General features: G+C 47.7%; 3 protein-coding genes across 4 annotated transcripts; 1 reads left to right on the top strand and 2 right to left on the bottom strand.

Annotated features, from left to right (window-relative positions):
* Window positions 1-17,715: 17,715 nt before the first annotated feature.
* On the bottom strand, window positions 17,716-28,587 carry SELENBP1 (selenium binding protein 1). Its single transcript, XM_075194017.1, has 12 exons — window positions 28,519-28,587; window positions 22,035-22,091; window positions 21,452-21,564; window positions 21,042-21,227; window positions 20,834-20,954; window positions 20,525-20,707; window positions 20,198-20,379; window positions 20,010-20,088; window positions 19,421-19,542; window positions 19,044-19,136; window positions 18,453-18,571; window positions 17,716-18,372 (listed from the first exon to the last, which is right to left on the bottom strand). Exons 1-12 carry the CDS (start codon window positions 28,520-28,522, stop codon window positions 18,210-18,212), a joined length of 1,422 nt encoding a protein of 473 aa, XP_075050118.1. The 5' UTR covers window positions 28,523-28,587; the 3' UTR covers window positions 17,716-18,209.
* A 1,442-nt stretch (window positions 28,588-30,029) lies between these two features.
* PSMB4 (proteasome 20S subunit beta 4) lies at window positions 30,030-34,610 on the top strand. Its single transcript, XM_075194004.1, has 7 exons — window positions 30,030-30,208; window positions 31,585-31,791; window positions 33,649-33,795; window positions 33,911-33,992; window positions 34,121-34,237; window positions 34,317-34,405; window positions 34,485-34,610. The coding sequence occupies exons 1-7, from the start codon at window positions 30,045-30,047 to the stop codon at window positions 34,495-34,497; spliced, it is 819 nt and encodes a 272-aa protein (XP_075050105.1). The 5' UTR covers window positions 30,030-30,044; the 3' UTR covers window positions 34,498-34,610.
* Window positions 34,611-37,042: 2,432 nt separating this feature from the next.
* POGZ (pogo transposable element derived with ZNF domain) lies at window positions 37,043-49,449 on the bottom strand. 2 transcript variants are annotated; one of them, XM_075194013.1, is made up of 20 exons: window positions 49,317-49,449; window positions 48,604-48,662; window positions 44,958-45,082; window positions 44,583-44,726; window positions 44,243-44,418; window positions 43,978-44,095; window positions 43,552-43,863; window positions 43,181-43,384; window positions 42,981-43,087; window positions 42,577-42,896; window positions 42,339-42,493; window positions 42,064-42,164; window positions 41,843-41,989; window positions 41,538-41,669; window positions 41,307-41,452; window positions 40,875-41,015; window positions 40,573-40,632; window positions 40,377-40,492; window positions 40,209-40,233; window positions 37,043-39,380 (listed from the first exon to the last, which is right to left on the bottom strand). In XM_075194013.1, the coding sequence occupies exons 3-20, from the start codon at window positions 45,076-45,078 to the stop codon at window positions 37,853-37,855; spliced, it is 4,053 nt and encodes a 1,350-aa protein (XP_075050114.1). In that variant the 5' UTR covers window positions 45,079-45,082; window positions 48,604-48,662; window positions 49,317-49,449; the 3' UTR covers window positions 37,043-37,852. The 2 variants fall into 2 exon arrangements, with proteins under 2 accessions (XP_075050114.1, XP_075050115.1); XM_075194014.1 differs by lacking the exon at window positions 43,552-43,863.
* Between the last annotated feature and the right edge of the window lie 10,987 nt (window positions 49,450-60,436).

Genomic DNA, 60,436 nt, shown 5'->3' with positions numbered 1-60,436 from the left:
TCATTATTACCCCCAGACACCGGGGCAGGGAACATTATTACCCCAGACAGGGACATTATTACTCCCAGACAGGGAACATTATTACCCCCAGACACCTGAGCAGGGAACATTATTACCCCCAGACATCGGGGCAGGGAACATTATTACCCCCAGACACCTGGGCAGGGAACATTATTACCCCCAGACACCTGGGCAGGGAACATTATTACCCACAGACACCTGGGCAGGGAACATTATTACCCCCAGACAGGGAACATTATTAGCCCCAGACAGGGAACATTATTACCCCCAGACACCGGGGCAGGGAACATTATTACCCCCAGACAGCGAACATTATTACCCCCAGACACCTGGGCAGGGAACATTATTACCCCCAGATACCTGAGCAGGGAACATTATTACCCCCAGACATCGGGGCAGGGAACATTATTACCCCCAGACAGGGACATTATTACCCCCAGACAGGGAACATTATAACCCCCAGACAGGGAACATTATTACCCCCAGACACCTGGGCAGGGAACATTATTACCCCCAGACACCTGGGCAGGGAACATTATTACCCCCAGACACCTGGGCAGGGAACATTATTAACCCAGACAGGGAACATTATTACCCCCAGACAGGGAACATTATTACCCCCAGACAGGGAACATTATTACCACCAGACACCGGGCAGGGAACATTATTACCCCCAGACAGGGAACATTAGTACCCCCAGATACCTGGGCAGGGAACATTAGTACCCCCAGACAGGGAACATTATTACCACCAGATACCTGAGCAGGGAACATTATTACCCCCAGACATGGGGGCAGGGAACATTATTACCCCCAGACAGGGAACATTATTACCCCCAGACACCTGAGCAGGGAACATTATTACCCCCAGACACATGGGCAGGGAACATTATTACCCCCAGACACCTGGGCAGGGAACATTATTACCCCCAGATACCTGGGCAGGGAACATTATTATCCCCAGACAGGGAACATTATTACCCCCAGACAGGGAACATTATTACCCCCAGACACCGGGGCAGGGAACATTATTACCCCCAGACACCGGGGCAGGGAACATTATTACCCCCAGACACCGGGGCAGGGAACATTATTACCCCCAGACACCTGGGCAGGGAACATTATTACCCCCAGACACCTGGGCAGGGAACATTATTACCCCCAGACACCTGGGCAGGGAACATTATTACCCCCAGATACCTGGGCAGGGAACATTATTACCCCCAGACAGGGAACATTATTACCCCCAGACAGGGAACATTATTACCCCCAGACACCTGGGCAGGGAACATTATTACCCCCAGACAGGGAACATTATTACCCCCAGACAGGGAACATTATTACCCCCAGACACCGGGGCATGGAACATTATTACCCCTAGACAGGGAATATTATTACCCCCAGACAGGGAACATTATTACCCCCAGACAGGGAACATTATTACCCCCAGACACCGGGGCAGAGAACATTATTACCCCTAGACAGGGAACATTATTACCCCCGGACACCTGGGCAGGGAACATTATTACCCCCAGACACCTGGGCAGGGAACATTATTACCCCCAGATACCTGGGCAGGGAACATTATTACCCCCAGACAGGGAACATTATTACCCCCAGACACCAGGGCAGGGAACATTATTACCCCCAGACACCTGGGCAGGGAACATTATTACCCCAGACACCTGGGCAGGGAACATTATTACCCCCAGACACCTGGGCAGGGAACATTATTACCCCCAGATACCTGGGCAGGGAACATTATTACCCCCAGACAGGGACATTATTACCCCCAGACAGGGAACATTATTACCCCCAGACACCAGGGCAGGGAACATTATTACCCCCAGACACCTGGGCAGGGAACATTATTACCCCCAGACACCTGGGCAGGGAACATTATTACCCCCAGATACCTGGGCAGGGAACATTATTACCCCCAGACAGGGAACATTATTACCCCCAGACAGGGAACATTATTACCCCCAGACAGGGAACATTATTACCCCCGGACACCGGGGCATGGAACATTATTACCCCCAGACAGGGAACATTATTACCCCCAGACAGGGAACATTATTACCCCCGGACACCGGGGCATGGAACATTACTACCCCCAGACAGGGAACATTATTACCCCCGGACACCGGGGCAGGGAACATTATTACCCCTAGACAGGGAACATTATTACCCCCAGACAGGGAACATTATTACCCCCAGACACCGGGGCAGGGAACATTATTACCCCTAGACAGGGAACATTATTACCCCCAGACACCGGGGCAGGGAACATTATTACCCCCAGACAGGGAACATTATTACCCCCAGACAGGGAACATTATTACCCCCAGACAGGGAACATTATTACCCCCAGACACCTGGGCAGGGAACATTATTAACCCCAGACAGGGAACATTATTACCCCCAGACAGGGAACATTATTACCCCCAGACAGGGAACATTATTACCACCAGACACCGGGGCAGGGAACATTATTACCCCCAGACAGGGAACATTAGTACCCCCAGACAGGGAACATTAGTACCCCCAGATACCTGGGCAGGGAACATTAGTACCCCCAGACAGGGAACATTATTACCACCAGATACCTGAGCAGGGAACATTATTACCCCCAGACATGGGGGCAGGGAACATTATTACCCCCAGACAGGGAACATTATTACCCCCAGACACCTGAGCAGGGAACATTATTACCCCCAGACACATGGGCAGGGAACATTATTACCCCCAGACACCTGGGCAGGGAACATTATTACCCCCAGATACCTGGGCAGGGAACATTATTATCCCCAGACAGGGAACATTATTACCCCCAGACAGGGAACATTATTACCCCCAGACACCGGGGCAGGGAACATTATTACCCCCAGACACCGGGGCAGGGAACATTATTACCCCCAGACACCTGGGCAGGGAACATTATTACCCCCAGACACCTGGGCAGGGAACATTATTACCCCCAGACACCTGGGCAGGGAACATTATTACCCCCAGATACCTGGGCAGGGAACATTATTACCCCCAGACAGGGAACATTATTACCCCCAGACAGGGAACATTATTACCCCCAGACACCTGGGCAGGGAACATTATTACCCCCAGACAGGGAACATTATTACCCCCAGACAGGGAACATTATTACCCCCAGACACCGGGGCATGGAACATTATTACCCCTAGACAGGGAATATTATTACCCCCAGACAGGGAACATTATTACCCCCAGACAGGGAACATTATTACCCCCAGACACCGGGGCAGGGAACATTATTACCCCTAGACAGGGAACATTATTACCCCCGGACACCTGGGCAGGGAACATTATTACCCCCAGACACCTGGGCAGGGAACATTATTACCCCCAGATACCTGGGCAGGGAACATTATTACCCCCAGACAGGGAACATTATTACCCCCAGACACCTGGGCAGGGAACATTATTACCCCCAGACACCTGGGCAGGGAACATTATTACCCCCAGACACCTGGGCAGGGAACATTATTACCCCCAGATACCTGGGCAGGGAACATTATTACCCCCAGACAGGGACATTATTACCCCCAGACAGGGAACATTATTACCCCCAGACACCGGGGCAGGGGACATTATTACCCCCAGACACCTGGGCAGGGAACATTATTACCCCCAGACAGGGAACAATATTACCCCCAGACACCTGGGCAGGGAACATTATTACCCCCAGACACCTGGGCAGGGAACATTATTACCCCCAGACACCTGAGCAGGGAACATTATTACCCCCAGACACCTGGGCAGTGAACATTATTACCCCCAGATACCTGGGCAGGGAACATTATTACCCCCAGACACCTGGGCAGGGAACATTATTACCCCCAGACATCGGGGCAGGGAACATTATTACCCCCAGACACCTGGGCAGGGAACATTATTACCCCCAGACACCTGGGCAGGGAACATTATTACCCCCAGACAGGGACATTATTACCCCCAGACAGGTAACATTATTACCCCCAGACACCTGGGCAGGGAACATTATTACCCCCAGACACCGGGGCAGGGGACATTATTACCCCCAGACACCTGGGCAGGGAACATTATTACCCCCAGACAGGGAACAATATTACCCCCAGACACCTGGGCAGGGAACATTATTACCCCCAGACACCTGGGCAGGGAACATTATTACCCCCAGACACCTGAGCAGGGAACATTATTACCCCCAGACACCTGGGCAGTGAACATTATTACCCCCAGATACCTGGGCAGGGAACATTATTACCCCCAGACACCTGGGCAGGGAACATTATTACCCCCAGACATCGGGGCAGGGAACATTATTACCCCCAGACACCTGGGCAGGGAACATTATTACCCCCAGACACCTGGGCAGGGAACATTATTACCCCCAGACAGGGACATTATTACCCCCAGACAGGTAACATTATTACCCCCAGACACCTGGGCAGGGAACATTATTACCCCCAGACACCGGGGCAGGGAACATTATTACCCCCAGACAGGGAACATTATTACCCCCAGACACCTGGGCAGGGAACATTATTACCCCCAGACACCTGAGCAGGGAACATTATTACCCCCAGACATCGGGGCAGGGAACATTATTACCCCCAGACACCTGGGCAGGGAACATTATTACCCCCAGACACCTGGGCAGGGAACATTATTACCCCCAGACACCTGGGCAGGGAACATTATTACCCCCAGACAGGGAACATTATTACCCCCAAACACCTGAGCAGGGAACATTATTACCCCCAGACATCGGGGCAGGGAACATTATTACCCCCAGACACCTGGGCAGGGAACATTATTACCCCCAGATACCTGGGCAGTGAACATTATTACCCCCAGATACCTGGGCAGGGAACATTATTACCCCCAGATACCTGGGCAGGGAACATTATTACCCCCAGACACCTGGGCAGTGAACATTATTACCCCCAGACACCTGGGCAGGGAACATTATTACCCCCGGACACCTGGGCAGGGAACATTATTACCCCCAGACATCGGGGCAGGGAACATTATTACCCCGACACCTGGGCAGTGAACATTATTACCCCCAGATACCTGGGCAGGGAACATTATTACCCCCAGACACCGGGGCAGGGAACATTATTACCCCCAGACACCTGGGCAGGGAACTTTATTACCCCCAGACATCGGGGCAGGGAACATTATTACCCCCAGACACCTGGGCAGGGAACATTATTACCCCCAGACAGGGAACATTATTACCCCCAGACACAGGGGCAGGGAACATTATTACCCCCAGATACCTGGGCAGGGAACATTATTACCCCGACACCTGGGCAGTGAACATTATTACCCCCAGATACCTGGGCAGGGAACATTATTACCCCCAGACACCTGGGCAGGGAACATTATTACCCCCGGACACCTGGGCAGGGAACATTATTACCCCCAGACATCGGGGCAGGGAACATTATTACCCCCAGACACCTGGGCAGGGAACATTATTACCCCCAGACACCTGGACAGGGAACATTATTACCCCCAGACACCTGGGCAGGGAACATTATTACCCCCAGACAGGGACATTATTACCCCCAGACAGGTAACATTATTACCCCCAGAAACCTGGGCAGGGAACATTATTACCCCCAGACATCGGGGCAGGGGACATTATTACCCCCAGACACCTGGGCAGGGAACATTATTACCCCCAGACAGGGAACAATATTACCCCCAGACACCTGGGCAGGGAACATTATTACCCCCAGACACCTGGGCAGGGAACATTATTACCCCCAGACACCTGAGCAGGGAACATTATTACCCCCAGACACCTGGGCAGTGAACATTATTACCCCCAGATACCTGGGCAGGGAACATTATTACCCCCAGACACCTGGGCAGGGAACATTATTACCCCCAGACATCGGGGCAGGGAACATTATTACCCCCAGACACCTGGGCAGGGAACATTATTACCCCCAGACACCTGGGCAGGGAACATTATTACCCCCAGACAGGGACATTATTACCCCCAGACAGGTAACATTATTACCCCCAGACACCTGGGCAGGGAACATTATTACCCCCAGACACCGGGGCAGGGAACATTATTACCCCCAGACAGGGAACATTATTACCCCCAGACACCTGGGCAGGGAACATTATTACCCCCAGACACCTGAGCAGGGAACATTATTACCCCCAGACATCGGGGCAGGGAACATTATTACCCCCAGACACCTGGGCAGGGAACATTATTACCCCCAGACACCTGGGCAGGGAACATTATTACCCCCAGACAGGGAACATTATTACCCCCAAACACCTGAGCAGGGAACATTATTACCCCCAGACATCGGGGCAGGGAACATTATTACCCCCAGACACCTGGGCAGGGAACATTATTACCCCCAGATACCTGGGCAGTGAACATTATTACCCCCAGATACCTGGGCAGGGAACATTATTACCCCCAGACAGGGAACATTATTACCCCCAGACACAGGGGCAGGGAACATTATTACCCCCAGATACCTGGGCAGGGAACATTATTACCCCGACACCTGGGCAGTGAACATTATTACCCCCAGATACCTGGGCAGGGAACATTATTACCCCCAGACACCTGGGCAGGGAACATTATTACCCCCGGACACCTGGGCAGGGAACATTATTACCCCCAGACATCGGGGCAGGGAACATTATTACCCCCAGACACCTGGGCAGGGAACATTATTACCCCCGGACACCTGGGCAGGGAACATTATTACCCCCAGACATCGGGGCAGGGAACATTATTACCCCGACACCTGGGCAGTGAACATTATTACCCCCAGATACCTGGGCAGGGAACATTATTACCCCCAGACACCGGGGCAGGGAACATTATTACCCCCAGACACCTGGGCAGGGAACTTTATTACCCCCAGACATCGGGGCAGGGAACATTATTACCCCCAGACACCTGGGCAGGGAACATTATTACCCCCAGACAGGGAACATTATTACCCCCAGACACAGGGGCAGGGAACATTATTACCCCCAGATACCTGGGCAGGGAACATTATTACCCCGACACCTGGGCAGTGAACATTATTACCCCCAGATACCTGGGCAGGGAACATTATTACCCCCAGACACCTGGGCAGGGAACATTATTACCCCCGGACACCTGGGCAGGGAACATTATTACCCCCAGACATCGGGGCAGGGAACATTATTACCCCCAGACACCTGGGCAGGGAACATTATTACCCCCAGACACCTGGACAGGGAACATTATTACCCCCAGACACCTGGGCAGGGAACATTATTACCCCCAGACAGGGACATTATTACCCCCAGACAGGTAACATTATTACCCCCAGAAACCTGGGCAGGGAACATTATTACCCCCAGACATCGGGGCAGGGAACATTATTACCCCCAGACACCGGGGCAGGGAACATTATTACCCCCAGACAGGGACATTATTACTCCCAGACAGGGAACATTATTACCCCCAGACACCTGAGCAGGGAACATTATTACCCCCAGACATCGGGGCAGGGAACATTATTACCCCCAGACACCTGGGCAGGGAACATTATTACCCCCAGACACCTGGGCAGGGAACATTATTACCCACAGACACCTGGGCAGGGAACATTATTACCCCCAGACAGGGAACATTATTAGCCCCAGACAGGGAACATTATTACCCCCAGACACCGGGGCAGGGAACATTATTACCCCCAGACAGCGAACATTATTACCCCCAGACACCTGGGCAGGGAACATTATTACCCCCAGATACCTGAGCAGGGAACATTATTACCCCCAGACATCGGGGCAGGGAACATTATTACCCCCAGACAGGGACATTATTACCCCCAGACAGGGAACATTATAACCCCCAGACAGGGAACATTATTACCCCCAGACACCTGGGCAGGGAACATTATTACCCCCAGACACCTGGGCAGGGAACATTATTACCCCCAGACACCTGGGCAGGGAACATTATTAACCCCAGACAGGGAACATTATTACCCCCAGACAGGGAACATTATTACCCCCAGACAGGGAACATTATTACCACCAGACACCGGGGCAGGGAACATTATTACCCCCAGACAGGGAACATTAGTACCCCCAGATACCTGGGCAGGGAACATTAGTACCCCCAGACAGGGAACATTATTACCACCAGATACCTGAGCAGGGAACATTATTACCCCCAGACATGGGGGCAGGGAACATTATTACCCCCAGACAGGGAACATTATTACCCCCAGACACCTGAGCAGGGAACATTATTACCCCCAGACACATGGGCAGGGAACATTATTACCCCCAGACACCTGGGCAGGGAACATTATTACCCCCAGATACCTGGGCAGGGAACATTATTATCCCCAGACAGGGAACATTATTACCCCCAGACAGGGAACATTATTACCCCCAGACACCGGGGCAGGGAACATTATTACCCCCAGACACCGGGGCAGGGAACATTATTACCCCCAGACACCGGGGCAGGGAACATTATTACCCCCAGACACCTGGGCAGGGAACATTATTACCCCCAGACACCTGGGCAGGGAACATTATTACCCCCAGACACCTGGGCAGGGAACATTATTACCCCCAGATACCTGGGCAGGGAACATTATTACCCCCAGACAGGGAACATTATTACCCCCAGACAGGGAACATTATTACCCCCAGACACCTGGGCAGGGAACATTATTACCCCCAGACAGGGAACATTATTACCCCCAGACAGGGAACATTATTACCCCCAGACACCGGGGCATGGAACATTATTACCCCTAGACAGGGAATATTATTACCCCCAGACAGGGAACATTATTACCCCCAGACAGGGAACATTATTACCCCCAGACACCGGGGCAGAGAACATTATTACCCCTAGACAGGGAACATTATTACCCCCGGACACCTGGGCAGGGAACATTATTACCCCCAGACACCTGGGCAGGGAACATTATTACCCCCAGATACCTGGGCAGGGAACATTATTACCCCCAGACAGGGAACATTATTACCCCCAGACACCAGGGCAGGGAACATTATTACCCCCAGACACCTGGGCAGGGAACATTATTACCCCCAGACACCTGGGCAGGGAACATTATTACCCCCAGACACCTGGGCAGGGAACATTATTACCCCCAGATACCTGGGCAGGGAACATTATTACCCCCAGACAGGGACATTATTACCCCCAGACAGGGAACATTATTACCCCCAGACACCAGGGCAGGGAACATTATTACCCCCAGACACCTGGGCAGGGAACATTATTACCCCCAGACACCTGGGCAGGGAACATTATTACCCCCAGATACCTGGGCAGGGAACATTATTACCCCCAGACAGGGAACATTATTACCCCCAGACAGGGAACATTATTACCCCCAGACAGGGAACATTATTACCCCCGGACACCGGGGCATGGAACATTATTACCCCCAGACAGGGAACATTATTACCCCCAGACAGGGAACATTATTACCCCCGGACACCGGGGCATGGAACATTACTACCCCCAGACAGGGAACATTATTACCCCCGGACACCGGGGCAGGGAACATTATTACCCCTAGACAGGGAACATTATTACCCCCAGACAGGGAACATTATTACCCCCAGACACCGGGGCAGGGAACATTATTACCCCTAGACAGGGAACATTATTACCCCCAGACACCGGGGCAGGGAACATTATTACCCCCAGACAGGGAACATTATTACCCCCAGACAGGGAACATTATTACCCCCAGACAGGGAACATTATTACCCCCAGACACCTGGGCAGGGAACATTATTAACCCCAGACAGGGAACATTATTACCCCCAGACAGGGAACATTATTACCCCCAGACAGGGAACATTATTACCACCAGACACCGGGGCAGGGAACATTATTACCCCCAGACAGGGAACATTAGTACCCCCAGACAGGGAACATTAGTACCCCCAGATACCTGGGCAGGGAACATTAGTACCCCCAGACAGGGAACATTATTACCACCAGATACCTGAGCAGGGAACATTATTACCCCCAGACATGGGGGCAGGGAACATTATTACCCCCAGACAGGGAACATTATTACCCCCAGACACCTGAGCAGGGAACATTATTACCCCCAGACACATGGGCAGGGAACATTATTACCCCCAGACACCTGGGCAGGGAACATTATTACCCCCAGATACCTGGGCAGGGAACATTATTATCCCCAGACAGGGAACATTATTACCCCCAGACAGGGAACATTATTACCCCCAGACACCGGGGCAGGGAACATTATTACCCCCAGACACCGGGGCAGGGAACATTATTACCCCCAGACACCTGGGCAGGGAACATTATTACCCCCAGACACCTGGGCAGGGAACATTATTACCCCCAGACACCTGGGCAGGGAACATTATTACCCCCAGATACCTGGGCAGGGAACATTATTACCCCCAGACAGGGAACATTATTACCCCCAGACAGGGAACATTATTACCCCCAGACACCTGGGCAGGGAACATTATTACCCCCAGACAGGGAACATTATTACCCCCAGACAGGGAACATTATTACCCCCAGACACCGGGGCATGGAACATTATTACCCCTAGACAGGGAATATTATTACCCCCAGACAGGGAACATTATTACCCCCAGACAGGGAACATTATTACCCCCAGACACCGGGGCAGGGAACATTATTACCCCTAGACAGGGAACATTATTACCCCCGGACACCTGGGCAGGGAACATTATTACCCCCAGACACCTGGGCAGGGAACATTATTACCCCCAGATACCTGGGCAGGGAACATTATTACCCCCAGACAGGGAACATTATTACCCCCAGACACCTGGGCAGGGAACATTATTACCCCCAGACACCTGGGCAGGGAACATTATTACCCCCAGACACCTGGGCAGGGAACATTATTACCCCCAGATACCTGGGCAGGGAACATTATTACCCCCAGACAGGGACATTATTACCCCCAGACAGGGAACATTATTACCCCCAGACACCAGGGCAGGGAACATTATTACCCCCAGACACCTGGGCAGGGAACATTATTACCCCCAGACACCTGGGCAGGGAACATTATTACCCCCAGACAGGGAACATTATTACCCCCAGACAGGGAACATTATTACCCCCAGACACCTGGGCAGGGAACATTATTACCCCCAGACAGGGAACATTATTACCCCCAGACAGGGAACATTATTACCCCCAGACAGGGAACATTATTACCCCCGGACACCGGGGCAGGGAACATTATTACCCCCAGACACCTGGGCAGGGAACATTATTACCCCCAGACACCTGGGCAGGGAACATTATTACCCCCAGACACCTGGGCAGGGAACATTATTACCCCCAGACAGGGAACATTATTACCCCCAGACACCTGGGCAGGGAACATTATTACCCCCAGACACCTGGGCAGGGAACATTATTACCCCCAGACAGGGAACATTATTACCCCCAGACAGGGAACATTATTACCCCCAGACACCTGGGCAGGGAACATTATTACCCCCAGACAGGGAACATTATTACCCCCAGACAGGGAACATTATTACCCCCAGACAGGGAACATTATTACCCCCGGACACCGGGGCAGGGAACATTATTACCCCCAGACACCTGGGCAGGGAACATTATTACCCCCAGACACCTGGGCAGGGAACATTATTACCCCCAGACACCTGGGCAGGGAACATTATTACCCCCAGACAGGGAACATTATTACCCCCAGACACCAGGGCAGGGAACATTATTACCCCCAGACACCTGGGCAGGGAACATTATTACCCCCAGACACCTGGGCAGGGAACATTATTACCCCCAGACAGGGAACATTATTACCCCCAGACAGGGAACATTATTACCCCCAGACACCTGGGCAGGGAACATTATTACCCCCAGACAGGGAACATTATTACCCCCAGACAGGGAACATTATTACCCCCAGACAGGGAACATTATTACCCCCGGACACCGGGGCAGGGAACATTATTACCCCCAGACACCTGGGCAGGGAACATTATTACCCCCAGACACCTGGGCAGGGAACATTATTACCCCCAGACACCTGGGCAGGGAACATTATTACCCCCAGACAGGGAACATTATTACCCCCAGATACCTGGGCAGGGAACATTATTACCCCCAGACAGGGAACATTATTACCCCCAGATACCTGGGCAGGGAACATTATTACCCCCAGACAGGGAACATTATTACCCCCAGACAGGGAACATTATTACCCCCAGACAGGGAACATTATTACCCCCGGACACCGGGGCAGGGAACATTATTACCCCCAGACACCTGGGCAGGGAACATTATTACCCCCAGACACCTGGGCAGGGAACATTATTACCCCCAGACACCTGGGCAGGGAACATTATTACCCCCAGACAGGGAACATTATTACCCCCAGATACCTGGGCAGGGAACATTATTACCCCCAGACAGGGAACATTATTACCCCCGGACACCGGGGCAGGGAACATTATTACCCCCAGACACCTGGGCAGGGAACATTATTACCCCCAGACACCGGGGCAGGGAACATTATTACCCCCAGACACCGGGGCAGGGAACATTATTACCCCCAGATACCTGGGCAGGGAACATTATTACCCCCAGACACCTGGGCAGGGAACATTATTACCCCCAGACAGGGAACATTATTACCCCCAGATACCTGGGCAGGGAACATTATTACCCCCAGACAGGGAACATTATTACCCCCAGACACCTGGGCAGGGAACATTATTACCCCCAGACAGGGACATTATTACCCCCAGACAGGGTATTATTACCCTCAGACACCTGGACAGGGAACATTATTACCCCCAGACACCTGGGCAGGGAACATTATTACCCCCGGGCAGGGTATTATTACCCCCAGACAGGGTATTATTACCCCCAGACAGGGTATTATTACCCCCGGGCGGGGCACTATCCCCCTCACGTGTTCCCGCCCACCAGTGACACCCGCATGTCGCGATATCAGGGCCCGAGCGGGTGACCCGCAGCGGGTGAGAACAGGAGGGCAGAGACCGCCCGTGTGACCCGTCACTGGAGCGCGGGACCTGTCACCCCACGGACACGGGTGGAAATACCCCGGAATCCACCTACCGCCGCCACGGGAGCCTCCGCCGATTCCTTTTTTCTGATTGGCCGAGAGAGCCGCGTCCCTTCACCCCAACTCGAAATTCTATTGGCTGCAGCGGCAAAACTTGCCCGGAAACGGAATAATACGGGCTCCTGATTGGCCGCCGCTCCGTATTCCGCCTAGTAACAGCGCCCTGATTGGTCGGCGCTCAAAGGGCGCTCAAATAAAAGGGTGTGTGTCCCGTGTAACAACATTCAAGGCTGGTTGAGCAGCGGTGGAGTAGATAGGCCACGCCCCTTTCCTAACGGCACAGAGCCAGGCACACGAGCGGCCAGCAGGTGGCGCTGCTGCTCTGTGTTACTGCAGCCTGGGCGGTATAGAGGACTGTGGCGCAAGGCATTGTGGGGGATGGAGCCAGAGGTTGCCTGGTGCACGCTGCTCAATGTCTATCACAAGTGCAGAGTAATATACGGCCTAGATGGCTGCAGGAGCACGATGAGAAACTGAGGCGGACTTGGCCATCCAGGTGTTGTGGAACTACAAGTCCCAGCATACCTTACTGGCAAAGCATGCTGGGGCTTGTAGTATCACAAGACCTGGATGGCCGCAGGTTGGCCGGGCGTGGCTGTAAGTGTTGCCCCGTTTAGTAGAGCGCAGGCTCCTGTTGTCCTTGGACAATGGCGTACGGTCAGGTCAGCCACGAGGGGGCCGTAGACCCAGTCATGGTGGAAGATGTCAATGGGCCCCCGGCCCACCAATGAGGGGGATACTCTGTGCAGATATTTGGACCCCAGTATTCCAAGATAACCAAACCCCTGACTGACCTGATCCCAGGGTCCCCACCTCCTACCAAAACGGAGAAGAGGAATGGGTGGGAGCTCCAGATGAGTGAGGTGGTCTTACACCCAAGTCAAGGCTCAGGGGGACCCCTCTATTGGAGGACTTACAGCCTGGAAGAAGTGCAGACGACGGAGGAGACGATACTACGATCACACCACAAAGGGTCTTTAGTGGTGAGGGTGTCTTTACTGAAAGACCACATGGAAGGGTGGTGAGATCCGTGGGCAGCGGCTCGTAATGGCCAAGTATGCTGCCTCTTCTACAAGACAAACATGGACATCTGGGCATAGACAGATTCTAATGGTCATGCATGGAAGCTGAGATCGTGGGGTACTGTAAATCTTGTGGCTGATGTGTATTAACAAAAAAGACACCCTTTCATCCAAACCAGCACCCCTAGTTAGCGGCTCCCTTGAGCGCATGTGCGTAGACTTTCTAAGGATTGTACCGGGCATAGAGAATGTTAGGAGCATCTGATCATTATATCCAATAGGCCCAGGCATACCACACTGGAGGACCATGGGCTTCTACCATAGCCAAATAGAAGATCCTTGTGCACTATTGGCCAGCAGGCATCAGCTGGGATCAGGGCAGAGAGTTCGATGGAACTTCAATCAGACAAATCATGCGTATAACTCTACTAAGGAGGAGACAACTGGCTATGCACCATTTTGGTTGATGGACGAGAGGTCCAGCTCCTAGTAGTCCTTTTCTTCCAATATCTCTTTGGGGAATCCAAGGGTTAGACCATTACCTGAACCATGGACAACAGTTGAAGGAAGAGCTGTAAGAAGTGTACGGGCTGGTTAAGGCTGCTTCGTGGAGGTCTGAGAGAACATGAACTCAGGTCTGGTGAACAGTGGCTGAGGGCCCTGCTGGATCTGTGGAGAGCAGACCCATAGGTGGTTTTGGAGAAGTTGCCGAGAGTTCCAGCTTACTGGAGGAAACCGTTCAGCAGGAGAAGAGAGTTGGCACCAGCACATACCTGGACTGCGGAGCTACGGTGCAAGGCCAACAGTTGGCAGATGTGCCATTGGGGTCCGTGACCACCTTGTTGTAGGTGTATATGATTGGCCTACCAGCGGAGCCTGTCCTCGCACCAGTAATAGGAATGTATATACCTGTTGTATATGCAGGTCAAAGCTAGACTCTAAGTACTTGTGAAATGTATTTAGTTATGGATTAGTGTTGGCTTAGAGATCCTACTGTGCGATGGCTGTACCAACCCAGACCCACTAACCAGCCAATGATCTATTCTTACACAAGTCATGTTAATAAACGTGACGGACGTTTTTCCCACAGACTAGGTGAGGTTTTTGTTATGACATAAATGTATGAGGGTTTCCCAACCCCTGGCAGAAAACCAAGAGACTACATGGAAGAGTCAGGATAAGGGTGAAGGCACGGAGCCAAGAGACTGAGGCGAGACCTTATCTAGGGCCACACCTAAAGACATCTACCAGTGACCAAAGAAAGAGATCGCTAAATACAACAGGTATTCTATGTCCCACTGAAATACTTATGTATCTATATCCACCCAGAATATGAATATATATATATATATATATATATATATATATATATATATGATGCCCTTGATGATGTCACCACATAGAGACCAATCGCAATGCTCCATTGACATTCTAGTTTGGCATGTCTATCTGCCAGTCGGACACGGCTTCTGACCACCGATTGGTCCATTCGTGTCTGGCATTATATCCATTGTAAACATGTACATGTGTAATTGATAAGCAGAACTTGTGATCCCTGTTCAGAGAAGGTACACGTACCATAGAGATGAATTCCTAAAGGTATTTATTATTAAAATAAAGCTTATAGGCAAGATATGTTGGCCAAAATCCTTATATTATTGATTATGGACGCCAGAAAAATATAAATATAATTGATAGGGCGCAGCAGTATAATAACTTTGCACTCATTTATGTGCTAGACCACCTCTAAAGTTTTGATTAGATTTTAATTAAATACACATCTCTTCTTTCCTTGTGTGTTAACATCTACCCCCAACACGTAGGCTCCAGGGGTAAAGCATGAACACCCCCAACACGGAGGAGGTGAATGTTGTAGCTATGGCATGTGGTGTAACCGCAGTAGACATATGTACTGCGCTACTATCTGGGTCTGCATGTAGCAATATCCTGGTGACAACGGTACGATCTAGGGGCAGGTTATACAGTAAGGAGCATTTTATCTGTCTGTAAACCAATGAAATGTAAATATAAAATGTACGTTAGTAACACATAAGACATGGCCAATGTCCACTCAGGTCATTGCTTCCTATTCTTCCCACTACATAAATGTCTGGGGACACGCTGCCACCTAGTGGCGGTTTATGTGTGCAGCACACTCCTTCAATGCGTCAGACCTATTGGGGTATAGACCCCTCTCCAGGTGACCTGACCCCATCCAAGACCACCATCGCTCCTATGAGACGCTGGAGCAATGTTTGTAGTCACTCCTGCATTATAGCCCTCGGCCTTTTGGCTAAGATAGGGGGCTGGGGGTCTATACTAGTCGTTTCATTTACTATGGCACCTACACTTTCCTTTGTAACAGTTGTTGCGTCACGTTTTCGTGGGGGTGGGTCTGAAGACCCTTGTGTGTAGCCCTCTCCTCTAGCCAGCAGAGGCTCCATCCTGGGGGGGCTGCGAGCTGAAATGCAGGTCCCTCAGGAAAGCTTCAGCCAAACTTGAGGAGAATGGGGCTCACCTGGCCTTGCAGTGGAGGTGGGGCTGAAGACCCTGGCCCCATAAGGCTCTAGGGGGGGGGGGTGTTAGTGATGTCAAGAGGCCCCCCTAGCTTTGTGGAAAGGGAAGCATGTACCCCCTGATCCTCCTAAGGGCTCCAGCACAGTCACGGCACCTCTGGCTTCAGCAGAAAGAATTGTCATTATAGCGATGTGCTGAGGCCACTTCCTGTAAGACCAGTTCTTACAGTGGCACAGATCAGCACGATCATCCAACCAACCAGGATACACTGCGCTGGGTTATAACAGGAAAACCAGAACATTTAGTGAACGAGGGTAGTGGAGGGTGGAGAATTACACGTTAGCAGCGTGCCCGACCCTCCGCCCTCCTAAACATGGAGAATTAACAACTGTCTGGATGTAATTGTCAAAATCCCCATTGGGAAGACCAGCAAATCTGAGGGTGTTGTATTCAGTGCCCCGATCTGCTCAGCACCTCCCGTTAGCGGGACGCAGCGCTCTACCCCGTATTATACATGTACATATGTGGCTGGATCCAGCTCAAACGGATTTAATGTAGGGGGTGGTCCTAATGGACAGGACGTGGATTGGGGCGATGGTACACGTTATACAATGTATCCACGTACCCTATAAGCCTCTCTTTAGGGAACGGCACGGGCGCCATCGCCCTGCCTGTATGAATGTAAAGGGCGATTAGAAGGGTCACCACACCGTACATGGATGACAGAATGTATAACATGGCTGTAGCTGAGGCTATGAAGACACAGGCTGTGACGAGTCCCCTCTCACCCAGTGTTTTATGACTGTTCACCTGTCACACAGTAGCTGTAACCACACAATACAGTTTTATGTCCCCATATAAAATCCTGTCCTGTAAAGTCTCTTATCACAGTTACTGGCATAGATAACAGCCGGACATCGTAATCCAATCTCTATAGATCAGAGCGGTGAATAATGACGTACACATCAGTGCGAATCAAACATTTAATAGAGATATAAAGACAGGTAGAAGTCACACAATGGGGCCTGTCCTCACCTCTATATAAACAGATATTTTCTTATGATTAAGGCCAGGGGTCCGTGTGCCTGCAGCGTGGGGTGGGGTGGGAAGCCGTGTGTCTACAGCGTGAGCCCAGGTATTACAGAGGGTTAATTAGTGCAAGACATCTCTCGCCCTATTCTGAAGCAATCTGTCTTCTGGTGACAACACATTTAGTAATATCCTCAGACCTGCCCTGGTCTTGTGTAATGTAATCTATCCGGTGGTCTGGGTGTGGGAAGCTCCCTGTGATGTAACACCGGTGTTACCGTTAGTGTGCAGGTGGCAGAGAGGTGACAGTGTGTACAGTACAGTACATTAGTGCAGATGCCAGACTAGCAGGGGTGTAATCAAGCTGTACAGGGAAACATGATTGGGGGATACCGGTGCTTTATCTTCCTGGCACACGGCGATTTCTGTAGCGTCTAGATCCAGATGTCAGAGGTGCAGTCCCCCCCTGGGTACCGACACTCGTGAGCCAAGGCCGGACCATCAGGCTCCTTCCCGAAATCCACCAGGAAGTCCGTATTCAACTTGAGACCTCCCTTGTCTGTGTCCACATTGATCTGCATCATGACCGAACCTTCCCTGTGAGGGAGACACGAGAGATTAGAGAGAGGGAAAGATGGCGTCACTTGTGCCAGAAGCTCGTCACACATCAGTCTTACTTGATCATGTCCGGGTAGAACTGCTTGTCCCACGCGCTGAACAGAGACGTGGTCACGTAGATTCTCTTTCCGTCCAGGCTGAGCTGAATCATCTGAGGGCTGCCGGGAATCTTCTTCCCCTAGAACCATCCAAACACACAGTTATATGAACGTGGACTTCAACGGCGCTTAGTGACACGTGATGACGTGTAATCAATGGTGGGAACGGAGGACAATCTCTGGGGTAATGAGTTTATCAGGATCCCACCCACCCAGTGACCAGGCTCCGATGCCCACAGAGCACAGGCTGTACTACCGCTATGGATGCTGGCAGTCGTGGCTCATTGTCGTGGTGCAGGCATGATACAGATGAGGACAGCGATGGTCGATACCCGACCTGGATAGTTCCTAGGGTTGAACCTCTCTCTCCCCAATGTAAGATAAGCAGCCATGTCCCTGTTTTTGTACATCTCAGTTATAGAGTCATACAGCACTGTAGATACCAGTTATGGCTGGGGAGGGTGGAGGAGGGTTACTGCATTGGGCTGCGGGTAAGAGGTCATTGGAGAGACACAGGTTACATTAATGACGCACTTGTTATGTACTACTCACCTTTATAACCACTGGGTCTGGAGGACATTTCAGCTCACTGTCTTCCAGCACCGTAACCGGACCCCCTTTCAAAATGCTGCCCCCAAGAAACACCTGCAACACAGGAGCAAGTGTGATAACATGCACAGGGCGAGAGCGGGGCAGGCACAGGGCGAGAGGCACATGAAATCAGCGGCTCAGGGACCTATTCCTGCAGTATCACACAGATATATACAGTATTATCAGGTGCTATAAACAGAGACACTTTCTCCATCAGCATCTGTGGTTGTCATTCTACCACCTGATGTATCATGTGCTCCCCACACCTATTAGATTGTAAGCTCTTATGCTGGTGGACATGATGCTTTGGGACCACCATAGACTTGGACCTCACTCACCTGTCCCACCATTTTGGGGTGCCGGGTGTCAGTGATGTCATACTGCCTGATGTCACCGTGCAGCCAGTTACTGAAGTACAGAAACCGGTCATCCAATGAAAGTAGGATGTCCGTGATGAGACCTGAACAGGAGGGACAGACATGAGCACAGTGTACATGACATGCGATGTATGTATATATGTGTCCATACTGTCCTACTGGGCTCACCTACCGCTGACAAATGTATATCCTGGTACGTGCAGCCAATTTGTTATGCCTGTCTCTCTTTACTGTGACGTCCCTGCCCATCATATATGCCCCATTCTCATGGTCACTGAGCAGATTGTAGCTTCAGAGGATCAAACTAATGTCTTTCACATCCAAGTATCTCCACAACTAGACTCTGGCCAATCACATTCAAGTATCTCCACAACTAGACTCTGGCCAATCACATCCAAGTATCTCCACAACTAGACTCTGGCCAATCACATCCAAGTATCTCCACAACTAGACTCTGGCCAATCACATCCAAGTATCTCCACAACTAGACTCTGTACTTATGGAGATACTTGGATGTGATTGGCCAGAGACTCCGCAGAATAACACTCACCTGGCATCTCTGGCAATGCCCAGCCTGCCACCTTCTTGGATGGCACCTGGATGACCTTCTCTGTTGCCCACTTCCCGTCCTGTGTATAAGTGTGAGAGTAAAAGGGTGGAGAAAAGTCAGACTGTCCCTTCAAAGGCCACGTTCCTGTAGCTCACCAAGTAGACTGTCTTCTGGGTATTGATCCTCACCTGGGCCTTGAAGAAGCGGAACACGCAGCTGCCGAGCGCGCAGCCGACGAAACCCTGGTCAGCGTCAGGATTGTGCAGGAAACGTACTTCCAGGGGGATCAGACCGTCCTCCCCCAGGTCCAGACTCTGTATGCGGGTGCGTTTGGTCCAGTCCCACACATGGATATGGCGGCCATAGTGCCCTACAGTACAGAAAATAAGTTAGACCTCTCCTGCCTCCCCCAGGAGGCCGGAGAGGTCCTACCGGAGTCTTTTGAGTCCCACACATTGAGATCACGTCTATGCTTCTTTACAAGAACCCCAAGAGTCGGGGAGCAGTTATCTTACCAGCCACTACGTCCTCCATCTTGAAGCCTTGAGTAAGCTTATTGGGTGTCCCCCATTCTGTGCTAATCATGACATTGTGACGCGGTTGGTACCAGAAGTCGTAGCCGTACTTTGCAGCCTGTCCCTTTACCTCCCAGTTGCCTTTCACCTCAAACGTCTCTCCATCCAGCAAGACAAAACCCCCTGAAGGGAAGAGCAGAAAGAACGGGTCACTGAGACAGCACGTTAATGTCATCTACACGATACATAACCTACTGGGGTGGCTCTAGGGAATGGTAATTATGTGATTTATACAAGGGGCACCATCACCTTTGCCGTTTCCAGCAGGGTCTCCCAAGGTGCTGATCATAATTTCACCACAGCCCAAGCAGTGAGAGGTGTGTAGGTTTCCCAGATCGCACTTCTCGTGGACATCTTTGGCTTCCACCACCTGGAGAATGGATGACCATAGTGTCAGATATCACTACTTAAGGGAAAATGTAGCCATCAAGACTCAATCTATAAAAATAACACCCACCTTGTGGATGCGAGGGGCCAGCGGGTCGGTGCCCACGTCCACCACGTAGACCCGAGAAGAAATGAGACAGGGTAGGATCAGCCGGTTCCTAACCTTGGTGCCGTCCCCGAAGCAGCTGCTGCAGGTGTTCCAGCCCGAGTGGTGGAGCTCATCGTTCGCGTTGGGCATCGGCAATCGGTGTATGACCTGGAACATGGTGTATTTGGTGAAATGTCAACATCTGAGCTGGCATATGCTGTACCTGGGATGCTCTACCCACCGTCACCCACAGAGTACAGGCTCACGTTCTAGATCCAACGATCGGCATCTAGAACTATCAACACAACCGCTTTCTGTAAGTTGTAAACGTAGCGTTACATAGAATCTCTCAGAGTCCAGTGTACGTACTACGCCGTCCACTAGGCGTTTACCTTTGAGTATTGCGGAGATTTGGGGTCCACGTCCACAGTGGACAAGTAGTCGGGCTTATTATTACCGCTGTTGCGATAGATACAAGGCACGTAAATGATTTTCTCACGGGGGCCTGTGCGGGAGAGAGAGACCCCATAAGGAAACATCAAATTCACACAACACTAGAACTTACAGAACCACAAACCGTAGTGGTCACAGGAGCCCCCTTGGTCAGACAATAGACGGATTACAGGAGACAATGTGGATCACTTAATTGACTGATTGTGATTACTATAGTTAGAATGCACATTAAGTGCTCCTTCTATATTCAAAGAAACAGGAATATCTGAACCTCTGCAAATCAGGGAACGTTTTACCCCCCTATCTCCGCTCCTTGAGGCTCATTTAAATTTCTTGCCTACGTAACGAAAGCTTGTTTAAGAGTTGCAGGCGTGAATACGGAGGCGCCAAAGCTTGAGAAGAACACGTCAAAGCAATCACATGATAGTATAATCTTAGGTACAATACCGTCTGCCCTCTACCACTGCAAATGAGCCCCTTCCAAAATAAATAGTCACCCTAAAATGACAGCATGCAAGTTACCTTTCATGGCGTCCAGAGGGGTCTTGTATCCAGGACCGCAGGATTTTCCACACTTAGCTATGAGGAATAAGACAGAGATGAGAAACAGCCCCAGGACTGAGGCAGCAGCGTGTCCTGATAATGTTATTCCTGGTGTAAGATGCCTGGTAGGTGTTCTAGTAGTGACACACACACACGCACACACACACGGGGAAGGCCAGAGGGCATCATCTCCAGGCCACAAGGATTAGTGTTTGATGGGAAAAAAAACAAGACCCCAGGTCATTTGTTTCTTAGCAGGATGAGGATGTGTGTTTAGCATCTGTCAGATGTCTGGTAGGACTATCGTGCAGCGTTTCATTGTCACTCAGTCTGGTCTTCCTATAAAACCACTTTGTGAAGTGTGCATTGTGCAAGTTGTAGGGATACAGTATAGTGTGAGAAACAAACTGATGACAGATATGAATCTACTACACAAAGAGATGGATCTGGAAGAACAGAGCACACAGACTGACTGCACAATGCTCCACAAACAGAAAGACCCGATACGCTTGATTCATTCAGTTCCATCACTCTCAGATTTACAACTTACTATAATCAGTTCACCAGCTCTGCAGGCCCTATGATGCCTGAAGTGTATTCAGCTATACCAAGATATAGCACCAAAGCCACTGCTACCAGCTCAGACAGTATCACACAGCTGCTCAGCGACATGTATAACATACAGCTGGGGCTTCACATTCAAACATAAATCACAGGGACAAACTCATCTTTTACCTTTGCAGTCTGGCTGGGCTGACTGACACATGAGGTTACGTCTACATTTGCAAACTCCCATTGTCCCATAGATTGTAAGCTTGCGAGCAGGGTCCTCTCACCTCTTTGTCTGTTTTACCCAGTTTGTTTATAATTGGGGACAAACACAGTAAACTAATAAAGCGCTAAGGAATATGTTGGTGCTTTATAAATGATGATCTCAAAGACACGAGGGAAGGCAACGCTCTTATCTCCAGACCCCTGCAGTATCTGAGGCAGGTGAGCCACCAGAAAATGGATTCCGGGAGACATCACCCAACACAGATCTCACCCCCTAGTGCTTACCTGTGTATTGCAGACACCTGGTACTATAGCCCAGGACTTGTGGCTCCCTGTTACTTGCAGAGACTACGGCTCCTATCCTGGGGTTATCCTGCGTCATTGGATCGCATCCAGCAGGAACAAGTTCACACACAATGTTGATGTTAAGTTGCTTTTTCCTGTTCCACCCTCCCTATAGCTGGAGTTACTGTAGGACATGTAATGCTGTGGTTTGTTGTACAGAGTGGGAGATGGACGGGTGGAGGGAGATTAAGAAGATAGATGACAGACCCAAATGAATCTGTAAACTGCACCAGAGCTGTCTTTACGTTGCTCACTCTTATCTATATTATATATTTGTATAGGTGCAGAAAAGTTGAAATGTATTTAGCTGGTTAATGTGCTTTATTTCCAGTTGTTGATCCCCGTAATGGTATGTAACACCCCACCATATAATTCTCCAATAATGTTGTATTTCATCATACAGTCAGTTAAAGCTTCTAGGTCTGTCCCGGGCAGCGCGGTGGCTCAGTGGTTAGCACTTCTGCCTCACAGCACTGGGGTCATGAGTTTGATTCCTGACCATGGCCTTATCTGTGAGGAGTTTGTATGTTCTCCCCGTGTTTGCCTGGGTTTCCTCCGGGTGCTCCGGTTTCCTCCCACACTCCACAAACATACTGGTAGGTTAATTGGCTGCTATTAAATTGACCTTAGTCTCTCTGTCTAGGTGTGCGTTAGGGAATTTAGACTGTAAGCTCCTGTGGGACTGATGCGAGTTCTCTGTACAGCGCTGCGGAGTTAGTGGCGCTATATAAATAGTGATGATATAGTTCTTACATCACATTACTTAGCCTCATCTTGCTCACATCTTTCTATGCTTACTAGAAACTACACAAGTAGCCATATTGGACTGACAAACATTGCAACTAATGAGGAGTTGTGGTCGGCCCCCAATCTCAGCCCCCATCAACTTTACACCAACCTGTACTAACCCGCACTATATTTTATCTCATTGTGCAATGTGAGCATATTAATATTAATGACTTACATACAAAAAGTTATATATAGGACAGCATTCTGTAAATCAACAAATGTCTGATCTGTTGGCACAGAGGAGATAAATCGCTTTTTAATGATAGCCGTATGTAAAACAGGAGCGTTCTGCAGGCTCCAAGCTACCCTACAAGGGGTAAGAGAACACAATGTACATGTCACAGTGACAGCCCCAGGCTCTTTATCAGAGACACCCCTTTCATGCCAACCTCTGCCAGGGAACAGGTAGTAGCCGGGAGCAGTTTGTTACCTCACCCACAACTTGCAACTTTTGCCAAATCCCAGTTGTTACCGTCTTGTTCTGTTCAACTGAATGCACAAGTGTCAGTCATGGAAATATAGTTACATAATATATATATTTATTTATAGTGGGTTACTGGACCAGCTTCTGAAATGCAATTATACCACAAGTTATTTAGTGTCTATATAGTATTATGTTAACACACAGATCAGGAGCTCATTGCTGAGCACTGTGCACACAACACTACTCGTTATCTGGCCTCTATGGTGCCGCTGTGTTAGGACTGATTGCAGCCACATACAGATATGTACCACGGATCGGTGGCTTATCTTCCACGTGGGTGTGTAACTACAGCTCCTGGTCTCCACTTACATTACTTCTAAGCTCTACTGGTCTCTGAGATGAAAACATTTCCTCCAGCTACACAATAGAACATATGAATACAGCTATTAATCTCCATCAATCTGCGAGCACTTGTGCCAGCTTTATGTATTCAGGTTGTAGTGAATGATTAACAGATCAGATCTCGCTGTAGGCACAGTCTGCAGACTGGCCAGGGACTGTGGCCTTGTATGAGAGCAGGTTCTCTGGGCGTGGGCCTCACCCATATACAAGACAAGTGCTAATCCGCACTATAATCACAGTAAACCAGAATCATCCTGTGTATATCAATCTGCCACAAGTTAGGCTGCCCAGAGCGTCTCCCAACTAGTGTTCTGGCCGAAAGACCCCGACCGACGTCTCGTACAGCAAGATCAATGTCAGATATTGATCAGGATTAGCGGGCTTCCTGAGAGGGCCTAAATGCAGCTTCAATGGGCACCTTAAGACGATGAAAGCACATTCTATGGGTATAAATAATTGACCCTTATAAGCAGGAGCTATGCTCAGTCAGGCACCGATATTGGCCAGACGCTCAGTAAGACTTCCATACTACCCATCCATCATTTCATCAAATATGTGGATGCCCTAATGGCACATGTTTGTCTGGGGGCAGAAAATGTGACCATAGTGCAAGTACCATCCTCCTAAACCTCTCCACGGCCTATAACACCATGGACCACCCCCTCCTGGTGCAGACCCTTCTCTCTTGGCCTCTCTGGCTCTGTCCTGTCTTGGTTCACCTCTTACCTCGCTAACCGCTCCTCCTCTGTCTCATCCCCCCCTGTAGGAGTCCCTCAGGGCTCTGTACTCAGACCTCTACTCTTCTCGCTCTATACTACCTCCTTGGGTGCTCTCATCTCTTCCTTTGATCTCCAATATCACCTCTACGCCAACTACATTCAGCTTTACATCTCTTCTCCCGCTCTTCCCCTGCTCCTCTCTCATGTATCTGACTCCCTTTCTGTCATCTGCTCTTGGGTGTTCTTACGCTTTCTCAAAATTAACATTGCTAAGACAGAACTCATGGTCTTCCCTCCACCTGGTCTCGATCACTGTTACCACCACCATCTCTTCTGTCCCCCAACTCCGCTGCCTGGGCGTCACCCTTGACTCCTCCCTTCCTTATCCCCCCATATTCAATCCCTTGCCCAATCCTGTCACTTCCAACAACGTAACATCGCCCGCATCCAGCCCTTCCTATCTCAGGATGCCACAAAAACCATCATCCAAGCACTCATCATTTCCCGTCTTTGTTACTGTAACCTTCTCACCAGCCTCCCCCGACGTCCCCTTCATTCTATACTCAACGCAGCTGCCAGACTCCTCTTCCTCTCACACCTCTTCTTCTGCCTCCTCTCTGCCGTACACCGGATCCTCTTCCCCTACAGAATTCTTTACAAACTCCTCACCCTCATGTACAAGGCCCCGTCCCAGTCTACTGCCCCTTATATCTCCAACCTCCTCTCCACTCACACTCCCTCCCGCTCCCTGCGCTCGGCCAATGACAGTCGCCTCTTCTCTACCTTGATCACCTCTTCATATTCCCGAATACAAGATTTTTCCAGTGCTGCCCTCCTCTATGGGAGAGAGGTCCCACATTCCATCCGACTATCCCCTAATCTGTGCTCCTTCAAATGGACACTCAAAACTCACCTCTTCCTCCAAGCCTACCAGCCATCCACCTAACCCCCTCACCATACTGGTTCTCTTCACCTCCCTTTTCTCAGTCCCTACTCGCTCCTCCTGCACTTGTTCCCCTCTTCTGACTCCTGTTCCTGTCTGTCTGCCCTCCCCTTAGGATGTAAGCTCTTATAAGCAGGATCCTCTTCCCTCCTGTCTATACCTATTCTTCTGCTCCAACCTCACTAGAATTACTATGCCTGGAGCTCCGGGAGTTTTGGTAATACTCGTTTATTGTTCTGTTTTACCCTGTAAGGTCTACGGCGCTGCAGACATCTTATGGCGCCTTTATAAACAATAAAAGCACAGGAGCTGAACAATAAAATACAATCTCATCTGATTCTAATAATCAGTTTCCTTTAGTGACAGGAATTATTGTCCATTTATAGTGTTATCGTCTCCGAATCTAAGACTTGTTGTTAGCACTGTTTCCGCTCGGCCAACTGAAGCTGAGTCCTGATATCCCTGTGACTTTATTGTTGCACATAACTATTTACAGTTTGGATTTGGCAGATTGTTGTGTAATAGTTTTGGCGCTGGGCCTGGGTTCATGTGCTGGGTGTATGACCCAACAGTTATATTATCAGCGTTGTGGTGAGGGTGGAGGGGTCTCTCTGGTGGAGTTATACCGGTGTCATGCTGCTGAACGCTGGAATGTAGTTACACAGATATGAAATATAAACACCGTATTAAACTGTCTGTAAAACACTCTCTGTACTGAGCTCACACATAGGACTGAGAGGTTAGTAAATCACTACTTACAGGAGCAGACGGCGGCGGATGGGTCAGTTGACCATTATCTGAGAGTTTACTACTTGCTGAGGAAACCTATATAAACATGAGCTAGTTTTATGCTGAGTTTTACACGTCGCACCAGCGCAGGAGTAAGATTTAGTGGCCATATAATGATATTTATTGCACATAACTGCAGTGGATTGTGCAGAATGTGGAGGCTACGTGCAGACATGAAGCATCTGGGTGACCCCAGAAACACACAGCTGGGAGTGACCCGTGGGGCGGAGAGAGGGAGTCTAGATGTAGGTAGGTACTGAGAGGTCTGATCGTCATGTAGTTAACTGCGAGAACTTTAGTTTATAGTCTTTATTGTACAGATACCAAGTGTGCTTCATTCAGTCATTATACCACATTGTATCCCTCCTATACTACCCGGCCCTGTAATTACTGGATTCCCCTAATTCATCTGTGCCCCCAAAAACACAGAAATATATATATATATATATATATATATATATATATATATATATATATATATATATATATATATATATATATACACACACACACACACACCACTTGATAAAACCATGTCACATTGGAGGGGGAGGTAAATGTAAAATGTGAGGACAGATTTATAGCTGGGGTAGGACATGTCCAACTTTATATTTCAGTGTACAAATAAATAAAGCCATCAGGTATTTGTGTCCTACATGAAATAACAGCCAGAATTTATCTTATGTGCAAAGAAATAAACCAATTTGCACCGTTGTATTGTAACACCATCCAGGAGAAAACTTACGCAAAAGTTTTACATAAGACAACTTAAATTTTAGGCTTTGTTAATCTTAAAGTTTCCTTCATATCAGTCAGTAAGAGATAAAACACCATAAACATAAGAGTTCCCTGGACTGCTGGATGGAGCCCTCTGTTCTCACCCTCCAACCAGTCTAATGTCCTCTATCACTAGATATATCTGAGATCAGAGCACCCACAAGCTCACACCCTGCACCCAGTAGCCCTTGTCTGCTGCTTTAACAAGCAACATGGCAAAATAATAATCACAATGTACATAAACCCGCTGCTAGAACATACCAGGGTCAGTGATCACATATAACATCATATACAGTGTAATACTATATATATATATATATATATATATATATATATATATATATATATATATAAGGATCTTAGTACTGCACACAACCAGCATAAACAGAGAGGGAGGAAGAATATTCTCCTATGCAGACCAGTCACTGTGAGTAGTTACAATGTATCTGACCACAAGAGCTGGCACTTAGCTGCACAGGTGTCAGTGTAGGGAGGTCTCACCCATGGTCCTCAGGTCTCTTGGTGCAGTCTCTGCTGAGACTATGGACTTTCCAGGCAGATCTTATATGCAGTAGTGGGCAGGACGAGGGGGCGGGTCACAGAGTGGGTGGGGCCACACACACACATGACACACATCATATCCTCAGTACATGTGGGAAAACTCCTAGGACAGTTCTCCAGGGTATTACAGCTCATGGGACACCTGGGAGCTGTTATAACCACAGGATGTGTACATGATATGACCCCACATCACCTAACAACACATAGAAGAGCAATATCACGTATCGCTCTGCAGTATAACCTGACACACTGCTATATTAGGGAACTTAGACTGTAAGCTCCAATGGGGCAGGGACTGATGTGAGTTCTCTGTACAGCGCTGCGGAATCAGTGGCGCTATATAAATAACATGATGATGATGATGATGCCCTCTGCTCAAAATAACAGATCACCTGAAAGGGGTTGATTAATGAGGAACTCCAGTCCATTAAGGAGTATAAGAACAAAATTTTCTTAGAGGTTTTCTTAAAAACAGATTACCAGGTATCACTAAGGTCGGCGAATTATTAAAATAGAAAGAGTGATAAAGAATGGAAAAACAAGTGAAAGGCAATTAAAATAACCCTTCTGGGAAGCTGATAATGAATTAATTGTAACACTTAGTATAATAATTAAATGGGAAAAATACCCATTAATATGAACACTGTATCTTATAATACAAAAATAACTATATATGTGTGGAATGAATAAACCTTAGATACAATGTGTCAACTTAAAGTGTTGTTACATTGTGTCCACTCTCAGGAACAATAATAAACACTGCCCCCTGCTGTCAGGAGAGCAGAACTACCATCTACATTCCTGTGCTGTCTAATGGAGACACAGATCAGTCACATCAGTCCCACTGACAGTGAGGTGAATAACACTGATTATCTGGTTACTCCGGCACCTGTCAGGGGTGGGATATATTAGGCAGTAACTGAACAGTCAGTTCTTGAAGTTGATGTGTTGGAAGCAGGAAAAATGGGCAACGTGAGGATCTGAGGGACTGTGACAAGGGGCAAATAGTGCCGTCTAGACGGCTGGGTCAGAGTATCTCCAAGACGGCCGGTCTTGTGGGGTGTTCCCGGTATGCAGGGGTTAGTACCTACCTAAAGTGGTCCAAGGAAGGACAACCGGTGACAGGGTGACGGGTGCACAAGGCATTAATATTGTGGATGACTGGTGTAAGTCTTATATCTGTACAGCGCTGTGTAATATGATGGGCACTATATAATAACACAATAATACAGAATATCCTGCACTCTAGCCTCAGAATTATACAAATACCACTATACTGACTATCTCTGCAGTAATATCTGACTAATACCTCTTATTACCCCGTTATATATGGTGATACCTCAGTTATCCTCAGTACTGATAACAACTCTTATTATTAGTAATACAGTAATAACCTTCATCCTCCTCAGGGATCAGTCTGCGCATGACCTGGTTGGCGGGACCTCCCTCCCTGTGCCAGCCACAAGATGGCGGAGGCGCCGCCGGAAGTGCCGGTGAGCGGCTTCCGGTCGGGGGAGCAGTGTCATTGTAGAGCGGACATGATGATGATGAGCGGTGAGATGAGGATGTTCCCGGGAGGTCCGGGAGAGCTGCTGTCCTTCCCCGGGATGGGGCCCCACAGGCACACGCTGTAAGTCAGGGGCCACAGAGACCCCCTTATAATACCCCCCCCCCCTCCTCTGTACGGGTGAGAGCATGAGTACACCCGCCTCTCACCCGCTGTACCCGGATTACCCCATATATATATATATACATACCCCTGTGCCCCCTCTCCTGCCCCATATATATATATATATATATATATATATATATATATATACAGCACCATCAGCAGCTTTCACTTTCATTTCCTTCAGTCCCCAACTGCCTCATATATACCCCTGTGCCCCCTGCCCATCTTTATATATACCCCTGCCCATCTTTATATATACCCCTGCCCATCTTTATATATACCCCTGTGCCCCCTGCCCATCTTTATATATACCCCTGTGCCCCCTGCCCATCTTTATATATACCCCTGTGCCCCCTGCCCATCTTTATATATACCCCTGTGCCCCCTGCCCATCTTTATATATACCCCTGCCCATCTTTATATATACCCCTGCCCATCTTTATATATACCCCTGTGCCCCCTGCCCATCTTTATATATACCCCTGTGCCCCCTGCCCATCTTTATATATACCCCTGTGCCCCCTGCCCATCTTTATATATACCCCTGTGCCCCCTGCCCATCTTTATATTTACCCCTGTGCCCCCTGCCCATCTTTATATTTACCCCGTGCCCCCTGCCCATCTTTATATATACCCCCGTGCCCCTTGCCCATCTTTATATATACCCCTGTGCCCCCTGCCCATCTTTATATTTACCCCTGTGCCCCCTGCCCATCTTTATATTTACCCCTGTGCCCCCTGCCCATCTTTATATTTACCCCTGTGCCCCCTGCCCATCTTTATATTTACCCCTGTGCCCCCTGCCCATCTTTATATTTACCCCTGTGCCCCCTGCCCATCTTTATATTTACCCCTGTGCCCCCTGCCCATCTTTATATATACCCCTGTGCCCCCTGCCCATCTTTATATTTACCCCTGCCCATCTTTATATATACCCCTGTGCCCCCTGCCCATCTTTATATATACCCCTGTGCCCCTGTCCATCTTTATATATACCCCTGTGCCCCCTGCCCATCTTTATATATACCCCTGTGCCCCCTGCCCATCTTTATATTTACCCCGTCCTCCGTATCTCCTACCCCTCTTTATATCTACCCCCACCCCTGTGCCTCCTGTCTTTTTATATTTACTCTGCAACCCTCTTTACATCCTCAGGTCATCTTGATATCTCTCACCTCCTCTACATAGATAAGATGGTGGGTGTCCTGTGTCTGTAGTAACATGTATGTAGAATTGGGAAGTTGTAAGATGATCACATAGGGGGGGTTCCCTATAACCAAGCACAGGATGATACCTATAGATCAGACTCTATATATCCGCCCTTCTTTCTGCAGGAACCCCATGGTGACAGGAACCTCCGTGCTTGGTGTAAAGTTTGATGGTGGAGTCATCATAGCTGCGGACATGTTGGGCTCCTACGGGTCTCTGGCCAGATTCCGTAACATCTCGAGGATTATGAAGGTCAATTCGAACACCATGCTGGGGGCATCGGGCGACTACGCGGACTATCAGTACCTGAAGCAGGTCCTTGATCAGATGGTGTAAGTGTCTTATCGCTGTGTCTACTGTCATCCATTCTTGGGGTATGGCTGGGTCTTAGCTTCCCGATGTCTGGGGTTGGTGGTGCTGCACTTTGTCTATAAGTTATACTTTCTATATAACTCCCTACTCCTCTGTATATAAGTAACCCTGCAAAGAGAGGAAATAGAGCAGACCATGGGTTCTTCTACGGGTTGGTATTTGTCCCCATTCACCAGTGGAGAAAGGGTCCAAAGATCCCGATTTCTCCGCTAGTAGTAGAGGACACAGATGCAAAGAGCCGTTCTCAACAGGGAATGTCCAATAATGAACCACTACCAGGAGAAACGTCCTATGAAATGATGACTCAGAGGAGACAACGTCCACCATTCAAAACGTGGGAGACAATAAGCAGGGGCAACCAAGTAGCCATCCTGGGTTACGGACACTCCATATCATACATCTCTAGAATGCCCAAGTGCTCAGTGGGCGACGGTATTCCTGCCAGAGAATAGGCCCACTATGTCTCTGTGCTGATCCAGTAGGAGAATGAGTGGAAGAAGACGACGACGCATCCCCTTCCCTGTGGCACTTCCAGAGGATAATAAATATAAATGAAGGAGTTCTGGACAGGTAGGTCTCCAGACATCACATCCAAGGACTGAAGTGATGGTGACCAATTCCAGATTGATATGAAAACCTCAGGTTGTAACAATGGAACCATATGAGGATATGCCTTGTTTTGTGGGAATCAAATGTGTGGAGATGTCTAGATTAAGCAATAGTTAAGGGAAAGTGACCTTCCAAGTGATATAACACAGGGGAACAGAACAAAGGGTCTCAAGGAGTACCCGGCAACATCTTCAGAACCAGATCCAATATCCACAGAAACAAAGGTGAATGGATGAGTTTCATAACATGGTCCACTCCTTGTAATAAGACTTACATCTAGTTACAGTACTAGGTAGTGCTGGAAACCAGTGAGAGGGCAAAAGCATACAGAGAACATGAAGCCAGATCCTTCTCCATGTCCTCTAGATACGAGACCATGGTTATAAGTCTTTGATATTGTTGGAACTAAACAATTCATTCACTGCAGATTTTGGGATGCTTCCCTGAGGGCAGTGAGTGCCCCCCGCTATGGCACCATCTGTTGCTTAGGGTCAGATATATAGCCCTGAGCTCCAGGACATTGATAAGTAGGATGGATTCCTGAGGAGAGCACATATCCAGGGTGTAGTAACGAAGGCAAACGGTCCCTCATCCTTGGAGGTGGATGTCTGTAGTGACTACCTGGCACACAGACTGAGAAGGGTATGCCCATAGACAGATGGGGTGATCCATCAACAAACTCGGGCAGTAGTCAAATGAACCTCAAGGTGCAGGAGAGACCTGTTCCACGACCCCAGAAATGCTCTTTGAATCATACCTTAGGCCTCCATGTTCCTGGTGGATCGGCTTCCCTATGGCATAATGATGATGGAGGGAAACCAGGTTAATAGAGCTTTGCTTGTTATCTTGTAGTATAGATTATTGCCATCATCAATGGGTTATGTATATGGTGCACCTATCGTATAATGATCTCCACAAGACTCACGTTTAGTGACATCCTTTTGCTACTACAGGTGGGGCATAATGCGTGTTTTTTTTTATCTATTTCTCCACTGAGTAAAAAATAAATCAAAGTATTTTGTATATAATTTTACTGATTCTCCATTATCTTTTTATTTATTTTTTTTATACATTTTTCTTTTTCTAGATGTATATTTTTCCCATATATGTTCCTACAGTTCTAGACCTTTATTTTGTGCTCTGGCATTCCCTAGGGGTATATGGGGGGTGCTAGAGATTTATCCCTCACGATGATGTTTATGTTTTAGGATCGATGAAGAGCTGGTGGGCGATGGCCATAATTACAGCCCCAAGGCCATCCATTCCTGGCTCACCAGAGTCATGTACAATCGGAGGAGTAAGATGAACCCGCTGTGGAACACCGTCGTACTGGGGGGATTCTACAACGGGGAGAGGTGAGTCTCTCTATCATCTGGATGTGATAATGGGCCTCATCCTCAGGCCGGAGGGAGGGGGGGGCAAACCCTTAATGGGAAAATCTAAAAAAAATACTTTTATTTGTCTTTCCAGCTTCCTGGGTTACGTAGACAAACTGGGCGTGGCTTATGAGGCCCCTACGATAGCTACGGGCTTCGGAGCTTACCTGGCACAGGTAAGTGTAACGAGACACGTTGTGAGTCCGCCTAGCTGGGGAGTAGTGACTGATTGTGACAAGATGTAGTGTGAGCGCCGTGAGACAGCCGCACATCCCGGATTAACGCTTATTTTCGTGCGCTGCAGCCGCTCATGCGAGAAGTGGTAGAGAATAAGCCCAACCTGACGCAGGAGGAGGCCCGCCAGCTGATACAACGCTGCATGAAAGTGCTGTATTACAGAGACGCCCGCTCCTACAACAGAGTAAGTCACCCGCTCTTAGCGCTCTGAGGCCGCTCGCCTTACACTCTGCAGGGGCTAACACCTGTCTCCCTTCTCGCAGTATGAAATCGCCACAATCACCGAGAGCGGAGTGGAAATCGAAGGGCCGCTATCGTCGGACACCAACTGGGAGATCGCTAATATGATCAAGTGAGTGCACTTGTCCTCCGTCTCCTCCTGTCCCTCATTTCTCCAGCGAGCGGCACTAACCTCTGGTTTTGTTTTGCAGAGGATTTGAATAAGTGATGAAGACCACGCAGTTCCCACTTCTGAATATTATCCTTCATTTTTGTTTCTGCTTTATCTGTTTTGTACATTAAAAATAAATCTGAACACTTTGTGTTCTTGGTAACGACGGCTGCTGTTTACTGAACGTTAGTACTTGTTAAGACTGTCAATAAATACCGGAATAGGAGGTAAAATTTCCTGATATACAGAGTTGCTTTTTAATATTCACAAATATACTTGTAAAAAGGAAAAACTGTCCAGAGGTTTTGAAGAACCGAAAATATCTGCGATAAAACTGGGAGAAATTTGCTATGCACATCTGATTTCCTGTCTCTAACCCTCAGCAAGACTCTCCCCTTCCCAGCAGTGGCTGATAACAGAGACAATAGCTCTACAGCTCTCCCATGTATATACAGTTAAGTCCATAAATATTGGGACATCGACACAATTCTCATATTTGGGGCTCTATACACCACCACAATGGATTTGAAATGAAACTAACAAGATGGGCTTTAACTGCAGACCTTCAGCTTTAATTTGAGAGAATTTATATCCAAATCAGGTAAACGGTGTAGGAATTATAACAGTTTCTATATGTGCCTCACACTTTTTAAGGGACCAAAAGTAATGGGACAAACTAAACAATCCTACATCAAACTTTCACTTTTAATACTTTGCAACTACTTTGCAGTCAATTACAGCCTGAAGTCTGGAAGGCATAGACATCACCAGATGCTGGGTTTCATCCCTGGTGATGCTCTGCCAGGCCTCTACTGCAAATGTCTTCAGTTCCTGCTTGTTCTTGGGGCATTTTCCCTTCAGTTTTGTCTTCATCAAGTGAAATGCATGCTCAATCGGATTCAGGTCAGGTGATTGACTTGGCCATTGCATAACATTCCACTTGTTAGCCTTAAAAACTCTTTGGTTGCTTTTGCAGTATGCTTCGGGTCATTGTCCATCTGCACTGTGAAGCACCGTCCAATGAGTTCTGAAGCATTAATATTGCACGAAACACTTCAGAATTCATCCTGTCAGCAGTCACATCATCAATAAATACAAGGGAACCAGTACCATTGGCAGCCATACATGCCCACGCCATGACACTACCACCACCATGCTTCACTGATGAGGTGGTATGTTTTGGATCATGAGCAGTTCCTTTCCTTCTCCATACTCTTCTCTTCCCATCACTCTGGTACAAGTTGATCTTTGTCTCATCTGTCCATAGGATGTTGTTCCAGAACTGTAATGGCTTTTTTAGATGTTTACCAAACTCTAATCTGATCTTCCTGTTTTTGTGGCTCACCAATGGTTACATCTTGTGGTGAACCCTCTATATTCACTCTTGTGAAGTCTTCTCTTGAGTGTTGAGTTTGATACATATACACCTACCTCCTGGAGAGTGTTCTTGATTTGGCCAACTGTTGTGAAGGGGTTTTTCTTCCCCAGGGAAAAAATTCTTCTGTCATCCACCACAGTGTTTTCCGTGGTCTTCCGGGGCTTTTGGTGTTGCTGAGCTCTCCGGTGCGTTCTTTCTTTCTAAGAATGTTCCAAACAGTTGATTTGGCCACACCTAATGTTTTTGCTATCTCTCTGATAGGTTAGGTTTGATTTTCAGCCTAATGATGGCTTGCTTCACTGATAGTGACAGCTCTTTGGGTCCCGTATTGAGAGTCGACAGCAACAGATTCCAAATGCAAATGTCACCCCTAGAATCAACTCCAGGCCTTTTACCTGCTTAATTGATGATGAAATAACGAGGGAATAGCCCACACACGTCCATGAAATAGCTTTGGAGTCAACTGTCTCATTACTTTTGGTCCCTTAAAAAGTGTGAGGCACATATAGAAACCGTATTAATTCCTACACCGTTCACCTGATTTGGATGTAAATTCCCTCAAATTAAAGCTGAAAGTCTGCAGTTAAAGCCCATCTTGTTAGTTTCATTTCAAATCCATTGTGGTGGTGTATAGAGCCCAACATATGAGAATTGTGTCGATGTCCCAATATTTATGGACTTGGCTATATGGTCCCAGCTTGGAAGGGGGCGCTGGTATAGGACAGACTTCTTCCTACAGCCCGTGAGTGAGCGCAGGTGTCCACTCCCTTCACACAAGTACAAGAGGATAGAAGACATACAATAGACGTAGCTTATACTATTTTATTGGAAATTAAATGCATTTAAAAATCTAGGTGTCCATGGAGGGGCCTAAATATCTATCTACTGCTAGTGTTTCCCATAATTCATTCCTTGCAGAGACCCTGCCCGCTTGGACACCTCCTAAACCAGACTAAGGAAACCTGTGGTGTGGGGCCGGTAGCCCCTCAGCGGGTGGAACGCCACAGGTCACCTGTCCGCAGCTTAGACAGTGTGCAGGTCTAGGAGGGGTTATGACACAATAGCTCGGTGACATTCAGGCTGTGGGACAGAAGAGGAGGTCAAATTAGAACCCAAGTTTCATAGATGTACAGTTCTGTCCAGGGGTACCAACATGAGCACATAAAACTGGTTTTTCTTAGCTTAGTACCAGACTTAAAAAAAAAACCCGCAAGGAGGGGTGTAGTAACAGAACACTTTATATATAAAAAAAACCCAAACAATAATTCACATCTTAAGCTAATAAAAACACAGAATCACCTCCTTACCTGTCTTTATTCTGCATTTCAATATATACAAGCTATATATTTAGTAATTTACACATATGCCCTACTCGTTGCTGGTTACTAGGTCAAAACAAAACTGTCTCAAGGGTGGACGATGAGTAAAACTCCAAAGAAAAGCCTTTATAAAAAAACATGCACGATGTAGTGAAGCTGCTGGTGGGCCGTGTCCCACCGGGATCCTCTGGTTAGTCCAGGGAACCGGCCTCCATCCTCGCCCACCAGCTATGGGTAGAACTGTCCGATAACAGACGTGGTGAGCAGTCTGGAACGCACTGGTCCTGCATGTAACTGAATGTAAACTGTTCATGATTCCATGGTGACAGAACAAGTCTCTGGTGGCACCTGCTACTGGACCCGTCTTCTTGACCGCTCAGTCCCTAAAGAAAATCCGTTTATACATATTACATCTATCCATGGCTGAGGTTGGATAAAGAAAATCAAATTCAAAAACAATAAAAACTGGGGGGAGACCTGGTCAGCCGCTACAGTTCTGGGGAACCTTGATGTACAGGGGAGGTAGCATCACTTCAAAAGAGTACAATCCAAGAGTTAAAAACAAGTTTCCTCGGGAACATAACCATGATTCCAGAAATAAACAGAGTGGAGGCCATGGAGGTGGAGCATGAATTCCTGAACTGTGGTGGTCGGTGGAATGTTTGACCCAACATGAATTGGTTGGCAGGGAGGAAAGGACCGTTCTGTGGTTTATAGATCAGTATCATCAAAGCCATAGAATGATTCAGCGTCGCTCTCTCCCTCAAACAGCTGGTGGAGAACCTCTGGGTCGGCGTATTCATCAGGTTGGCTGTCGTTGCATTGGTCGGTGTCCTCATCCTGTTCATCGTCGTTTAGCTTCAGCTGGCCCTCCAGCAAGTCGATGAGTTCCTCCTGCATTTCCGCATTGCGTTTGGTTGTGTTGGCAGTGCCATCAGGCCCCGGGAGAAGGCTGGCCACTAGAAATGATTGTTGGACCAGTTCTGGGTGTTCAGCGATCACTTCTAGGACTTGAGTAAGCCAACAGAGGACGAGCTGGAGCAACATGTCTGAGCTACAGCTGGCCTCGGCCATCTCTCGGGCCTGGTCTCTCCACTTCTTGTGCAGAAAGCTGGTGACTGACCTCTTAATGCAGACATCCAGTGGTTGGATCTTGGAGCTGCAGCCAGAGGGCACCACAGCCGGCAACGTGCAGGTGGAGCTCAGAAGAGCTAGGACCTCATCGGACATATGCGATCTGTGGCAGTCCAGCACCGCCATGCCTTTGTTATTGGGACCGTCCACATGTTTCTGCCATATCTTGGATGACCACAGCTCCATGATCTCCTCCTCTGTGAAACCACTGTCTCTTGTTTCCAGTATGATAGAGTCGGAAACATCTCCCACATTTTTTGAGTTCCCTCGAGAGCACACCAGTGTTGGCAGTAGGCTACCATCAGCTAAGATGGTAAGTACAATATCGCACCAAGGCTCTCCTGTCCCTACAGTTTGCAGTGCACTCTCTTTCCTTTCGTCACTGCCCAGCAGCTCCAGGTCGAGAAAGAGTGAAATTTCATCTAAAGCAGCAATCATAGACAACGGGAGGTCCTGACTGTGTATCTGCCGTTGTACAAAGTTAATGAACGTCTCGGCATTGTCCTCCATTTCCTTGGGCAGGCGGTTGGCCACGACCACTTTGGAGTGTGTGCTTAAGTTGTGCCGCAACATAAAACTCACAGCCCATTCGTAGGAGATTTTGAAGCCACCTTCCAGGGAACGACCAATCTTGGTGGCCTTTTGGAAGAGTGTCTCCTCGTTCACAGACTGCTGCTGCTCCTTCTGGGTCAGCACCCACTCTGCAAGCTTCTCCTCCGCTTCGGTACCCAGATACTTGCCCTCAGCCAAGCTGTCTTGGTTCTCCTCCTGCATGGTCTGAAACCTCTGCAGCCACCTTCTGATGCGCCGGGGCGTGTTGTGGAACTGCTCGGCCGCGTGCTGCATGCTGCAGCATAGAGCGTGTAATACTACTCGAAGCTTCTTGACGCTGAGCTGCTCCTGCTTGTTCTCTAGCTCCTTATCTCCAGGTTCTCCATCCTCCACGTCCTCAAGCTCATCCACATCGATTGTCTTATTGTCCTCCTGTGGGCTGGGGGCATCAGGTATGGGCAATTCCTTTGGTTGTCGATCATCCTTAGTCTCCTTTTTATCTTCAAGCGGTGGGCTGGCTCTATCCCTAGTCTCCCCTCGAGGTGCCAAGACCCTAAAGAGAATAAAGTAAGTTGATCAAAAAGTAAACAAAGTGTTAACTTTTCCTTACTTAGGGGCTCATTTTGAGTTGAGCGCAAAAGATGGCCTCTTGTGTATATACAAATCTCTGTCAAGACGTCTACGGTCAGACTTATCCTTAAATCTGCTCTCCCTGCAGAAGACGAGCCGCCCCTGTGGTGTGTAGGGGCTCAATTTACATTTCTTAAGTAACGTTCTCAAAGATACATCGAAACCAAAATGCCAACACATCTGAAAGTGTGTAAAGCGGGGTCACTTGTACTTGAGTGCTAGGTAGAGGGACGGAACTGTCAGATATGTCCGGCTGAAAATACTACCGCAAGTTGTGCGCCAAATATCGTGGGAGACATGTTATTCTTATGATGTACATATGCACTTGCGTTCAACTCTAAAATCAGCCCCTTAGTGCCCAATGTCCAGGAACCAGGGCTTGTACCCAGCATTCCTGAGTCACTTAATGGAACACACAAGAAAAATTTAAAACTTTAATAAAAAGGACGACGGTCACCAGAGCAACTGAGTAAGGTCTCCAGTGAGGTCAGTTCTGGGAGACGCTGGAAGGTGGCCACCCAGCAGGTTCAGTTGTGGTGGGTACCGGGCACCAGACCAATATTAATAACTATCCTCCTCCAACCTGGAAACTGCAAGAGGAATGGCTTGCAAATACAATATTACTAATAAAGTAAATATCTCGGGTATATAATTATATAAAGCCACTGTATAGCATTTTATTTCAGATTTGCAGAATGCAGTTAACAATTGAACGATTATAGATCATAGAAATATAAAAACACGTAATTACCAGGAAAAGTCAGATGAGGTAGAACCTGCAAACACAATAAGAAACACGTTATCAGGTTGGAACCTCTAATAATTGTATTTGGAGGAGGATGAAAAAAAGACAAACAATGGATCACGAGCTGCGTGTGGTAGTCCCGTCTAGGGAGGACACAGCTAGAGACAAACTTACTTGAGCACATGACAGAGCTGTAACCATGCGATGGGTTGAAAACCAGATGCTTAGCCATGGCATCACCAATTCGGGTGACGAAAGGGCAGCACGAACATGTCAGCACCATGATATCACTGGGGAAGAAAGACAGTGTCAATCAGTGGACCGCCCGCTACACCCCGCAAAATAACGAACCCATTGTCCACTCCCTCACCTGGGCGCACAGCCTGTAAACAGCGATCGGTACTTGGGACTCTTCCTTGGGACATGGTTGCTGGAAAAGAACAGGAGAGGTTACGCCTACTGCATCTCACAGAGCCACAGCAGGGTATTATAGTTACAACGTTGAGAAGAGTCCTACAAGCATTCAAAGACCAACAGCCAATGTCAGTCTCCGTAAATGCTCAGTTCTCCAGTTGTACCACACCCATAACGTGTGTAATATAACGTAGAGGACGAAGCCCAAAACTGATCACTTATCTCCGCCTGACCCTGACATAGCGTACCCCCACTTACTTGATCATGTGATTGGCATATGCCCGTGAGCAGCAGGTACCGTAGCGGCAGAGAGAACAGTGCACGTAGGTGGGGAAGTGATTATGGAAGTCGGGGATGTCAAAGCTGCACTCCAGACACGACTGTTGGCCAACAACCGCTCTGAAACGAGAGACAACATTTCTGATGACACAGGGCACCCTCACAGAGCTAAATAACACATATTACAACAGCCATATATTCCTTGTATTAGATATCCGTCACACTCTCCTGCCTGGAATAGAGAAGCCGGCCAGTGCATGGAAGCCTAAAGCTACAGCGATCTTAATGTCCTACGTTCTCCCGTGTACCATACTTATAGGAGATATTATACGAGATTCTGGAGTCTCGTCCAAAACTGGAACCCCCAGCGATATAACCTTTGTGGACGCTGGGAAGATTTTCTCGACTGACCGTTTCTGGGGTTCCAGAGGTTCCGAGGTGTCAGTAGATTGAGAGAGCGATTCGGAGGCCATATCTGCCGGAGGCATCGAGGGAGAGTCCGAGGATGACGACACTGGAAGGGACCGTTGAGGCGCCCGCGAGGCTCGGATGGTTACCTGCGGGTACAGAAGACAGCAGCTTTTAATACGCCGCACTATACAGCACAGATACCAGGACGCTAAGAGGAGCTGCTCTGCTCACCTTTGTGCCAGGCTTCAGTCCCTCCAGCTGCCGCGGTTTGCGGAACGTTTTGTGATGTTGCAGCTTGTGTTCAATCTTGTCTTTCGCGAAGAGGAACTGCAGACGGCACTTATTGCAGTGGTAGACGCTCTTCTGCCGGCAGTAACGTAGTGGAGAGGTCATCGGACAAAGATGAACATTGGGGGGAGAGAAACGCGTTAGGGCGGCAGAATGCTTAAATCTTGATTTTACAGAAATGAACTGTTTTTTTTTCTAAATATAACTAAATAGTAACGGTAAAATACATGGTAGACCCAACACGTTACCTGGTGCCGCATAAAATGCTGCTGGAAGGCGTTCCCGTTTTTAAACACCTTCAGGCAATAGACGCACAGGAGGTGCCGCGTGTCCTCGTGATTGAGCCTGAAGTGAGTTTCCACCTCGGCGTAGATGGAGGAGCGGTACGAACACACCTGGAAGAGAGCGAGGAGAAGTCAGGCAATAAGAACAGTCTGTACAGGTACCGGAGACACGTATGGAGACATACCTGGCACACATAGGGCATCTCCCCGGGTTTGTGGGTGTCTTTCATGTGTTGCAGAAAGAGGGGTTCGCTGTCAAAGGCCCATTCGCAGATCTTGCACTTCGCTGCAAAGAAAACAGTTATTCATTTTGCAAACCGCAGCAAGAAACATCACCCGGTGCAAACAACATAATGCTGAGGGCTATAGAGTGCCGGCAATGGTAACCAGCCCTCCGTGACAGCAGGGGGCGCTCTGAGGAGTCTTACAGACATGGGACAAGCCCTCTCCGATAACTCACTTGTGGACTCGTAGGAGCTGTGCACGTTTTCCAAGTGGCACTGTAACTGGAACGGGGTGGAGAACTGCCGGTAACAATGCTGGCACGTGGTGTGCCCGTCCACCTCTCCATTCTGCTGGTCTAGCTCTACGTGGTGCTTCATGTGGTTCATGAACCTTCAAGAAAGAGAGCAGAGAATTGTGGGTTACGGCACTGCCACACGAGAGGCTACTAGGTCCAAGGTGAAGCCACCTCCCACCTGATGTTATTCTTCAGCCTCTTGGAACAGTGCGGGCAGCGGAACGTCGTGGCCACCTTCGGGAACCCCTGCGTCTGGTACGTCTGGCCCACATCCCGCCCGTAATAAAAGTCATCCACTAGCATGATGAGCTTGCCCTGTGACGAATCATCACCAGCGTTCTCCTGGGTCTTGCCAGCTGGGGGCGCTGGGACACCAGGTGTTGTGGTGGTTGCAGAAGTAGTTTTATCCGGCGTGGGTGCGTTTGTGGTCTGTGGGGTTAGCTCTGAATCCAGCGGCTTTGTCTTCTTGGAGAAGTCCACGAGGTCGGGGCAGCAGTACTACACGAGGAGCAGAAAGAAACCTTTCGTCAGTGGAAGTTACCCCTAAATCCACGTTTACATCAAATATAGAGTGGGACTTACACACATATGTCCTCTGAGAGCTTCCAAAATACGGAACGGGGTGCGACACCTTGGGCAGAACTTTCTGTTAGGTTCTGGGGTCTCCAACGGGGCTACCGAGGGGGAAGCTGTTGGGGAAAAAAAAGAAGAGAGAAGGGACTAGTTATAGAGGAACTAATCTAGGTGTGGAAGGGTTTATGAAGGTCTTCAGAATTAAATACCTTTCATCCCGAGAGCCTCCATCTGACTGCTCCTCTGCAGAGTGCCCAGGTTGGGGCTGGTGCCATTGTTGTTGATGGTGCTGGAGAGGATCATTTGAGTGGAGTTATGGGTGGTGGTCTGGCTGCCACTTACTGCGTTCACAAACTTCACCATATCATTCGTCTCACCGGGCCTTTTCATTGCCACCAAACTGGCGAAACTCACTGCAAGACAACACACGCTATCACTAGTAACGTAAAAGGAGCTTCAGAGATTACACCTAAATTTACCAAGATGATTTGGACCGCATCTATCCCCACCTACTGGAATAATACAAGAGATAAGTGTGTTCTTCGTGGCCTGTTTAGGACTATAGGCCGAAGCGGCTCACCTAGTTTGGGGTTAACATTGGGATTGTTCTGGTTCTGAGAGACGGCCAGAGCCTGCGTCGGCTGCTGCATGGCGATCTGTCTGAGCGGCGGCTGGCTGGGCGCCGATGTGGTTGACATGCCGGAGATGGACTTGTTGACCTGGCCCTGGGATTGAGGCACCGAGCTTCGTATCGTCAGGGTGGCAGGGATGACTGTGGTGAAGGTGTTTGTGGCTGGACGCACAGGGACGGTGGGCGCCGGTCTGACCTGAGTCATTTGGGAGAACACCTGGGGAACACCCACCGCCGGCTTCATGAAATGGGTGCCCGGGGCTGGAGAAAGAGCAGTATAGGACTCAGGTGGACCTCACGTCTCATCCACTGACCAAACATAAATAATTCAGAGCCAAGGCCAAAAACTGTCAGTACTATGGGGACTGAGCTCACCTGGTACGATCGTGATAGGTCTCACGGTCTGTCCTTGTTGGACGTTCAGTACGATTCCCACCTGATTCATGGTATTGACGGCATTCTGAACAGGTCTGACGTTCCTGACGGGGAAGCCCTGGGAGAAGGAACAGGATACAAGTCTTGGTGGAAGGAACAGGATATAATGACAGAGACACCAGTGTCCAAGCGCCAGACTCTGACCTGGACGAGCTCCAGGAGACACAGTGCCTGTAGACTTACTGCTGGGGCATCGTTCCCGTACCTGTGTGGTGATGAAGATCGGCTGAGCGGCCATGGAGTTATTGCTGGCATGGTTGGCATTCTGCATGACCTGCACCGGGCGTAGCATGGGCTGAGTAACCATGGTGCCAAGGCTGGAAGCGGCGTTCTGCGTCAGTATGAGAGGCTGTCCGCCGGACTGCACGATGGGCGTTGGGCCTGAGAAGGGGAGAAGACGGTAAAGTGGACGACATCCTGAAGACGTCGAGTTCTAGCACTGAGTAAATGTGCACAAAAGGCTTCTAAACAGACACATATGGCAGTAACCAGCAGTCATTACACACTGACAGACACGGATACACCGCAGGTCATCTGCTACCTACCACTGTTATTGGCAAAGAGAGTGACCACAGTTTTCTTGGTGTTGTCGGCGTGGGTCACCGTGGTGGCTGTGGTGTAATGGCTGCCCAAGGTCTGGTGGGTGACCACTGGCAGAGGAGCGGTGACTGGTTGGAGGCTGACGGAGACTGCGACAGAGAGACAAACAGAGGAGATCAGGACATCACCCTCGTCATTGTACATTTCCGGCACAATTATTTTCAGTGCCCTTGGATGGGACACTGCTCAGTCCTGTGAATCAATCCCGAAAGGCTGTAGGGTGGTATAGACCCCCCATTAACCATTACACCTCGTACGTTAGCACATCGATCCCCGAGTATGGGAGATCTGCAGGACGTTCCGTCACATCTCCTGCTCACCTGTGGCCGTCTTATCCAGATAGCTGTAGTCTTCCACCACCGAGTCCTCGATCACATCACTAATCTTCTGCCAGGGCTCCAGCTCTTCCTCCTCGCACTCCATAAACAGATCCGTGTCCATGGCGCTGGGGAAACGAGAGAGATGGCGTCAGCTGTGGCAACGCTTCCAACCTGGCTCCGCAGTGGGTCCTCCTCTCCTCTAGAGGGAGGTGTACAGAAAAGAATAACATATTGTTTGTTCATGCCAATGGTTTTCCGTAGAGAATAAAAAAACAAAAACAGGATATATACATTTTTGATACAAAAATAACAAAATCGACAAAATAAAAACCTGGGCCTACGGCCACTGTCACGTCCAATACACTAAGGAGAGACAATCCTCACAAACATACAATTGTGCATGATGTGTATTGCTATGATGTAATATGATCATGGTGGGGAAGTTTATTCCCTTTGCACAGTAGATTTCCTGTCAATAATGCTGGTTCTGGAGAAAGAAAAGTGCATTTATCTGATATCTTCGTACCCTGGGGCCGGTGCAAACAGCATCTATTTCTAATCACCGCACATGCACAGAGAGCACTGAGCAGATTCTACCCTCACTGTAAAGGGACTGGCTTCCTCTCCTGCGTGGCTATAACCCGAGAAACATCTCACGACATCAAATGACTGCAGAGATGATAACTTCTCCCATTACTGAAATAGTTTCTAGGACGATTCTAGTAAATCCGCTTGCTGATCTGACCATTCAGTAGAGGTGCCATTGTTTGTCTAGTCTTCTTTCTTATATTAGATCTCTCCGGTGATAACTCTCTCACAATATAACAGGTGGGTCTGTGACGTCACCAAGGTGCAGTCAGACACGGAAAGCACCAAGGATTTGACAGAGACCAGGAAACTGAGAAATACAGAAAACTCTGCACAGCCGGTAACAGAGCTGGACAGGGGCGTCTGTCGGGTGAGGGGACCTTTCAGCCCCCAGCTTGCAACACGCTCCACATGGGTAATGTATAGGAGACCGTGTAGTGTAACACCCCATCCATTAACCATATCCTACATGACCCCAGGAATACCGATTCTGCACAATGGACTTTACGTTACCCCTAAACCGAAGTCACAAAACACCAAACATACAGAAACTAGTAGAAGTGGGCATTCATTTGGGCATTTATAGAAGTTCCTTCCCAAAAAAACATCTCTCACAACACTGACATAATCCCAGAGCAACAGCCCAAATGGGTAGAACTTTAAAATAAAAAGGGGGCGGGGATTATAAAAAGAAAGGGCGGAGCTTAACAGTGGGACTCACAACATTTGCAAACGTTGAGTAGCTCTTCCGGCAAAAAAATTGCAACAATACAACATTTGTCAGACTTGGTGCAGGGACAAGAGAGCTGGAGACATGATTTCACGGACATTTATACAAATAGTCGGGGCAATTGTTTTATGCACGTGAGAATTTTTTGTATTGTATCACGCAGACCTCATCTGAAATATAGCAGTTTATTAATAAACCAGATGGGACAGTTAACATTTAAGTACCGATATATAAATTTCTAAGACACAAATTCATAAAAATTATAAATTGAACAATTTCAAAAATAACTAAACTTCACAAGATGTACAGCAGAGGAGCTCATACTCTGTGCTCAACAGCTGCCAACAGCTCATGTTTTCAGGATCTCTTTAATCACTCACAGGTGACTCAATCTACTGGGCTGGGTCAGTAATTGTCACACCTGTTTCTACAGACAGAAATCCTGTAAACATGCCCTGTCGGTAGCTCTTGAGGACTGGGTTCGAGCACCTCTGTCTTAGACTATGGCTGAAAGGTGGTGGATACATGCCAAAAAGCTTAAGTGATCAAGCAAACCACGCCAGTTATTTCCCTTTATAGCTACTATCATTACCATGCACAAGTCACCTATCAGTAACATTCTGCAGAGTGAAGGTGCACTCTGAAAACAGCAGAGATACAGTGATATATTACTACTTCACTTATACTGTACACTGGTATTGATATAAATTATTGTCACATAGGGAGTTTACAAGCTCTTTAAATGCACAGTCCTACATAATCTGTTTATTTTATTTTTACTAAACCACGAGTTTTAACAAGACGCTGTTATTTTTCTATGATGTCCTCCAATAACTCAATCTTCTCTTTGGAAAATATCCCAGTGTAGGACACATTTGCACTTCAGCACTCAAGCCTGTTCCTGAGGAGGTCACATGATCTGCAAATCCCTCCCACCGTGTAGATGAAGGCCAGAAAGGAGAGGAGCGGGTGGGGGGACTGTGCTGTCAACAAGCATGTCAACCCCTTTCTCCTCGCCCCATTATATGTCAAATTAAATATGTATTTATGAATCATTTTCTTGCACCTATCCTACATTTATCTGTGGCATTCGGCGCCAGGCACTGTACCCCATGAGTATCGGTGCCGGTCGTTACCACCGCTGACCTACAACACCGTTCAAACCACAATAAAAGCTAACCTTGCAGCTAAAATGTCATTGGAAAATAAATAAAAAAAATCACACCTAGAGGACAGTCTATACCAGGGGTGCACGACCGGCAGGTGCCAAGTGGGGCCCAGAACTCTGTGCTAGAATAGACCTATGTTGTCAACTTATAATTGAACATTTGGTTGCAGAGCTCACAGGGTCCCCTGTTGGTAAATGTAAAGAAGGGGGAGGGGGGGGCTTATTTCCAACAACTGAAGTCCCTGAAGATTTAGCAGTCCTCCAGCCTGGATGACTAATGAAAGCAGAGAACTCCCCCTCCCCCTCCACTGACTGGTCAGCAAAAGGCGTTGGTTACTCCATATTTACTGGAATGTAGTTGAGCAGAAGAATGCAGAATATCTATATAGCGACGGACTCCCATATACAACCGGCACAGACTGGGGATGTTATCACTGTATCACCACTAACTGTACAACGGGTCTTTATCCATTTATAATGGGGCGGGGGGCGGGGATTGCTCTAACATTTAATTAGAGCTAAAAAAAAATCAAGCTGATTGAACACCACATTTTTACCTATTTTCTAAAAGCCAATTTATTACATAGAAACATTTTTCATGCTCACAATTCCTACATTTTATTTTTAGGAAAAGCATTTTTGAGTAGAAAATCATTATAAATGATAACTGCACTAAAGCATCAGTTCCCCCAACCACCCCCCACGAGTTACATGAGAAGCGTAAAGATTTCTCAGTCATCCGTACTGGAGGACCCCAGGCAGAGAGGATCCCCCGCTCCCTACGGTGTCACGGCACAAGATTTGAAACCTCAAGTGCGGGGTGTTCAAATATGGCCACAAAGAGGAGATGGGCATTTACATGTTATTAGTCAACAACACAATTTGCATTTATCAATAAACGATCATTCCAATGAGAGACTCCTCCCCATCAACATGACTCCTCCCTCATCAGCATGACTCCTCCCACCTAGTACAGTTCCATGGCTGAATTACCCAATGATAATGCGTTTACTCTGTGATCCATTAATGAATTCATCCCTAATTATCCAGATTTACATGATTCGGAGCTGTACCGGGTGGAAGGCGTCATTCTGGAGGTCCCCCGACCACACAATAAAGGAAGATACAGTCACAAAGAAACGTTAGAATTGGGGCGATACCTGTTGTGCGATCGCCGGTCAGCGACTCTTTCTAGCTTTTCAGATTGTTCCTCAGAGACCTAGAAAGGGAACAAAAATCAGAGATAACAGTTACAAAACATCACAACTATAATTACATATTTCCCCCGTTACGCCGCAAGGTCATAACCATGGCGGAGGCTTCTGGAACGCTGTTCTTTTGGCGCTGGCGACTCATATTCCTGTATAGGGACCAGAGACACTCGGGGGCGGTGCCATATAATGCGGAATAACTATCACCCGCTGGGCACCAAGTGTCCATATAGTTGTGGAACGCGGGATTATTACTAGAGACTGGGGGATTAATGCGCTGCAGGAACAGGCGCTACAGGTGTTACAGTATATATATATATATATATATATATATATATATATATATATTATTAAGCACAGGTTCCCCTGGGGGCACTTGGGGCCCCCCTGGTACAGAGAGGGGCAGTTAGTGGCCTCTAGGGGGTATCTGCCCCCTCCCCCAGGGGGTGCTGCACCCCTGCAGGGTCCCTGGAGCAAGGGGGTGATTCCCACAGGGGCCCCTCACCTTCCTCCCCCCAGGGGCCCCCCAACCATGCTCCTCCTCATAAGAAAATAGTCCCCCAGGAGCAACATGGCGGCGGCGGAGGGTTACACGCCGTCTCCCCCTCGCTGTGTCACCGGCGGGCGCCGCTCCCGCCCCGCACATGTCCCGGCAGCCTCACCTCCTCCTGGCCCCGGGATCCCCCTCCTCCTCGGTCACCGGCCCGGTCACGCCCCGGAATCCTCCCCCGGAATCACCGCCGAGCGCGCTGCGTACAAAGAGCGGAGGGACACCACACACACTGGGCGCGGATGGATCTCACGACGTCATTTCCTCGCCGGCCGCTGATTGGCCGAGCGGCGGGGGGGAGGTCCCTGACGTCAGACTGGCAGAAGCCAGGCGGCCATCTTGTGTGTGGGAGGGGCCTGGCAAAGAATCCTCCCCTTCCCCTCATCTGCTGAACCCCCAAACCCCAGACAGCACCCAGAGCTGCCCCCATGTGCCAGGGTTACAGTGCTGCAGGGTGATGGGGTTCACAGCCCCCAGTACTAATATGGGGGTACCCCCAAATCTCAGACAGCTCCTAGAACTGCCCCCATGTGCCAGGGTGACAGTGTGCTGCAGGGTGATGGGGTTCACAGCCCCCAGTACTAATATGGGGGGGACCCCCAAACCTCAGCACAGCACCCAGAGCTGCCCCCATGTGCCAGGGTAACAGTGCTGCAGGGTGATGGGGTTCACAGCCCCCAGTACTAATATGAGGGGTACCCCCAAATACTCAGGGGATCTGTACCACCAACAGCACAGGAGTGTACCCCCAAACCACAGACAGCACCCAGAGCTGCCCCCATGTGCCAGGGTAACAGTGTGCTGCAGGGTGATGGGGTTCACAGCCCCCAGTACTAATATGGGGGGGACCCCCAAACCCCAGACAGCACCAGAGCTGCCCCCATGTGCCAGGGTAACAGTGCTGCAGGGTGATGGGGTTCACAGCCCTCAGTACTAATATGAGGGGTACCCCCAAACCTCAGCACAGCTCCTAGAACTGCCCCCATGTGCCAGGGTGACAGTGTGCTGCAGGGTGATGGGGTGCACAGCCGTCAGTACTAATATGGGGGGTACCCCCAAATCTCAGGGGGTCTGTACAGGAGTGTTCCGCCAAACCACAGAGCACTGCCACAAGGGCCTGACCCATCTAAGTGGGCAATTGTATGCCACAGTGTATAGTGGTTCAATGTCCCCCAATACTCAAATAAGGCACAATGTACTGGTATAAGGGCCAGACCTAGTTAGTAGGACATTATATATTACCTACTTGTGTGCTGCAATATTTTGGGGTTCACTGGCCCCGACCCTACATCAATGACGCATGAATCAGACCCACAATAGTCAGACTTATACACAGGTGTCTGCACTTTGAGGACTATAGCCCCCCAAAAATTAAACCTGCCCTGCAGGCGAGAGACCGGTGAGTGAAATGCCAGCAATATAATTATTTATTATTGGATATTGTCACACATTTATGTGGGAACCCCCTAGATGTAATATAGCGGGGTGCTACAAATATACCAGCACATGTGCAAAGATTCGTCAATCCCCTGGCCAGTCATTGGAATATACCATGTATTATTATGTGTGTGCAACATTCAGGGAGGGCCTGGGCCTGACAATACAATACACATGTAAAACACAATGTAAATATACATAATTAGCAGGTCCTGTTTACATGGACAATGAAGGGTCACTGATACATTGTAACTGATACTTTGTGCACACAGGAAGTAGCCTGGATACAAAGTAGCAGTAATCTGCATTGCACCCCCTAGTGGTGCAGTAACATATTACGCATTACCCAGTGTGGGCGGGTGATCTCTGATATACACGGACAATGAGAACTGCTGCATGTTAGTGGTGCCTGGGATCTGATTGGTGAGGTTGCCGCTGCTCAGATCACATGACCAGGAGACAGTCATTTAAACCCTTAAATGGCTCACTCGTGCATTGAAAGGAACACGGTAACGGGCATAGACAACCATTAAAACTCTAGCTTGGGCAATTGCACTAAGTTGGGGTACAGTCTAAGGCACGGCGGCCAACAGGCGGCCCTAGGGCCCTGTGCGGCCCTTTGAGCTTTCACCTGTAGCTCCCAGCTCCTTTCTGCTTTGTTGTCAGATATGTTTATTATAGCATGTAAGAGAATTTAGACTGTAAGCTCCAATGGGGCAGGGACTGATGTGAGTGAGTTCTCTGTACAGCACTGCGGAAACAGTGGCGCTATATAAATAGATGGTGAGGATGATGACCGGGCTTTGCTATGTATGTAACTATTACTGTAATGTTACTACGATAAGATATATGTGTCCAATATATACGGTAGATCTCAGCACTAATCAATAAATATCTGCAAAACGAAATATTCTTAGAACAGAATAAATCACCATGAGTGATGTTCTCCTTGCAGAGATTTGCACCGTTACTACACAGGAATAATATGAAAGTTATTTTTTGGCTAATATTGATGTCACCTTTATAACCTAGGGAAACCTGACGGTAAATTAAACTGAATTGTAATGACTAAATTACATTGCTAACAGAATTCACTGACTTTTTTATACACTAGATTACATGTAAAAATGTTAACAACAAAGTATAATGAATAATAACTATATTACTTTTCCATTGTGACAGCAGTCTGAAAAATGGCCGTTAATCTCCTCTACCAAAAATGTAGAACACCACAGTTTATACATTGCACGACCGTAGACCCCAAAGAGTAGTATTGTGACCAACACGTCATGTCCAATGCAAGTGGTTTATCACATGTGTTTGTTATGCGCTGATTGTGAAGATAATATTCTTGACTGTAAGATCTTCGAACTGCGCGCTCCGGGCAACCTGTAAGAGTTGCACCACGTCGACGTCCTCGAGGGCGGCCTCTTGGCATGTTTGTTGTAAACAAAGCGAGGATAAGTGAATAATGAAATAACACAGCAGTTCGTGATTGAGGTCCCGGCAAGACGCGCTGATATATGTGGCTGCAAATAACTGTCACAGTTTCCAGACCACCCAGCAGGTCACATGTTCTAGGCCACCCAGCAGGGCTGCAAATAACTGTCACAGTTTCCAGAACACCCAGCAGGTCACATGTTCCAGGCCACCCAGCAGGGCTGCAAATAACTGTCACAGTTTCCAGAACACCCAGCAGGTCACATGTTCCAGGTCACTCAGCAGGGCTGCAAATAACTGTCACAGTTTCCAGACCACCAAGCAGGTCACATTTTCCACAGCATAATAGGCCTATGTTATCCAACACATGTCTAAGGATGTTAACTGACATGTTATGGTTTGCATTTTGACCTTTTGTCCTGTTTCAGATCCTATCAGGGACCTATAGATTTGGTCTCAGCTGTCTGTAGTAGAGGAAACATTGTACTTTATAACAGCTGCTGTATAAATCCCGGGTGACACTGAACAGCCTATTAAGCCTTTATGGTTCATATATAATATTATTTTGTTTTCTTGGGTTGTCCTGTGGCTTCTTACTGACACATTTATATAATCTACATGGGCTCGAACCTGTTCCCTAAACTGTGACCAGTGAGCCAAGAGCCCATCCAGACCATCTGCAACACAGTGCCCCTAGTGGTAGAGAATGTCATTACATGATCCAACATCAACTGGAATTTCTGACACGGAAATACATAGTGTAGCAAATCTTTTTTTTTAACAAAATGTATAATAAAATGTTTAGTTTTTAAACATAGGGACACAAACACTTGAAATAAACATATTTATTTAGTTTTGTATTATGTGATTATTTTTTTAGTTATTCTGGTAGAGAACATAGAACAGATTTTGTTAAAGGAGATTAGAGAAGAATCCATGAAAAGTTAATTTTGGAATGTTCCATCAAGTATAAAGCCCAGAAATTACAAAATATACTTACTTGGCTATGGTACTAAAAGGACGTCCGGTCACCGAAAATTACAATATTAAATAATATGAAACGCTCCCAATTTTTGTATTGGAACCTTCCAGTGATAGTTAAAATGCTGAATAAATATGTATTTATTTTCAGTATATGGAAATATAGGTCAGTAGGATGTCTCACTGCATATAACATTCCTGGCTGTAACAACTGATTTCTCCTGTCAGTCTTTAATTTAAATGTCCTCAATCTACCCCCAACTCTGTAATACTGCATTATTATTGTTTGGGATATAAGGGGAACCTCACGTTGCAGTAATACTTGTGACCAGCAGGTGGTGCCACATTTGCCTAAGGCTCCTGTGATGGTTTAAGGCTAAACGCTGCTAGTTTACCACCTGTTCCTGGAGTTTGGGATTGAACCCCCCTCTGACAGACCAAGCCCATTCTATTCACCAATATATTGGGACTGTTGGCAGTTACCTCTCTCTTGCGGCTGTGAGCGATGAAGTGGTGTAATTAGTACGGAAGTTTGTGCAGTAACTTTTCCCAAGCTGTCAAGAAATGATCAGATCTGTAGATTTATCAGAGCACCGCGGATCTACGGGGGAAACAATGTATTTATGCAGAATAGACTTCCTGTGTGACAGTCTATAGGACATTACACTTATTATCTAGGAATCATCTTAATGATGTTTATACTCTGTCTGTGTGGGTTCCCCCCTGGGTGGGCTGTACCTATTTTCATGAGGGTAGTGGATTGCAAATAACCCCCTCCTCCCCAGTTTGTATGAATGTGGCAGGGAAATAATAAGTGGATACAACTTCTCTATTCCCCAAAGCTGATCAGCCTCAATGACTGTCCCCTTAGTCCAATCACACAACTATCACACTTCCCTTAGACCAATCGGGTCCCTCTGATACTTTTATTGTAGCACTTTGGATGGACGCAGGAGCTTCTAAGTCTGTATCGAGGTTCTTGCAGCTGTAGCACCTTGTTTGTGGTCATAACATACAAATGTGTTAGGCCAAATTCTCACTCTACAACCCTCTAAAATTCTATACTGTCTATAAAGAAACCAGTGAAGAATACTTATAGTTTGGAGCAAGCTTTTGTTATCTGCTTTTCTTGTAGTTCCAAATCAAGAAACTATTGGTCCTGTATTCCATCTAATTCTACTAATTTCATGGCGGTTAACTTGCGCTCCTCCTTCTTTTCTGACGGACAATTCCTATTTGCATCTGCCTGTCACGGGCACCAGTATACCTGCAGTGGCGCACGCAGGGGGGGTTTCTGGGTCTCCAGAAACCCCCCCCCCCCATCGCTAAAAAGAGCCCTACATGTCGGCACTAAGAAGCGTCCGCGGCGGTGCTGTATTGTATACAGCACCGCCGCGGACGCTTCTTTGACAGCGCCGCGGCTGCTGTATACTACAGTGCAGCTGAAACGGAGCTGCCGCGCATGCGCGGCAGGTCTCTAGGATTATTTTTTTTTCCCCGGGGGCGGAGGAAACCCCCCCCTCACAAATCCTACGTGAGCTCCTGACCTGGACCCAAATTTCACAACCCTGCAGCAAAGGCCCTTCCATCTACAGTAGAATTATTCCTTATCCAGGATGTTGATTTGTTGTCAGAATTTTTGAATCTCATTTCCTGCCTTGCTGAGAAAGGACACAGGCAGGATTTAGCAAAGTTATCGTTAGACAAACACTCCCCTGTATTTCAGTTTCAATAGCGTTTTAATAACCAAGATATCTAGCACATGAATTCTACAATTTATGTTAGAAAATTGAATTTAATATGGCAAAACAGCCACAATGCATAAGGTATTAACAAATAAGGGAACAAAATGATACAGTAATATAAAATGATGCAAGCAAGGGCCTTTAAAAATAACAAGGAGGTATGCAGAAAAACATTACTTGATTTCTGTGCTGGGAAAAGCAGAAAGTTGGACAGAACTTCACTAACCAAGTAATCACCTTGGACTGACAATTAATTACAGTTTATCATGGTTTTTAGAAACAGTAAATATACCTTCAGCCCCCTCCGTTGTGAGTTCACTCAGAAAAATAGTGTATATGCTAATAGAGGAGAAATTCACACCTCCGTGTGATTCACAGTGTATTCAAGAATAGTCAGACATTCTTATACAGGCAATATGTTTTCTCTTGAACATCATAGAATCATAATAATACATGCAATCAACAGAGCATAAATTTACTTACGTGTAGACAGGAAACATCATCATAAAACATTGATTATTTGGGACAAATAACCAATCTTTTGTTTCCCAACCAGGTAGACCTTTCCGTTTGATGTATTAGGTGTAGTTCATTCTCCTGTGCACAGGGACTTGTTAAAAAAGGAATAATAAAATAAATTGCTTTGATGTGGACATTTCTTAACTGAAATGATATATCTGACCATGTGCTCTGAATTCATCATGGACAGTGATACATTTCTGCAATGTGTCTAAGTCCACCCTCTGCTATAGGACAAAACATGATCAACAGTAGGGGTGCCTGGCAAATGATCAATTGATGTGTCAACCAAACTAAATTAACCCCTTTGTTACTTCCCCACAGTGAATTACAGCAATTCATAGTTTATATTTCAACCCACTGATTATAACGTACATACAACAGTCACAATTATAGTTTGATCAGGATAACCCTGAAACTTATTGTTGTCATTATCTATTCTAATAACTAAAGTTACTTTGTTCAAAATAGATTCCAAAAATTCAACTTCATTATACTCTAGGAACCATAATTAATCAAAGCAATACTTCTCATAATACATGTCTGTGAAAATCTCTGTATACATATGTAACATCTGAAAGTAACCAGATAACATGTGTCAATGACATATATAGGACTTGATGTATCTCCACAAATAATCACTAGAACATAATTATGTTTCATATGTATATGTGCAGCAAATTCTAACATGTTTAGTAGAAGTATTGCCATATATCTGTTATGCTCCAGAAGGGAGTTGATATATTTTTGGGAACCCATTGCTAGAACTATTCCTGCACAGTAAGGCAATAAATCGATTGTAAAACATATTAGCTTACCAGCAAACCTCATTCAGGGATGTCACCAGGGATATGGATATGGGCAAGTAAGAGATTTAAAAAGTAATGAAATTATTTGAGAAATTGTCAGTTTTTGGGGATTAGTCAACTACAGCCAAATTGCCCATGCCTTTTAGCTTTTATATTTCTTTATGTAAATTTGTCATTACTACGTTTATTCAATAATCATTGTGACTTTTGGTCATATTAATTCCCCTTTAATAACGTTCTGTCTTTGTGTTCCTAAACAGTTCACGTGTCAGGCTTGATATTTATAAAGCTATATTTAGTAGGGAATTGATTTGTTTAAAGTAACTCTGATTAAATTAGGTTGCGATTGCATTTTTGGAGTCCGAGAATAGGTGAAGACTTCCTAAGAGTGTCTTGAAAAAAGTGGGGTGGAGACGAACCTCACCCTATTGCGTATTACAGTGCACCCCTTGATTCAGTAAGTTCCCATACCTTATCTTTGGGCTGCTGTTGTTGCTGCAATTGTTTTTGAATCCTCAGCTGTGTCTGTTCCACACGTTATAGCTGCTCTTAAGTTATTAACAAAGACACAACACATGTCCCATGTCAGACTGACCAAACATGACATTCTATTATTGTCTTCAGCGTTCCATGTTAAACCTGCTTCCCACTGACCTTTACCTACCGAGGGAGACACAAGACCGCACACAAACAACAACTTTCTATACCACACACCTGTCTCATATACTACGTAGGTGGGTCTGGCCTGAGCAATCCACAGCGCACGTTACTTGGACAGCCATTGTCTCCCCTTGTCATTGTAGGAGAGGAGCGCTCTCTGAACATTTGTACTGGCCCAACGGGGCCCTAATAGGACATTCTGCCCTATATTACAGTCTGATAATTACTGACTCTCCTAATGACTTTATAGGGACACATATGGTGCTACTGCCATATCCTCATCTCATGCCCCCCCTCGGTGAGGGATAGGTTGCATTCCATTGCCCCAAATTTTACATCTGTTGCTCAGGGGTATTGTACTATGTACCCAGTCAGACATATTCTATGGCCACGATGGAGAGGACAGCACAAACCCCACCTTGGGTTGATATATCTAATTACTTTATCAATATCTCATAACAAAACTGTTGGATATGTTCTTGTGTTCCATACAAAGGGAGGTATATCGATGACACCTGGTCACATGGATGGATTATTGCCAATACTCTTCTAGGAGGAGGAAACTGACAATTTGCAATCAAATTGGAGCAACGGAAGGTAGATGAATGACTAGGACAAAGGATTGTGGGAAAGAGTCAATTAAATGTCTCTGTAGGAACCGATCCCAATTGGCCTGGAAAGTGGGAATGGAAAGGATGGTCATGTCTATACTGATGATAACTCACAAGTTCATCATGGAGTTTGGTTTATTCATGAGCTCTAGATATTTGTTTGTCATGATTATCAAATGTCATCTTACTCGTATGTGCAGTAAAATTGCTGGATATTCTGTAACACTAAATTGTAAACAAAAAAGGTTGAAATTATGTACTTAGAAATAAAAATGTGGCAACTTTGTGCATGGTTACATGAGTATAACCGTTAAAGAACTTCAAAGAAGGCTCAAAAGATGGGAATGTGGAAGTAGATATTAACAGTCAAACCATATTCTGTATATGTGACGATAACATCTGCATTTGTGTCAGTAATTAATTATGCAGTTGTTTAGGGGATTGTGTTTAATCAAATATACGAACATATTACAGAGCACTTTCAAGAAGAGAACGAGTAGAGAACAGGTTTAGTAAATAGAGAAGTTGATTGAGTTCATTTCACCGTCTGATATATGAGACTTGTGTAATTACCATGAAGAAATGATTGAGTGCCGATAGTAAAACACCTTTCTCAGCTTGATATCACTGTTTACTGGTATATACAATATTACTTCTTCTCTCTTTTAATAGTCTCAAGTTATAAATCTGTGTAATACAATTACGGTAGAAAAGAATATCCTATACATTGCATGGTGAATCTATACTAGTGTGGATGTACTTCCCAATATGTACCTGATTCCAAAATAACCGTGACTTTGGTTTTAATCAATTATATAACTGAGAATGCAGCCTATCCAGTCACTAGGAACCAGTGACATCACTGAGAGTGCAGCCTATCCAGTCATTAGGAACCAGTGACATCACTGAGAGTGCAGCCTATCCAGTCACTAGGAACCAGTGACATCACTGAGAGTGCAGCCTATCCAGTCATTAGGAACCAGTGACATCACTGAGAGTGCAGCCTATCCAGTCACTAGGAACCAGTGACATCACTGAGAGTGCAGCCTATCCAGTCACTAGGAGCCAGTGACATCCCTGAGAATGCAGCCTATCCAGTCACTAGGAACCAGTGACGTCACTGAGAGTGCAGCCTATCCAGTCACTAGGAGCCAGTGACATCACTGAGAGTGCAGCCTATCCAGTCACTAGGAGCCAGTGACATCACTGAGAATGCAGCCTATCCAGTCACTAGGAACCAGTGACGTCACTGAGAGTGCAGCCTATCCAGTCACTAGGAGCCAGTGACATCACTGAGAGTGCAGCCTATCCAGTCACTAGGAGCCAGTGACATCACTGAGAATGCAGCCTATCCAGTCACTAGGGACCAGTGACATCACTGAGAGTGCAGCCTATCCAGTCACTAGGGGCCAGTGACATCACTGAGAGTGCAGCCTATCCAGTCACTAGGGGCCAGTGACATCACTGAGAGTGCAGCCTATCCAGTCATTAGGAACCAGTGACATCACTGAGAGTGCAGCCTATCCAGTCACTAGGAACCAGTGACATCACTGAGAGTGCAGCCTATCCAGTCACTAGGGACCAGTGACATCACTGAGAGTGCAGCCTATCCAGTCACTAGGAGCCAGTGACATCACTGAGAGTGCAGCCTATCCAGTCACTAGGAGCCAGTGACATCACTGAGAGTGCAGCCTATCCAGTCACTAGGAGACAGTGACATCACTGAGAGTGCAGCCTATCCAGTCACTAGGAACCAGTGACATCACTGAGAGTGCAGCCTATCCAGTCACTAGGAACCAGTGACATCACTGAGAGTGCAGCCTATCCACTCACTAGGAACCAGTGACATCACTGAGAGTGCAGCCTATCCAGTCACTAGGAGCCAGTGACATCACTGAGAGTGCAGCCTATCCAGTCACTGGGAACCAGTGACATCACTGAGAGTGCAGCCTATCCAGTCACTAGGAGACAGTGACATCACTGAGAGTGCAGCCTATCCAGTCACTAGGAGCCAGTGACATCACTGAGAGTGCAGCCTATCCAGTCACTAGGGACCAGTGACATCACTGAGAGTGCAGCCTATCCAGTCACTAGGAACCAGTGACATCACTGAAAATGCAGCCTATCCAGTCACTAGGGACCAGTAACATCACTGAGAGTGCAGCCTATCCAGTCACTAGGAACCAGTGACATCACTGAGAGTGCAGCCTATCCATTCACTAGGAACCAGTGACGTCACTGAGAATGTAGTGATGGCAGACAGTAGTGCCTCAGTGATGTCTGATAAGTCTCCTTGTTACACACATGCACTTTATTATATTGTTTGCTATAATATATTGTATTTCAATAAAAGGATTTGTAATTTAAAGACGCTGATGGGCCTGATGGATGCACAGACATTACGAGATGTGTATAAATTATACTAGATTCATAAATAGATTCTAGCAGAAATAAATAGATATTTTATCACTCTGAGTAATTGCCGTGTTCGCCCCAATGAAATCATCACATTTTACTGGATTAATGACCCAACAACCATACAAGTAATACCACTTTACTGGGCTGTTAAACAATGAATCACACTGATACCTCAGAGAGAATATCACCCATTGTCACCTCCGCGTGTGGAGAGGAAATGTTCTCTGGCTTAGTATGATGTTATCTGTCTGTAGAGGGGAACCAGGGGTCAGATCCTGCTGCATAGTGATATATTCTGCAGATTATTACATTACTGACCTCTCTAGAGATCTGCAGAACATTGCTCTGTCCCATCTACCCCCTGACAGACACATAGTGATATATTCTGCAGATTATTACATTACTGACCTCTCTAGAGATCTGCAGAACATTGCTCTGTTCCATCTACCCCCTGACAGATACATAGTGATATATTCTGCAGATTATTACATTACTGACCTCCTCTCTAGAGATCTGCAGAACATTGCTCTGTCCCATCTACCCCCTGACAGATACATAGTGATATATTCTGCAGATTATTACATTACTGACCTCTCTAGAGATCTGCAGAAC

This window comes from Mixophyes fleayi, unplaced genomic scaffold (assembly GCF_038048845.1).
Source record: "Mixophyes fleayi isolate aMixFle1 unplaced genomic scaffold, aMixFle1.hap1 Scaffold_147, whole genome shotgun sequence".
Taxonomy (NCBI): domain Eukaryota; kingdom Metazoa; phylum Chordata; class Amphibia; order Anura; family Limnodynastidae; genus Mixophyes; species Mixophyes fleayi.
The sequence above is the reverse complement of the archived record's forward strand: the minus strand, read 5'-3'. Positions and strand labels throughout refer to the sequence as shown.

Coding starts and splice junctions, on each gene's coding strand:
- SELENBP1 (XM_075194017.1), bottom strand. Junction 21,565..22,034: donor CCCTCTGGACGCCATGAAAG/GTAACTTGCATG, acceptor TCTCCCGCACAG/GCCCCCGTGAGAAAATCATT. Junction 20,708..20,833: donor CCCTGCTGGAAACGGCAAAG/GTGATGGTGCCC, acceptor TCTTCCCTTCAG/GGGGTTTTGTCTTGCTGGAT.
- POGZ (XM_075194013.1), bottom strand. CDS start 45,078: ATGGACACGGATCTGTTTATGGAGTGCGAGGAGGAAGAGCTGGAGCCC. Junction 43,385..43,551: donor CAATGTTAACCCCAAACTAG/GTGAGCCGCTTC, acceptor GTTGTCTTGCAG/TGAGTTTCGCCAGTTTGGTG. Junction 42,165..42,338: donor CAGCTCCTACGAGTCCACAA/GTGAGTTATCGG, acceptor TTTTCTTTGCAG/CGAAGTGCAAGATCTGCGAA.
- PSMB4 (XM_075194004.1), top strand. CDS start 30,045: ATGGCGGAGGCGCCGCCGGAAGTGCCGGTGAGCGGCTTCCGGTCGGGG. Junction 33,796..33,910: donor GGATTCTACAACGGGGAGAG/GTGAGTCTCTCT, acceptor TTGTCTTTCCAG/CTTCCTGGGTTACGTAGACA. Junction 33,993..34,120: donor TCGGAGCTTACCTGGCACAG/GTAAGTGTAACG, acceptor CGTGCGCTGCAG/CCGCTCATGCGAGAAGTGGT.